Source organism: Drosophila ananassae, unplaced genomic scaffold (genome assembly GCF_017639315.1).
Source record: "Drosophila ananassae strain 14024-0371.13 unplaced genomic scaffold, ASM1763931v2 tig00000129, whole genome shotgun sequence".
NCBI classification, from domain to species: Eukaryota; Metazoa; Arthropoda; class Insecta; order Diptera; family Drosophilidae; genus Drosophila; species Drosophila ananassae.
In genome coordinates this window covers 110,630-182,718 of record NW_025319125.1, presented here as the reverse complement: position 1 = coordinate 182,718, position 72,089 = coordinate 110,630, and the positions used below count along the sequence as shown (strand labels likewise).

Here is a 72,089-nt window from a genome sequence, read left to right as displayed (position 1 = left end):
CATTAAAATATTGTCAATACATATGAACAATTGCCTGTGGATAAAATTAAGACGCATAAATTATTGTAAAATCACTGTCGGACCCTCGTTTTCAATATTGTAAACAAATAATTAGTTCAAGTGCAGCCAAAAATAATTTTATATATTTTATACATACAAATAGATGCAGCGGTGAACTTATCGTTTTCGCCTCCTTCCGTTATCCGCTGCTGTATGTATGAAAGTTAAAACTTTCCTTTTTGTTTGGAAGTTATAGTACTTTATTCTTTTATGGTAATTTTGAAACTGAAAAACTTAAGCCAATTATACCCTACGCTATCTAAGGCTTTTCACTAACTTTATTTAGGTTATAATTTGGACTTATTATTTCAAATTCTTCTTCATTTAGAAGTATTGAATTTATTATTATTAGAAGTATTGATTTTAGTATTGAATTTATTGAATTATGAATTCATCAAAAATATTTTATTATTAAACGAAGAATGAGAACTTGCTCCAATTCTTATCAATTTTAAAGTTTGCAATATGTCAGGAGAAGACTGGAGGTGTCCCGCCTTTCATGAAAATATCATCTGCAAGCTTCACTTTTGGTCCCCATATAAGGGCCCAGAAAAAATAAGCTGGGCCAAGGCGTTGGAAAATCATCTTTTCCGCCGTTCGAGATCGTCGGAGGAATACTTAAACCTCTTTTCAAAGGTCTTGGATCACTACAAGTCATTAGCCGGAAAGTGTGGAGGCTCGCTTCCAAATACACAGTGCATGGAGACTGATCTTTTAGCTGCTTTAGAAAACATGAACATCGAGGGGACGGCAAACCCCAATCCACATATGTTTTAAAAATATTTTTAAGATCATACTTAGATTTTAAGGACTCCGCTGGCTAAACTCTTACATTTATATCTAATAATGCATTTCTTTAGATAAATTACATGGAAAAAAAGATTATTTAGCCAGAACCAAGGACTTTATAGCCTAGCATTTATATGAAATATTCCATCTTAGCTTCCTAGCAACAGTATTCCTTATACAATGCTTTGTAACTTTGTAATTATTAATATATGTATTTCAATGGAGAAAATCTAAAAAAAAAAAAAAAAAAAAAAAAAAAAAAATTATATTTACTCTTGCCCATTGTATTGCGTACCTCGTTATTTGAAATTAGATGATCGAAATTATTTTCTATCGCGTTAAGATCATTATGATCGGGGGTACCGGCCACATACTTCCAGGCCGATCCAATCCAGTTTATGCATCTAGTTTTCCTACGCCCAAATGATGAGCTTATCGCATTGAAATTTGTGAGAGCAAGTTCTATTTCGTGTTTCAAGGTGTTACATATAATTGTTGAGTAATTGTTTTTAGATCATTATTTGTGTAATCGTGTAATTTATTGAGGGTGGTTTCTATCTGCTTTAGGACTATTACATGGACTATTGTAGTTGTGGAAACTTGCACTTTCCCTATACCCTTAAAGATAGTTATTGTCTGTGCGTCGGTGAAGTTTGTTATCTCCATAAACCCATTTGCTGGTCTTAAATGCAGCATAAGTAATCTGTAATAAGTGGTTATTGTGTTTTTATATAATACTTTTGTGAACTACTTTCCCGGATTCGGTTAGTATTGTTGTGCCCTTATCTTCTTTGACTATTTCTATAACATTGTTGGGCCAAGCAGCCACCAAAAGGTGCATTTAAAATAATCATAAAATGCTAAGCTGCAGCTGTTGTTATCAGCATGTTTTCGTCTCTGTTTTGTCTCCCAGTTTCGCATGCGCTTTATTGTTATTTGTAGCGTATGCGCTTTGGGGAGCTTTGGTTGAGCTTCTGCGCAAGCTCTTAGGTTTTTATGACTTGTAATTCGGCATTGTTTTGGTTCGGCCGCGGAATTTGTTTTGGGGTTAAATTGACCCACAATAAATTGATTTGTAAAATTGAACCTGGTCTATTAATTCGGCCGCTATCAAAACGCTGATAGCTCAACATTGGTGACCCCGACGTGATTTCATCCCGGTTTATTATTGTTATCAGCATTAAAAGTGCCAAGAAAACGCCCTTGTTGTTGTTGCTACAAGTTGCATTTTAATTGAAGCATGGAGTCTGGATCTGAGATTATTGGAGCTGCTGCCGCAAACCGGGAAAGGATGCTGCGGAGAAGAGCAGAGGTGGCCTGCCAAGAAATGGAGGCGCTGCATCATAAGGTGAAGGCTGCGGCGCGGACTGAGGATTCTTCCATTATGGCGCTGGAGTCGGTGGAGAAGCGTTTGCGTGAGCGGTTCACCGCGCTTCAAGAAGAGTTGGAGGAGCTTAATTTTAGCGAGATCGGGAGTGATCTGTATTGGAGATTCTCGCAGCTGGCGACTGATGTGGAAGTGGAAATTCAGTTGGAGGTTGCCAAGCGCTCCATTAGAATCGCTGCCCACTCCACACTTCTCGACGGTGCCAGTGTATCGCCAATGCCAAACAAGCAAGCCCCCTCCTTGCCACCGTTGCCGATGCCAACATTCAGCGGCGGCTATGCCGAGTGGCCGGATTTCTGCGCCCTTTTTAAGACCACGATCGACAGCCATCCTCACCTAACGAAAATGGAAAAGCTCCGGTGGCTCATTTCATGCCTGCGCGAGTCAGCCTTGGATACGGTGAGAGCTCTGGAAATTAATGACGGGAACTACGATGTGGCCCTTGACCTATTGCGCAATCGTTTTAGTAATCGGCGTTTAATATTTCAGTCTCACATTAATGAGATCCTGCAGCTTCGTGTGGTCGAGCCAGGATCTGTTACTACTTTGCGGGAGCTATCGGATCGGTTCAATGGGCATATGCGGGCTCTTCTGAGTTCCGGATCAGCTGCCGAGATCCAAGGATGCTTGCTTATCCAGATTATCCTGCAGAAGTTGGATCCTGCCACAAAGGCCAAGTGGGAAGACACTCTCGCCGGAAGCAACGACAGCATTCCGTCTTGGGAGTCCATGGCACGATTCTTGGAGCAAAGGTGCCGGACTCTTGAATGCGTCGAGTTTTCTTTGGCGGCGTCTCCCCCAGCTAACCAAGTGGGCCGAGGTAGATCTTGGAATAACCGATCTTCGTGCATGGTTATTAACGCCCGTCCTGCTCTATGCGCCCTGTGTGGCATTTCGGAGCACGAGCTTCCTTCTTGTTCAAAATTTAGTGCTTTGACAATTGAGGAACGGTACGACGAAGTGCGGCGTCTGGCTCGATGTTTTGTTTGTCTGGAGGATGGCCATCTCGCTCGTGGATGCTCAGCTTCCCGCTGCTCGACGTGCAATCACCGTCATAATATTTTGTTGCACCCTCGCGGGCAGATTTCACCCGCACGAGTCTCCCGTCCCATCGGTGCCGTTACTGTTGCGCACCCATCCCGCTCAATCAACCCTGTTATGAACAAGGATCGCAATGCTGAGTTAGTGCTCCTGCCAACAGCCAATGTACTCGTTCGTGGTCGATCTGGAGCCTTCTTGCCTTGCCGAGTTTTATTGGATTCCGGCTCACAAGTGCACCTCATCTCGTCGCGGCTGGCGAATGAACTTCAGCTTGGCCGTTCCAAATGCTCCACTACGGTGGCAGGTTTCGGCGGCGCTGGGTTTGATACGGATGGAGCATCCGTCAATGTGTGCTTGAAGTCCCGCCTTAGCACGTACTCAGTGGAAATTGAGGCTGTTGTAGCTTCACATATAACGGACTATCAGCCTAGCCAGGACATAGATGCTTCGCACTGGAAGATTCCTGGCAATTTGGATCTAGCTGACCCTAACTTCTACAAAACGCAGCGAGTGGACCTGTTGATTGGAGCCAGCTTATTCTTTGACCTATTGTCGGCTGGTCAAATCCAATTAGGTCACGGGCTTCCCATTGCCCAGAATACGCGATTTGGCTGGGTGATTTCTGGACGCGGTGAACTATCACGGGATGTGTCGTCGCTCTATGCTAGGAAAGACAACCCAAGGAATACCCACTGGAATGATGTGACTGCTGCCCCTTCCAACAGTGTTATTGAAGGGCCACCCTTCAATGGGGGGAGGATGTTGGGCCAAGCAGCCACCAAAAGGTGCATTTAAAATAATCATAAAATGCTAAGCTGCAGCTGTTGTTATCAGCATGTTTTCGTCTCTGTTTTGTCTCCCAGTTTCGCATGCGCTTTATTGTTATTTGTAGCGTATGCGCTTTGGGGAACTTTGGTTGAGCTTCTGCGCAAGCTCTTAGGTTTTTATGACTTGTAATTCGGCATTGTTTTGGTTCGGCCGCGGAATTTGTTTTGGGGTTAAATTGACCCACAATAAATTGATTTGTAAAATTGAACCTGGTCTATTAATTCGGCCGCTATCAAAACGCTGATAGCTCAACAAACATATATTGGTGAAAGTTTAGTTTCTAATCTTACATTTCGTTTGATAAAAAGTTCTTGTCCTGGCTGATAATTTTGAATTGTCTTTCGGTCTTTGTTGTTATTTTTTAAATCTAATTCTTGTTTCGGCTTAATTCTGTCAATGTTATCCTGCCTTGATTTTTCATAGGTTTCTGGATTGGCAGATATATTTCTCCCAAAAATATGTCAAGAGGTTTTTTGCAGTCACTGAATGTACTGTGGAATTATATTCATAAATAGATCTGTCCAATAGTTCCTCGATACTCTACACTGCTTAATGAGATTAGTTATTTTTTGTCTCATTCTTGGGAAATAAAATTGATCTGCTAACTCTGCTTTGTTTTCCTCAACTCCCCTATGAGCTCTATTACGATTTTTAAGAATTTCCTAATTTTGCTCAACTTCTGTTTTAAAGTCCTTTGTCTATAAGTTTGTGAATCTTATTTTAATATTTCTAAAATGTTGTGAGTATAGTCTTTGGATTATTTCCATATTATTTTCTGTGGTTTTAATCCCGTTTTTAAATGCATTAATGGGGGTTTCCACACTAAGGATGAGGTTTTCACCTGAGCTTTTTGCGCTATGTTGTGTTGACGTTACTGAATTAATTGGTCCACTTCTCGAAAACGCATCTGCTACTACATTCGTTTTCGCAGGTTTATACAATAATTCATAGTCGTATTCTTCGAGATATGCTTTCCTCCTTTTTACTCTAGGATTTCCGTTCCAACTACTCAGGGAGTAAGTCAGAGGTTGATGGTCTGTAAAGATTTTTATCTTTGATTTTCCATACAAGTAGTTTCTGAGTGATTTTAAAGCCCATATGATGGCAAGCATCTCCTTCTCATTGGTGGCATAGTTCTCTTCGGCTCTCGACTGGGTCCTAGATATGAATGAAATGGGTCTCTCTCTTTGTGACAATACCGCATCTATGGCATAGTTAGAAGCATCCGTGGTTAAATGAAATTCCTTTTTGAAATCAGGATAATGCAAGTATTGAAAAACACTAACTTTATATAAGCAAAAGATTCGTGACAAAACACAAGCTGGTAACACAAAAGATGTTCTAATTTCTATTGCTTGGCTTTTACTTCACTTCAGTCTCATACTTGGAACGGACCGGTTGGGTTAATAGGTGAAAATAGGAAAAGTATTATAAAGTCTTATCATATAAAAAAACCTCTTGACGAGGTAAATGCTATTTAGGTGTACAAAATTGCATATAAAAAATATTCTTGTTCGGCACGTGACTAATTTTTTTTTTGTTTTTCCTGCACGTGCCGAACAAGAATATTTTTTTTATATGCAATTTTGTACACCTATGTATATAGCATATTATCGTTACTAAAATTGATATCATATATTTTGGGTTTCGCATGCAGGTTCGTCACCGGTACTTTACCTCGTCAAGAGGTTTTTTTATATGATATCAGTTGTTTTTTTGTATATATTGATCTTCAATTATTTAAAACAGAAAGCATAATATATAGAATATATATATATGGAAGTAACCTCTGGACAGGCGATTCACACAGTTAGCAATACTTTAATTGTAAGGATAAACATCAAAACTCTTTTCTTTTTAACTCCATAGATTTTGACATTCAAGAAGGTGGAATAATTAAAAACCTTTCCAAAGACGTAAAGAATTTTTTAATAGCTTCAGTGGCTCTGAAGTTATACGTATTTTTAATTTACAAAGGTTTTGGAACTTGGTTAGTTTAAAAATTTTAATTAAAAATTTGCACAAAAATGTATTTAAAATCCAACATTTTTTCGTAGTTGTGGGAAACCAAAATATTTTACAAATTTACAGATGAGAGGCCTATCCTTATGAGAGTTCCACTATATAATAAATTATAAAAAAACAAGAAAGGAAAGCTAACTTCGGGCGGAGCCGAAGTTGATATACCCTTGCAGTTAAGCAGAAGCTTATATTATTATTATATAGATCGGATCCTATATAGTTGTCCGATCCTTATGAGAATTTCACCATCAACAAAATTTCTAATAAAAATATTGGAAACAGCCCCAAGCATCTTTAAAAATAGAAAGGTTTTGCCATTTCCGATCGTTCAGTTATATGGCAGGTATAGGATATAGTTTTCCTTTTAACTTATCCTTTTAACCTTATCCTTTTAACTTGTAAAAAAAAAAATAAAGTGTGGCATATCCGATCAATCATAAAATAAACATGTATTATATCTAAAATAAATGCGCAAAGATAAAAAATTAAAAAAAACTGGAAATTACGTTTTTCCAGTTTTTCTAGTTAAACCAATTGTTGAATGTAACAATTTATTTTGGGTGTGCGATATAAAATAATAAATATTAAAAAAGTATTGGCGGAGTTGGTTTGCCTGGTTTTTTTTTTAGCTTTTAACTAATGATTTGGCCCAAAACGGTGGTGGCTGTAATTTAAGTAAAACAGAGTTTTATTTATATGCATTATATGCTCAGTGGGGGCATATGCATATAAAGCTTTCTACTCATAAAATTTTCCATTCTTCTCATTAAGACATGAGACACTGAAACACAAAGCAGAATTACATCAAAAGTTGCCATCAGGCAACAAAGTTCGAGGTTAGCCGAGTGGAGAGCGTCGTGGTTCCAAACACGGAGGGCCTGGATTCGAGTTCAAGTTGAGTCAATGTTTACGTTTTACTTTTTATAATCCCTTTTTTATTTGGATTTTATTTTTAAATAAATAAACTAAAATCTGAAAAGATATACTTCATATTTTTTAGGGTATAGACCAAATATATGCAAAAAGCAAAGTTGCCAATCAAATGCACACACATGTATAAGTAAATGCAAGCTTCACAGGAGGCTGCACAAAATGGGTAGCTGCACTTACAGAACTATATCTTGAGTTAACGGATTTTGCCAGATATGAGCGATATATCAAAAGTTGCGTCATCTCAAAAGCTATCTCCACGAGCAATATAAAAAGGATCAGTCGACCAAATTTTGAAAAATAATTTTTTTTCTTAAAAAAAAAGTTAATTTTCAGTGTATTTTTTTTTGTGTACTATATAGACGTTTGGTCTCAAAGAAAGTGAAATTGAGTGTTTTTTTGTATATATTGATCTTCAATTATTTAAAACAGAAAGCATAATATATAGAATATATATATATGGAAGTAACCTCTGGACAGGCGATTCACACAGTTAGCAGTACTTTAATTGTAAGGATAAACATCAAAACTCTTTTCTTTTTAACTCTATAGATTTTGACATTCAAGAAGGTGGAATAATTAAAAACCTTTCCAAAGACGTAAAGAATTTTTTAATAGCTTCAGTGGTCTGAAGTTATACGTATTTTTAATTTACAAAGGTTTTGAAACTTGGTTAGTTTAAAAATTTTAATTAAAAATTTGCCCAAAAATGTATTTAAAATCCAACATTTTTTCGTAGTTGTGGGAAACCAAATTATTTTACAAATTTACAGATGAGAGGCCTATCCTTATGAGAGTTCCACTATATAATAAATTATAAAAAAACAAGAAAGGAAAGCTAACTTCGGGCGGAGCCGAAGTTGATATACCCTTGCAGTTAAGCAGAAGCTTATATTATTATTATATATATCGGATCCTATATAGTTGTCCGATCCTTATGAGAATTTCACCATCAACAAAATTTCTAATAAAAATATTGGAAACAGCCCCAAGCATCTTTAAAAATAGAAAGGTTTTGCCATTTCCGATCGTTCAGTTATATGGCAGGTATAGGATATAGTTTTCCTTTTAACTTATCCTTTTAACCTTATCCTTTTAACTTGTAAAAAAAAAAAATAAAGTGTGGCATATCCGATCAATCATAAAATAAACATGTATTATATCTAAAATAAATGCGCAAAGATAAAAAATTAAAAAAAACTGGAAATTACGTTTTTCCAGTTTTTCTAGTTAAACCAATTGTTGAATGTAACAATTTATTTTAAAATAATAAATATTAAAAAAGTATTGGCGGAGTTGGTTTGCCTGGTTTTTTTTTAGCTTTTAACTAATGATTTGGCCCAAAACGGTGGTGGCTGTAATTTAAGTAAAACAGAGTTTTATTTATATGCATTATATGCTCAGTGGGGGCATATGCATATAAAGCTTTCTACTCATAAAATTTTCCATTCTTCTCATTAAGACATGAGACACTGAAACACAAAGCAGAATTACATCAAAAGTTGCCATCAGGCAACAAAGTTCGAGGTTAGCCGAGTGGAGAGCGTCGTGGTTCCTAACACGGAGGGCCTGGATTCGAGTTCAAGTTGAGTCAATGTTTACGTTTTACTTTTTATAATCCCTTTTTTATTTGGATTTTATTTTTAAATAAATAAACTAAAATCTGAAAAGATATACTTCATATTTTTTAGGGTATAGACCAAATATATGCAAAAAGCAAAGTTGCCAATCAAATACACACACATGTATAAGTAAATGCAAGCTTCACAGGAGGCTGCACAAAATGGGTAGCTGCACTTACAGAACTATATCTTGAGTTAACGGATTTTGCCAGATATGAGCGATATATCAAAAGTTGCGTCATCTCAAAAGCTATCTCCACGTGCAATATAAAAAGGATCAGTCGACCAAATTTTGAAAAATAATTTTTTTTCTTAAAAAAAAAGTTAATTTTCAGTGTATTTTTTTTTGTGTACTATATAGACGTTTGGTCTCAAAGAAAGTGAAATTGATATTTAAAAATCCATTTCAACGGTGTAAAGCTCTTTTTAATATCCTTCTTAATTATAAAGTTATGAATTTTTTCATTAACAAAGTTTTTTTAATTTTTTGACGTAAGCTTAAGGTATTTTAAAAAGTTGTAGAACAATAGTTGCTCATATGATAGTAACAAACATTTTAAAATTTTTTTCAGGATTTTTAAGAAAAAAATAGTGCAAACAGACAAACTGACAAACCGACAATTGGCTTACTTTTGAAGAAGAAGAAATTTTCGAATTTTCGAATAACTTCTGAATGAAATGTCGGATCGGGTCAATTGAGGTACCAATCGACGCGTATTTAGCTCTAGAACATATAAAAATATTCTATCTGGGGACTAAAATGTGTCCACCAGCCCCACTTTAGTGATTAAAAATTTTTTTACTTTCACCCTAATTTCTCCCAAACCAAATAACTTTTGGAATATGTTTCAACAAAAATTATCTAATTGAAATCTAATTGAATACTTTCGATTGGTATATCATTCATTTAGATCGGTTGCCTACAGAAAATTTTTAATCCTTCGGCTATATATTGAGTTTCCTCGCGCACGCCTAGGCATGCAGGTCGTCACCTCGTGGACTTCCGTCCACAGTGATTAAAAAAAAAAATCAAGAAAACTACTTTTATTATTTAATCGTGGAATACCTGGGAGGCTTTATTACAATAGGTTATGGGCCCAGTGTTCGCAAAAGTCAAATAAAAATCACAATTAAATAATTTGCTGAGTCATAAACGTATGTATATATGTGTTAATATATTTGAAAATAGAAGAAAACGCATCTCAATAATTACCAAAGAGTGGAACAAAAATGAATAAGGAGAATAAGTTCAAGAAAATTTCACCTTTTTGTGGTGAAAAATATTCCGTATGGAAATTTCGTGTAAAGGCACTTTTAGCTGAAAATGATGTTTTATTTGTTATTGACAACGAAAAACCACAAGAAGTAAATGAGATCTGGACAAAGGCAGAGAGGTCAGCAAAAAGCGTCATAATAGAATTCTTGAGCGAGTCTTTTCTATCATTTGCTGATAATAATTCGACTGTTAAAGAAATTTTTTGAAAAATTAGATTCTATCTCTCTCTGCGGAAACAATTATTGACATTTGAATTAAATGGTAATACTCCTCTCATTATTCATTTCAATAAATTTGACGAATTAATCTGCGAATTAATGGCATCGGGAGCAAAAATCGAGGAGGTGGATAAAGTAGCTCACCAGCTACGAGAAGTTGGGTCGGGTGAAATGATATTTTTTGGAATTTTTTTTTTTTTAAATCGAAATAAACCAAAATGACCACCAATGCACTGTGGTTGGGCTTGTATGGAGCCGCGGCCATAAATACTTTCCATTGAGATATCAATGTGAAATTTTTTCCAAAAATATAAAAAAATATTTTTAATATATAGTAAAAAAATTGGATACATCGGACGACTGTATCCTATTGCTCTCATAGCACCGTTGTAAGTATGGCAGTAGTATTATATGGCAATGGGGCTCTATGCAAATACTTGCTTACTTACCAGTAGAATTACAGTGCTAAAATTTCATTATTAGGCATCCAATTTATTTGTATTTAAATTATTTAGAGTATAAAATATTAACTCCTCTCCTCCTTCCCACAAGCTTTTCAAAATATAATGAAATGAGGTTCTAAAGTTCCTTTTATGATATGTATATAAGAATAAATGTATTTAAAAAATTGAAAGTGAAATAAATATTAACAAATATCTTCTAATAAATCAAATGTGCTGGGAGAAAAATTAGACTTGTCTCTTTTTGGTAGTTTCCTTTGACTTGTTATGAAAAGGTCTGAACGCAAAAGAAGTGTATTAATTAAGTCTGTATTTGTCAATATGCGAAACATGTTCCGAGTATGTTGCAGCCGGCATTTGACAGCAACGCATGCTCTATCACTTTCGCACCGTGAATTAAAATTTTATGCACTGTTGCTGGAAGATAGTACCATGGATATATTTTTATCAACTGCTTAGCAGTATCCAACGCATAGATTTCGAATTTTTTAGCATTAATGGAATATCCTGATGCTAAAGCTTGCAATATCGTTGCGCAGCGGGTTATGACTTCTTCATCAATGCCTGTAATATCAGATGCCAAGCTCGGGTTACCAAAAAATTTCCTGGCCATATTTCCATCGTTGGAAGTTCCGCTGCCTCCGTCTCTAGGCTTATCAACAATTATTCCCATTTTATCGCGAAACTGCGCTTGTACTCGTTCTTTTCTTTGCAGTACATTAAGCTTTTGTTCTTAACGCGTTGCACACTTTACCATCTACCATAGTAAGTTGCAGGCTATGATTTATAAATAATTTTTTATTGGGACTTTCAAATTCGGTTGGCTTTAGGTTATCTATTTTATTTTTGAAGTACAGTTCTTCTTTAACGGATAGTGTGGCTGTTGCCTTTTTAAATTGAAGTCTGACTGGTCTACAATAGCGTGTAGATGATGGTCTAGGATTTTTCTAGTAGCTTTCTTCTATTGCACTAGTAACTCTCCGATATTTTCTGCATCAACGCCCTTTTCTTTGCACCAAATATCAAAGACGTGCATGCGTAAAAATTCGCACTTACAAGAAGCACCTATTAAAAATGAAAACATAAAAATAAGCGAAAAAATAATATGCGAAATTATCGACAAACAAAAAAGACGAAAACAAAAGAAACATCATAAAAGCAAAGGAAGAGCAGCAGATTGCGTCGCGAATTTGACCTTGACAGCTTGAGTTTATTAATGAGTATATACACATAGGCAAAAATCGGAAGTTGAACTTAACATTTTTATTACATGAAAACATTGGCAAATGCACTGATATCACTCATAAAGGGGGAATCGGGGGGGAACATATCTAAAAGTCTACTTAAACATGAAAAAGACGTTCATATAATACACAAAAAATGTATAGTTAATTAAAAACACATAACGAATAAAATATTTATCAAATAAATTTCACAATAAGTAATTAGTAAGTAAATACCTTCAACTTTAAAATTCATTTTAAATAATAAAATTAGGACCTCTCTAACAAACGTTTGAACACTTTGAAATCCAGTAATATTCTGACGAAGAGGTAACTTAACGCCGCTGCGCTTCAAAACTAAACACTTGTTCACGCTTTGCATTCTATTTTTAGAAAGTCCCGTTAGATTTCTGAAAAACCTGGTTTGCCATTGAGAAACTTGGACATTATGTAGACTTTTTGTTTACTTTTCGCAAATTTTCTGTTCTGCGGATTTTTTGAATTATGGCCTATGGGCGCAACCACTGTGCGATGGGCTTAGTAGCTCCTGTTGTCACCAAGGCAAAGATCCTATTGCAGAAACTATCTGGATCTGAGTTACTAGCAAGACTGATGGCTGAAGTTGCTGATCTTGGAACATATAAAGGAGATTATTATTGATGGTGTGACTCCTCGGTTGCCCTATCCTGGATTCAAGATGAACCTTTTCGATTTAACTTGTTTGTTTCTAATCGCGTCTCTTCCATACAGGAGGATCAGGTAACATATGAAGATTGATCTGACAAAATGATTTTGATGCAAAGAAATTCAATGTTCTCTTGTGATTTCACCTTTTTTAAAGCGAATTTGGAGTCTACAGAAATTAACACTCCTCCCCCTCTTTGCAGAGTTGTATCACATCTAAAATCACATCGGCTTTAATCTAGTTTCTTTAAAGACTATAATGTAAGATGCAGAATAAAGTTAGGGAAGTTTACTACGTAACCCTCATTAGATTTACAGATAACATTACATTTTTGAAACTGAGGAAGATGAGGTAGAAGGTCAGTTTCCGTAATATGTGGGAGTTTTTCGCCCACAGGTTTAGTTATTTTTTTCTTCACCGTACTTGGCTGATGTTTTTGGACGAAAATGTTCTCTGGCCGAAAGCTTGCGGAATAAATCGTTTTGAACATCTGCTAGGGCAGAAATATTTTGAAAGAAGACGTGTGCGTGGTGTATGAATATTTAAATTGTGTAATATCCACCACCTTTATGTCGACTTTTGTTTTAGCTTTGATGTAGCCGAGATATCAATCTCAGAAGTATTAGGGGCAAGCCGGGAAACAAAAATGTGTTTCGATGGTGGGATCACCGCAAGATTTTCACCGTCGTAACTAATACCGGACGGTTGATTACCCTGTTTGGTGACTGTTACAGGGGTTTGAATTATTGGGTCTAGGATCACTTGAAGCGATACCACAGAGGATATATCGGACAATTGCTCATTAATTCCGAGATATTCGGAAGCCGAATTTTTCTCAGGTCCGGCCCTTGGGGTGGCCAGAGATATAAGCGGCTGCATAGTTGTCGGCTGAGCCGGCTGAAGATTATTCGCCACAAGCACATCACTAAAAGAGTATTTTGGAGACTCGTTCAGTAGTTGAAGACTACTAAACTGGGTATCGAGCGCACAGAGTTGGTCATTGATTTTTCGAAAACCACTAATCAACTCCTTGAATCCGCTTTTAGTCTGCCTCATGAACGATCTCATTTCGTCCCGAACAGCACGACAACCGTCACAGCAAAAGTGGACCCCAGTAGTTTTTCACAAAGCCAGCATTGGATGGAAGGCGGAGGAGATTGTCTTATAACAAAATTCCATGATTATTAAATATTAAATAATTCATTTATTAAAAATTTTAATAATTAATTTATTTATATTATTTTTTTTTATTTGTTTTACTGTACCAGGATCTATAAAATGCAAAATTTTTTAAAATGTAAATAGAAATAAACACCGAATGTTTAAAGTCATCTAATTAGAGATTTTATAAAAACGCAGTGCGCAGGAAGAATCCAGAATATTGTTCCTCCAGATTATCCTCCAGAAATTGGAACCTGCCACAAAAGCCAAGTGGGAAGACACTCTCTCCGGAAACAACGACAGCTTTGCATCTTGGAAGTCCATGGCATGATTCTTGGTGCAAAGGTGCCGGAAAGCGTTGACTTTACTTTTGCTGTGTATCCACCACCTAATCAAGTGTGCCGAGGTAGATCGTCGAATAACCAATCTTCATGCGTTCTCAGGGCCTGGGATTTGATCCTCCTATCTGGAATATGCGTCTAAAATGTTGTTTGTGGCTAAAATGTTGTTTGTACAGTAATGTGAAAATGAAAGGGTCGTTTAGTAGAATGGTGCAGTGGCCCTTGATAAGGTGGCTCTGGGTTTCTCTTATCCTGATAGCCGCTACTTTTGCTTGTTTAATACCAGCTAGTCCTTGATTTGGTAAGCTTAGTATGGCTTTTAGGGATTCATTCGGTGTGGATCGTAGCTGCACGATGGATTTTTTCCAACATCTTAAGGACATTTTTATTTAGCAGCACTCCATACAGTAGTTTGGGTCTGATTATGGCGGTATAGATCCAGCTTACAATATAGGGGGACACATGTGTTTTATTGTTTTTGTTGAGCTATCAGCGTTTTGATAGCGGCCGAATTAATAGACAAGGTTCAATTTTATAATTCAATTTATTATGGGTCAATTTAACCCCAAAACAAATTCCGCGGCCGATCCAAAACAATGCCGAATAACAAGTGCATAAAACCTAAGAGCTGGCGCAAAAGCTCCACCAAAGCTTCCAAAGTGCAGGCGCTAGAAAAGAACAACAAAGCGCATGCGAATCTGGGAGAAACAACGAATATGGAACAGCTGATAACGCTCAATTAGTGGACCGCTGCGGCTAGTTACAATGAGAGAATTAAATAGAAGTAATTATGATATTTAATGCTGGCACAAGTCCCAACAGTTTTTTTGGGACTCTGCCCACTGCCCAAACTCGGCCCACTTTTTAGAGTACCTTACCTTATTCCTTGTCTGTTCAATTAAGTTTTATCTAAGCTATTGAACTTCCTATCTCTCCGTTTTTCTTACGTAATTATTGCTCAGACATTTTCCAGGGAATGTGAGTCCGAAATCGTAAACACTTCATCGCATTCTATTCAATTTCCAGCTTAAGGTCACTTGCCTGCTCGTGCCAAAGAAAAATCAAATAAAAATTCATTATATTTGATTTCGATGGTAAATGATTTTAAAGCGCTTAATACATAATTTGTGCCGAGCAAGATAAAGTGATTTTTCCCCAATCGCTGACCCAAAAGGATTGTCTGCCCCAAAAATGTTAAAATGGCTTTCAGCAGATACGATTTAGTCATACTTCTTTTCTTATTTTCTTTTACTTTTTATTTTTATTGTCTGATTTATACATTATCCAACAATCGCTTTAGATCCAGCAATCGAGTAAGATATCTGTCCGATCCGCCTTGTTTTCTGCTACTTCTTTTTAATTTTTCCAAAGCAATCAAAACAATTATTATACCCTTTCAGAGGGTATTATAATTTTGGTCAAAAGTGTGCAACGCAGTGAAGGAGGCATCTCCGACCCTATAAAGTATATATATTCTTGATCAGGATCACCTCCTGAGTCGATATGAGCATGTCCGTCTGTCCGTCGGTCCGTCTGTCCATCTGTCCGTCTGTCTGTTTCTACGCAAACTAGTCTCTCAGTTTTAGAGCTATCGAGTTGAAACTTTGCACACACCCTTCTTTCTATAAGTCGAAACGGCCGGGATCGGTCGACTATATCCTATAGCTGCCTAATAACTGATTGATCGGAAATGCCATAACTTCGTTGTTTTTCAAGTTAGAAGGATGGGATTTTCAACGGATGCCTCTTTGGGCAAAATAATTCGATGTGCCACATTTCATAAGGATCGGCTGACTATATACGATACGTTATCTAATATCTAATAATAATAATATAATATCTAATAATTTAAAATGCATGGCGCCCCCTAGCGGACTGCAACTCAACTGCAATGGTATATAAACTTAAGCTCCGCCCGAAGTTAGCTTTTCGTTCTTTTTATTTTTATTTTTTCTCCAAGTTTATCCTTAACTGATATTTTTTTAATACTACTTTAAAAAATTTAATTAGTTAAAGCTACAATTGTTATCCTGTATGGTTATCACTTCAACACTTTATGGGCCCCCTTTTAATGACTCATTACGTGATCAACTCCCACTTCAACTGTAATCCATTAAAATAGAGCCTAGACAAAAGAAAAGGCCCATAAAGAAGTAACGAGTGGCAAACTGTTTTTATTATATAATTTTCTTTTATTAATTTAATATGTTAAGCCCAATATTATTTTTTATTCATTTCCAAGGGGACCTTGTCCAAATACCCCCAAATAGCGTCACACATTAAATAAAAATTAAAATATATTTTAAAAAAAGGTTATAACAATATTGTGTGATAGTTACCCGCAGGTGCTGTGGGAAAACAAAAATCCTGAACGCACTTCCTGGCAGCTAGCTTCGAGCTAGATTAATCGAAATGTACGAGTAGTTTCATTTTATTTCACTGCTTAATTGCCGAAATATGCCCTGAGACGCAATAAACTTTTCATGTGAAATTCTAATTAAATTGTCGATGCGAATTGGGGATTTCGCTATTCGCCAAACTGGAATTCACTTTCACTGGAGGCGGCAACTTGGTCGCGTAAGTTCAACTGTTGACAGCAGGCCAGGAACTGTTGGCAACACAGTCAAGCCAGGCCGAATCGGAAAAGAAAGCGAAACGGTAAAAAAAAATCCTCTGGTCAGGTTCGTGCAACTAAACGAAGTACTCCCAGTTTGGCTACCATGAAGCTCGGGGACTGGTAACCCCGGCGGCGGGCGAAAGCCCGGCGAACTTTACGCACCATTCACCCCTAACACGGCTCTCGCAAACACATTCAACCTATTAACCCTATCGCTCGTAGCTCTTGACTAAAGTCAAAGTCCAGCCTGAACCACACCCAACCCGCCCAGATCTCGAAGATCATCCTAAAGCGGACACTCACAGAGAACATGGTTCCAGGTATCCTGCCGAGAGCCACACCGGCATTCCGGACTGTCTTCCAAGTTCCGCCTATGCAAGAATGCATTGAGCGACCCATGGCCAGTCAATAGGAACCTGGCACTAAGGTTAAAACCAAAGTCTGGTCGATCGACAACAAACGAGACATCTGGAATGAACTCGTATGAACCTGGAATCTGGAATGAACCCGGCACCCACACTCGTTCAACCTCTGAATCACACTGGGGGAGCAGAAAAGCGACTTTGAGTAAGGGGACTTTGAGTTTAGTCAAGTGCTCTCCACGAGCGACAGGATTAGTAGATTGAATGTGTTTGCGAGAGCCGTATTCAGTCGTCGACGAATGCGATGATTTGTAGATGCCGAGATGTGTTAGGGGTGAATGGTGCGTGAATCAGGATCGAGTGAATAGGTGTATGTAAAGTTCGCCGGGTTTTCGCTCGCCGCCGGGGTTTCCAGTCCCCGAGCTTCATGGTAGCCAAACTGGGAGTGCTTCGTTGAGTTGCACGAACCTGACCAGAGGATTTTTCTGGTACCACGGGTGATGGGGATTCACGGAGATGGTGCTCCAACTCCGCCTTGTCACAAGCCCTTAGGGGTTGCCGGGAACTTAGCTGGCCGTCTTCGAGCGGTCTGGTCACTGACCAGCAGCGATTGCCGCGGTTTGCGAAAGAGGAAGGAATAGTCCTCGCCTCCGAACAGTGAGAAAGCCATGTCCATCACATGGTGGATAAAACTGTACCACCTTATGATTTGGCCTCGGCCACTTCATAATATATTCCCAGCAGCTATGTACTATCCAGGGCCACCGACCCGTGACTGTTCTGGAGTCAAAATCGGTAGTGTCCTTGTTGGTACGGCGCCTGACCGGAGGCTGTGATAATTTCTGGTACCACGGGAGCCAGGAGCCCACGGAACTTGTTCCGTCCTGGCTATGGTTGAGGCCCCTTAGGGAGCTACGTGGTGGTTGTGGTTTAACCCGAATGCGGGTAGAGCCTCTGGCTCGACGTGGAGTGGCGTTATACAACCGGGTGCCGTGATCCCATAGATCGGAAGAGGTTTAGATAGGCCTCCATCCTTAACCGAGGATTAAGTCATGACCGAACAGATTGACTTACATTTGGTATCCGGCGGAACATGGTTCCAAAGGGGCGCTGATTGACCCATAGTTTCATATCCCACGCCCGAGGGGGCCGTGAGATTAAGCCAACATGGCAGGTGCTCACGTTAAAAATATCAGACTTTCATGACTGGCCATGGGTCGCTCAATGCATTCTTGCATAGGCGGAACTTGGCAGACAGTCCGGAATGCCGGTGTGGCTCTCGGCAGGAGACCTGGAACCATGTTCTCTGTGAGTGTCCGCTTTAGGATGATCTTCGAGATTTGGCGGGTTGGGTGTGGTTCAGGCTGGGGGGGGGACTTTGACTTAATAGGTTGAATGTGTTTGCGAGAGCCGTATTCAGTCGTCGACGAATGCGATCATTTGTAGATGCCGAGATGTGTTAGGGGTGAATGGTGCGTGAATCAGGATTGAGTGAATAGGTGTGTGTAAAGTTCGCCGGGTTTTCACCAGTCCCCGAGCTTCATGGTAGCCAAACTGGGAGTGCTTCGTTTAGTTGCACGAACCTGACCAGAGGATTTTTCTGGTACCACGGATGATGACGATTCACGGAGATGGTGCTCCAACGCGGCCTTGTCACAAGCCCTTAGGGGTTCTTGAGAACATAGCTGGCCGTCTTCGAGCGGTCTGGTCACTGACCAGCAGCGATTGCCGCAGTTTGCGGAAGAGGAAGGAATAGTCCTCGCCTCCGAACAGTGAGAAAGCCATGTCCATGAACATGGTGGATAAAACTGTACCACCTTATGATTTGGCTTCGGCTACTTCTTAATCTATTCCCAGCAGCTATGCACTATCCAGGGCCACCGACCGTGACTGTTCTGGAGTCAAAATCGGTAGTGTCGTTGTTGGCACGGCGCCTGACCGGAGGCTTTAATAATTTCTGATGCCACGGGAGCCAGAGCCCACGGAACTTGTTCCGTCCTGGCTATGGTTGAGGCCCCTTAGGGAGCTAAGTGGTGGTTGTGGTTTAACACCTGAATGCGGGTAGAGCCCTCAGGCTCGGCGAGGAGTTGCGTTATACAACCGGGTGCCGTGATCCCATAGATCGGAAGAGGTTTTAGATAGCCTCTTCATTATATAGGCCAATTCATATAGGTATAGACTTCCAGACACTTTTACAAATTTCCCCCGTAAACCCATCCAAACCAGGCGCTTTCCCAGAGCGAAGCTTAGTGAAAGCCCACTGAAGCTTGCTCATCAGGAGGGGATCGGCGTCACCCACTGCCTCAGGCACTGAGTGCTGCCGATCCTCCCTAGGAAAGAATTCGGACAAAAGGCATTGCACACAGTCTTTCCAGGTTGTAAGCAATTCTCCTTTAACCTGTAGGGCATAAACATCCCTGGCACTTTCCTTCCCACTCTCCCGCAGAATTTTGTAAACACGACCCCAGGGATCGCGTTTATACCGTTCTACGAAAGAGCGCCACTCATCTTCTTTTACTCTCAAAACCCTATGCTTGTACTCATGAACCCTAGTACTAAGCTGATCCCTAAGCTGGGCCACGCCGTCCGCATTAGCCCTTCTGGCTCTTTGGAATCTCTTCCTCACCGGAGACCGGGGGGACCGCTTCTCGGCTTGCAGTTCACGCGTCCACCACTTAACACCTTGCGGTACCTCGCAAACATGGAATCATTCGCACTCGTAATCCACCCTGTCACACATGCAACTTGCTCATCCACATTCATAGCACAGAAGGTGCTAAATGGGACTTGCGCCGCCGCTTCTCTCACAAAATGCCCAAGTAGGGTCCAATTCGCTTTACGATAGCACCACCCATTAAGCCCCTTATTCGACCACAATCTCAATCGGATTATGATCACTCACACCGTGAGCCCCCAACACACTCCTTTGAAAATCACACACACTCATTGCTGCCTCATTCGCAAGAGTAACATCAATGTCACTCGTTCCTCTCGGACCGTCGATTGTGTACCACTCACTGGGCTTGTTAACAAGCTGCACATCCTGGGTGACCACCCATTCGGCTAGCGACTCACCCCGATCATAGTTCTGATGACCAGGCCCAAGCCTGGACATCCTACTGCACCAGAGGGGGGAAGACGCGTTCGCGTCAAGGCCAAGAATGACAGGATTGCTACTCGCCTGGAGTAGTACCGCATTCATGTACTGAAGGTACGGGTTTATGGACTCGGAAAACTTGCAATACATACTGACAACAAACAACCTACCATTCCCTCTAAACCCACACCTACGCCCCAGTCAGTAGAGTTCACTAAAGTGCACTCTATGCCTGGGTCATTCACAACGACTGGGGCATGGCCTCTGCTGTCAGGGAATACCCGCATTTCTGCGGGCAAACCACGCATTCCACCATGGTGGAAGTACGGTTCCTGCAACAGGGCCACGACGCAGCCCCCTTCACACATTATCTGCCCCACATCGCACATAACAGCGTACGAACCCTGGCAATTAATTTGCAAGAGCCGAGACATGTTAGTGTCTTGCATTCACTCTCGCCAAAACTGCTCTATAGACCGGGCAGGCCGCCGAGAGCATGTTATGCCCCGACGGTAGCCCCTTAAAGCGACAATTTCGGCAGTCCACCTTGTCCGCACTGGCGGCACACACTCACCTTCAGCCGGCACTCCTGGACCTTGTGGTCGAAGCCCACGCAGCGATGGCAGGCATACGTCCGGACCTGGGACCAGCAGCGGAAGCTGAACCACTTTATATACACCCTACCGGTGTCTAAAGCGGCCAGTGCCTTCTCGCTGACCTTAAGAGTCACGTTCATCGTGCCTCCATTAGCTGCGGTCCATGGCTTTGATGCAAAGTGCAGCCATGGTCATTTCATCCTTCAGGTTGTTGGCGTAGAGCTCCTCCATGAAGACGTCCGGGGACAGCGCCGTGTCCACTTCGTAGACCGTCAGGCGGGGCTTGACGGCCTGGTTCCGCTCCACGCTGAGTCCGACCTCGGCAAACCTCCTGGACGCAGCAACCTTCGACGCATCCGAGGCTGTCGGCGTGCGGATGATGGCTCCACCACGCTTCAGCTCCCGGACCTCATGAACCCGGACTCCCAGAGCTGGTGCAACCTCCTTGCGCACCTTAAAATTAGCACAAAAAGTTTGCAACACGCGGGCACACACAGCTGACTTATGTCTTTTTGCCTATATGGCAACACCACACTTAGCTGTTTTAATGTTTTCTGCCGATATGGCAGCACTAAAAGCAGCTGACAATAGCTCTTTTTTCTGTATTCGACGCGTTAGCAGCACCGACGCAGAGCTATTTTCGAGCTTTTGACAAGGTTGGCAGCGCAAAGCTTAAAGCTTTATTGTTTACTTCCAAGCCACGTGACGAATTTTCACTTTGGAAAAACACTATTTTCCGCGGAAATCGGTTAGCTACAGCAACCGCACAAATCGCAACTTGTAGCACCGGAGTTCGCAAACAAAACGCACTATATTTTGTCCAAAAAGGCAGCGTATTTTAGCTGAAAAAATTTTTACAAAGGGAGCGCACGAGAAGCACGTCCGCTCCCTTCGGAAGATTGGGACAGTAGGTCAGAGAGCATATCGGATTTATATAGAAGAAAAAATTGTTCATTAATTCCGAGATATTCGGAAGTCGAATTTTTCTCAGGTCCGGCCTTAGGGTGGCCAGAGATATAAGCGGCTGCATAGTAGTCGGCTGAGCAGACTGAACATTATTCGCCACAAGCACTTTACTAAAAGGAGGATTTGTTACGCTTTGGAGACTCATTTAGTAGTTGAAGACTACTAAACTATGTATCGAGCGTACAGAGTTGGCCTTGAATCCACTTTTAGTCTGCATCATGAACGATTTCATTTCGTCCTGAACAGCACAACAACCGTCACAGCAAAAGTGGAGACCAGACCTACTTGAAATAGCATCCGAAAATGAGGCCGTGAACCCGGCACACTTAGCGTATAAAACGTTTTCACGAAGCCAGCAGTGGATGGTAGGCTGGGAAGAGGAGATTATCTTATTACAAGACATCTTATCTATTACTTCAGCGGACAGACAATTATTTTTATTATTTGTTTTTATTATTAAGGAACCTTTAACCACTGTACCAGGAAAACGAAAGTGGGGAAAAAAGCATAATAAACAAGAAAGGAAAGCTAACTTCGGGCGTAGCCGAAGTTGATATACCCCTGCAGTTGAGTCGCAGTCCGCTAGGTGGCGCCACGCATCTTATATTATTAGATATATGGCGGATCGTATATAGTCGGCCGATCCTTATGAAATTTGGCATATCGAATTATTTTGCCAAAAGAGGAATCCATTGAAACTCCCATGCTTCTAACTTGAAAAACAACGAAGTTATAGCATTTCCGATCAATCAGTTATATGACAGCTATAGGATATAGTTGGCCGATCCTTATGAAATTCGACAAATCAGATTTTTTTTTCCCAAAATTGAATCTGTACCAAATCCTATCTTTCTAACTTAAAAAACAACAAAGTTATGCCAATTTCGATCGTTCTATGACAGCTATAGGATATAGTCGGCCGATCCTTATGAAATTTTGTACACAAGATATTTTAGTCAAATGTAACATGTGTGGAAACGGACAGACGGACCGACGGACAGACGGACAGACGGACATGCTCATATCGACTCAGGAGGTGATCCTGATCAAGAATATATATACTTTATAGGGTCGGAGATGTCTCCTTCACTGCGTTGCACACTTTTGACCAAAATTATAATACCCTCTGCAAGGGTATAAAAAAAAGTTTACCACTCGTGCCTTCTTTACGAACCTTTTATTTTCGCTATTACGCTCTATTTTATTGGATTACAGTTGAAGTGGGAGTTCATCACATGATGAGTCATTAAAAGAGGGCCCATAAAGTGTTAAAGTAATAACCTTACATGATAACCATTAAAGCTTACCTAATCCAAGTTTTTAAAGTATTATTAAACAAGAAAGGAAAGCTAACTTCGGGCGGAGCCGAAGTTGATATACCCTTGCAGTTCAGTCGCAGTCCGCTAGGTGGCGCCACGCATCTTATATTATTAAATATATAGCGGATCGTATATAGTCGGCCGATCCTTATGAAATTTGGCATATTGAATTATTTTGCCCAAAGAGTAATCTGTACCAAGTCCCATCTTTCTAACTTAAAAAACACCAAAGTTATGCCAATTTCGACCGTTCTATGACAGCTATAGGATATAGTCGGCCGATCCTTATGAAATTTAGTACATACGATATTTTGGTCAAACATAACATGTGTGGAAAGTCCCAACCCTCTAACTTAAAAAACACCAAAGTTATGGCATTTCCGATCAATCAGTTATATGGCAGCTATAGGATATAGTCGACCGATCCCGGCCGTTCCGACTTATATACTACCTGCAAAGGAAAGAAGGATGTGTGCAAAGTTTCAACTCGATAGCTCTAAAACTGAGAGACTAGTTTGCGTAGAAACCGACAGACAGACAGACGGACAGACGGACAGACGGACAGACGGACATGCTCATATCAACTCAGGAGGTGATCCTGATCAAGAATATATATACTTTATAGGGTCGGAGATGTCTCCTTCACTGCGTTGCACACTTTTGACCAAAATTATAATACCCTCTGCAAGGGTATAAAAATAAGGTGTGTCCCAACCTCCATTCTTTTGGCGATCAGTTAAAAACCAACTTGGAGAAAAAATAAAAATAAAAAGAATATAACGAAACTAAATAAAATAATAATGGATTCGATTGCTTTGGAAAAATAAAAAAGAACAAGAAAACAAGGCGAATCGGCCAGGTATCTTACTTCTAAAGCGATTGCTAGATAATATATAAATTGGATAATACAATTTAAATAAGTAAAGAGAATAAATTTAAGAAAAAAACAGTGTGTGCCTAGGGACATCGTGAGGAACGAAGTTTCTTTGGCATGTTTTCGATTAGCAGGCATGACGAGATAAAGATCAATAAAAGAGAAACAGGAGTGAATAAGGGCGAAAATGGATTTACAACAATAATTTAAAACATTAAACAAAAACACTTTTACTTATTTATTATAGGTATATAAATCTAATCAGTACATCAAAATATCTCACGACAAAAAATATTACACGACAAAAATATCACAAAATAAAACAGATGCGAAAACAGATGAAATGCATTTGAAAATTAAAATGGAAAATTGAAATTGAAAATGAAAATTGAAATTAAAAAAAAGAAATTGAAAATTTTAATTAAAAGTTCAAATTGAAAATTGTATTTGAAAATAGAATTTGAAAATTGAAAATGAAAGTCGAAATCGAAAGTTTAAATTGAAAATTAAAATTGAAAATTGAATTTTAAAATAAAAATTGAAAATTTAATGGAAAATAAAAATTGAAAATTTAAATTAAAAAGTGAAAATCTAAATTGAAAATTGAAATTGAAAAATGAAATTGAAACTGACTGAGAGACAACTCAAAATTGGATTAACGAGATTAAAGAGACTGTGAGACAAATTCCTTGATTGGATTAACGATTGGTTCGTAAAACTAAGCCTTAATACAAAAAATAAATAAAAATAAAGAAAATAAGGAAAGAAGGATGTCAGAGTCTTAACTGCTCAGGTTATGATAGGAGGCTGATCTCAACTGTATGTTGTTAATAACATAACTGTATATTGTTAATAACATAAGGTTACCCTGATTTTTTTCGGTTGGTTACTGGTATAAAAAGGACTTATATTTCCATTACAAAATTAAGAAGAGTTCACAATTATTAATTTAAAATCAAAGTCCATAATATAGTAGCTTTATACGATATCTTAAATAACAAAGTAAAATAAAATGAATGCCCAATTAACTTATTTATTAACTGGAATCTATGTTTCACATTTTTACGAGCCACCTGTCCTAGGAATCAGGACACCTAGCCTAACTTTCAAGGGACGCCTTGTCTGTTTGCCAAAATGAAGTCCTTTGCTTCCATTGCAGGCAAAAATCGCTGTTCACAAGCAAAACAGCGCAGCAAATTGGCAGAATATCACTCAAAAATGTCAAAGGAGCAGCGATAGGCATTTAACATGGACCCTTGATGGACACGTCTGAATAAGATAGTCAAGGGTGGAAAATGTAAAACAAGATTCCACCAGGTTGAAACTAATTTTTAAATGATTTTCCTTTGGAACGAGCAGGCAAGTGACCTTAAGCTGGAAATTGAATAGAATGCGATGGTGTTTTCGATTTCGGACTCACATTCACTTGAAAATGTCTGAGCAATAATCTCGCAAGAAAAATTGAGAAATAGGAAGTTCAATAGCTTAGATAGAACTCGATTGAACAGACTATTAATAAGGTCTTCTCACCTTTGTGACACCTGTCCAAAAATAACCATATTAATTGCAATCATTTGGAATAGATAATATTTTATTCAAATAACGACTAGAAACCTGATTACACGGATCCCAAAAGCGTAAACAAACCAGAAACAGTAAAAATCCGTCTTCTTAAAGTTCAGGCTTAGAACCCACATTCCGAAGGCATTGTAAACAAACGGATATACAGAGCTCCAATAATTACATGCTCCATTCTTAAGCTTCTACTTGGCCCTGCACGTCACGAACCTCGGAGAAAATAAAAAATATGTATAAATAGATTACGCTTTGATAAATGTCACATAGACACTACCTGGGACAACTCACTACATAGTATACAGGCGGAGATGAATAAGTGAGGTTAAAGGACGATCCATAGCATGCAGTACTCTCGCAGCTCCAAAAATTCAGCCATCGATTCCCAAGTAGTCGATGAGCCCAAGTAAGAAGAAGTTCAAAATTTCACTTTCCTCCCACTTGGCCTGGGTCCAATCTTTGGAGCACATGGACAATGATGTATGACATAATTCTTTTCGGAGATTTCCAAGAAACGAACTGCTTCTAAGGGATAGCAACCTCTGCAGCTTTTCCACCATACTTGTGTGAGGATTGCAGCCCACGATTGTTCGTGTAGTAAATTCGTATAGCGTTCCTTTATCTGTCGAATGTAATTCTGTCGATAATAAAAATTGTGTACTGCAAATTCTTGATAGTTCCAGAGCACAAAAGTCAAAAATAAATTTAAAAGCTCCGAAAAAGTCTGGTTGTTAACCCAAGTCTACAAAATCTCTGAGCCTGGGCCTACCTTTTCGTTGTTACATTGGCAATAACTATAAAGGCAAGGGTTATGTCTTGTAATAAACCGAAGATCCCATAGCAGGACCCTCCTCTCAAATAAATAGCCCCGGACATCTAGCGAGTATTCGCACCGTATGCGCTTGGGTTGCCGCCTCTAAAAAGTAGCACCAACCCACTTCCCATCCCAAAACACCATCTTGCACCGGGCCGGACTAAGGTGTCACTTCTCCCGTGCCGAGAGTCAGCCTGGCTGCCTGGTATACAAACTCTGCCCACTTTAATACGGTGGGTTCAGGGTACCTGGTGACACCCTTTTCAAAGAAGCCCTACCCGGCAGCCGCTTCGCTTTCTTTGCCGACTCGGCCTGGCTTCGTATTCTGACGTCGTAGCCCAGATTTGACGCAGATTTGGCGAAAAGCGAACGCCACAATTCGCCTCGAGAATTTTATTAGAATTTCACACGAAAAGTTGATTGCGTCCCAGGGCATATTTCGGCAAATAAGCAGTGAACTAAAATAAAACTACTCGTACATTTCGATTAATCTAGCTCCAAGCTAGCTCAGTTGCCAGGAAGTGCGTTCAGGATTTTTGCTTTCCCACAGCATCTGCGGGTAACAATCACACATTATGGTTATAACCTTTTTTAAATATATATTTTAATTTTTATTTAATGAGTGACGTTATATGGGGTATTTGGAGAAGGTCCCATTTGAAATGAATAAACAAAAGATTGGATTTAACATATTGAATTATTAAAAAAATAACATAATAACAATTTTACCTCTCATTACTCCTTTGTGGTCTTTTTTTTTGTCTATGCTCTATTTTATTGGATTAAAGTTGAAGTGAAGGGCTGATCACGTTATGAGTCATTAAAAGGGGCCCCATAAAGTGTTGAAGTGATAACTTTACAGGGCTTTAGCTAATTAAAGTTTTTATAGTATTAATAAAATAAGGAGTGTCCCAACCTTCATTGTTTTGGCGATCAGTTAAGGACCAAATTGGGGAAAAAATAAAAACAAAAAGAAAATAAGGAAACTAAATAAAATAAAAATAATTGTTTGGATTGGTTTGGAAAAACAAAAAAAAAGAAGAAAACAAGGCGGATCGGCCAGGTTTCTTACTCCCAAAGCGATTGCTAAATGTTATATATGTATATCAATATAAATATGAATTGATGTTCGTTAGTCTCTCTAAAACTCGAGCCTCGAATGGCTAAACGGATTTATCTTATCTTGGTTTTGAATTATTCGTGGAGGTCTAGGAAATGTTTAAAATGTGAGAAAAATTCGAATAATTGCCGGAAAAATCCTCAAATTGCATTTTTCTATTTCCCATACAAACGTTTTCTAAATAAAATGGAGAGTCAATTTGTAATTTATTACCGCTGCATGAAGTTCAAATTCGCGTGCGCGTAATATTACGTTCCAAAACTCAACAAAAGTGAATCGCGAACGCGACAAAATGCATAGTACATAAATAGTTGTTGCTCTCATCGAGAAACTTAATTTAGGCTAATTTCAGTTAAGACTATATAGAAATCGAAAGATAAATCTTAAGTTTTGTCACAAATTAAATTTCGGAACGCAATCATATCATAATATTTGACATTAGATTTGAAAACCAACTAATATGTCAATCCATCCTGTCGCATTTCAGAACACGGAAAAAAGTATTTTTGGTTACGATATCTATTAGTGTATCCTTCTATCGTTGTGGGTACGTGCGCGAGAACTTCATTTACTTTGGTGGTTCTTTGTGATAGTGACATTCCATGTATTGTGCTCTTTTTTGTGATAGTATAAGCGGGAAATTTTCTCACTTTGATTAAATACAAATTACGATGCCGAGGAGAAGACGGCCTGACTTAGGTCGTCGTAGTCAATCAAATGTGCGAAGAGCTACCTCAGGTGCTAACTGCACTGATGACCAGAGATAGACAGATCAAGAAAATTGTCGTATTGCTATGCCAGAATTGCGTTTTTTAGTGAGTGACAATGTGGGATAGGCTTAGAATGCAACGAGTTCGCGCACATCAAACACAACAACAGCACGCTAGACATAATGAATTTGATGCTGGCACAAGTCCCAACAGTTTTTTTTGTAGGTAAAGTGGGCTATTTTTGTAGGTAAACTGGGTAGGTAAAGCTAAATTGAAACTCCAATATTGTAGAAATGTAAAAAACGGCTATTACATTTTTTCAATATTGGAGTTTCAATTTAGTTTCCAATCCAGATTTAGCCCTAGATATTAGGCACTATTACTGAAGGAGTTGTGTGCAAAAGGAGTTCCATATGGAGCGCTTCGCTTTGCGGATGGACTTTTTACAAAGGCCTTGTATTCGGTCCAAAGTGTCTCCTCGTTTGCGGCTTTTGCCCTATTTAACAGGGCTCTGCTTGCCGTCTGGAGGGACGCTAGCTCTATAGACCACCAGGGTGGCCAATTTCGCTTTATTTGGTTTTGTTCTTGGACATGTTTATTTGAGGGCATTGTTGCAGGCTTGAGTGAATTCTTGGGCCAAAGTGTTAAAACTATCCACGTTTTGAGGATAGTCAGGAGGCTTTGGTGCAATAGTGTTTAACAGGATTTGATAAAAATTGGACCAGTTGGTTTTTTAGGGTTTTAAAAACTAACCTATGGTCTATGTACCTGTGGTACATAGTTTCTTAGTTAGTTACAAGAGTGTTTCTATAGGACTTCCCAAAGGAATATGTGGCTAAGTATCTGTTTCGATACAAGTGTGAGATCAATGGATTCCCTGCGGTTTGCAATAATGAAAGTGGGAATATCTCCCTTATTGCAGAGGAAAAGGTTTGACCTAAAAATATTGTTGAAAAGAGATTCACCGAGGTCGTTTTTCGCCAATTGTGAGTGGTGAGCGCTGCCCTGTTCTAGCATTTTTAGTACCTCGACAGGGGGGTTCCGGCCTCTCATAGGCCATTTAAGACGACAGTAGCTGGATAGGAGTCGTTTGGTACTTATGGAGCAAAAAAATTTAAGGTGATGTATATTCCTCGTTGATCTTTGTCGTTGTATTTGGGTAATTTAAGTAATTCCATTCTTTTAGTTTAGATTTGTATATTTGTATTTTATTTGGTTGGAGCAGCAATGGTGCCTTTATTCTTTAAGTCTAATTAAGGCTAAGTCTCATAGGTGCGATGCTCGCAGGCAGCGGCAGAGGGACGGCTATGTATCTATATTTTTATGTATAATGGAATGAACATATATATATTGCTATGCACTCTCGAGTGGAGGCGCGAGGGGGTATGCATATGCTGTCCGTTCGTTACAATTATGCCGACGCTAGCACTTCCTGAGTGCGGGCTAAGCCATAGCGATCGGTTCATATTTCGGCAACTTAGGGTCTATGATCGGGACTTTGAAATATGTAAACACTGCAACAAAGTGTTACAGTACGTACCCTTTAAGTACTTTCGGTATAGTGGGTATTCAATATATGTGCATATTACATCTCCCTCATTTTGAAAAATAACTTAATGTAATGAAGATATTTTTATAATAAAAATTTCTAGTTAATCCCTTTTTTTTCTATTTTTAAAAAATTTTTTTTTTATTATGTTATTAGAATCAAAGAAATTGAATTTATTAAAAGAAGTGTGCCTTTGTACGGCCATACTAAGTGCAATTTATGAAATAAAGATTTTTAATCTATCCTTATGAACTGTTTGTTTCTTATGTTTGTTATTTGTTATTACTATGTTATCTCTGTCTCATATTTCCGTTACTATATACGGACCTGTATATTTAGGATCTAACTTATGACCTGTCTCGTTTTTTAATAAAACTTGGTCACTTACTGATATATATATATCCCTTACTTTATGATCGTATAGTAGTTTATTTCTATTCTTATTTGCTTCTAACATAACTCTAGCTCTTTTATAGGCTACTTCTAATCTATACTTGCTCTCCTTAGCATAGTCATCTATATTATATAGTGCTTCTACACTATCTATGCTATTAAAATATTTAGGTAAATGACTTGTTTTACCGAATACTAGCTCATATGGACAATAAGTATGTGCAATAAGTATAAGGTCGTGTTGAAACAAAAGTCAAAATATTGAAGCAATACGTCCCAATCAGTTTTATCAACCGAAATGTAAGGTCGTATGTACTCATTAAAAGTTTTATGACTTATTTCTATTGTTCCAACTGTCTGGTGGTGGTGTGCTGTGGATGTAATATTTTCCATTTTTAAATATTTGCACAAATCGTCTATAATTGAATTCTTATATTCTGTTCCCATGTCCGTAATGAACGTCTTCATTGGACCGTACTTCAGGATAAAAGATTCAAATATTGCTTTATCGACAGTATTAGCATTTTTATTTATAACAGGTATGGCAACTAAATACTTAGTTAAATCACATATTAAAGTGACTGCATACTCATTGCCATTTTCTGATTTTGGCAGTGCACCAATGGTGTCCACTATCACTCTGTCGAAAGCATTTATTGGTGTGTCTGTAATTGTTAAAGGAGTCCTTATGTGTTTAGTTATTTTGGCTTTCTGGCGTTTTTGACATTTTCTTACGTACTCAGTTATATCTTTAGACATGCCTCTTCAGTAATAGAGTATTTTTACTTTGGCAAAAGTTTTTGATATGCCAGTATGACCTCCTTGAATTGGATCATCATGAAATGTAGACAAAATTGCTTCTTTTTCTTTTAAATTTGTTATTTGGGTCACCGGGTTGAGTAGCGCTACTCTTAATGTTTTCAAGATTTTATTGCCCATTAATTTAAAATTATCTATTGAAGACCTCCTTGAATTGGATCATCATGAAATGTAGACAAAATTGCTTCTTTTTCTTTTAAATTTGTTATTTGGGTCACCGGGTTGAGTAGCGCTACTCTTAATGTTTTCAAGATTTTATTGCCCATTAATTTAAAATTATCTATTGAAGTATGTTCAAAGATATTTTCCCACGGTGCCACTTTGAGTTGGCTGATTTTATGTATACCGGCTTGCATTTCAAGCCTTTGGAAAAATTTATTTAAGTCAATAACTCCATTAGTATATAAATCACTAACATCATATCTTGCAGTAATTTTTCTGCCTTGTTTAAATAAACATAACGTATTTTTTATCGGCAAGGTCACTACTTTACGTACTTCATCATTGTTTATGACGTCGTATACGTTGGCGTCGTATGCGGCTTAGAAGCATTATTTAAAGATTGCATAGGTAATTCTTGTTTTTGATTTTCCGCGCGAAATTTTTGTCTACTTTGATATCTGGTAGTGACTTTCAATATATTTCTAGTTATACTTTGTAGATCTTTGATGGTTATCCTTGATAAAGCATCAGCTACATAATTATCTTTTCACTTTAAATATTCGACTGTAAGGTCGTATTCTTCTAGTTCGAGCCTCATACGTGTCAGTTTTGAACTGGGATTGATCATTGAGAAAAGGTATATTAAAGGTCTGTGGTCTGTTTTTATTAAGAAATGTTTTCCATATATATATGGTCTAAAATGTAATATCGCCCAATTATAATTGCAGCTAATTCCTGCTCAGTAGTACATTTGTTACTTTCACCTTTTGTAAATGCTCTTGATGCGTATGCAATGGGAAGTTGGAGACCATTATGGTTTTGAGTTAAAACCGCTCCACATGCTTGCTTACTTGCTTACGTATACGATTATACAGAATTCTTTAGTAAAATCTGGATATTGTAGCAAGGTAGGTTCCATAAGTTTTGTTTTTATGTATTGAAATGCATTTTCACACTCATCCGTCCATTTAAAAGGAACAATCTTTTTACATTATCTTGTTTTGTGCCGTGAAGTGCCGTGTGTAGTCGGCGAAATTTTTTATAAAACGTCTATAATAGTTACAAAATGCGGAACTGGCTGAGTGCGGAACTGGGTAGTTCATAATGACATCGTATTTCTTGTCATCTAGAAGTATTCCTTTATCAGTGCATTTATGACCTAGAAAAGTCACTTCATGCATAAAAAATGAACATTTTTCTGGATGTAACCTTAGGTTGTATTTCCTACATTTCTCGAAAACATCTGTTAAGTTCTTAAGCATATGTTTTTCGGATCAGCCAATTACTATTAAGTCATCCATATAAAGGAATGCTTGAGAAGGTTCTAGACCAGAGAACGCAATAGTCATCATTCTCTGAAACGAATTAGGGGCTATTTTTAATCCGAAGGGTAATCGCGTGAAACGATATGAGCCGTTGCTCGTTGAAAAAGACGTTATATCTCTTGAACCTTTTTCTAGTTCAATTTGATGGAATCCTGACATTAAGTCAAGACATGAAAAGTATTTTGATCGACCTAGTTGATCTAAAATGTCATCAATTCTAGGTAATGGGAATTTATCAGATAGTAATTTTTTATTAATCTGGCGGTAGTCAATTACTAATCGCCATTTCTTTACATTTGACACGGGGGATGATTTCTTAGGAACAAGTAACAATGGGCTATTGTATTCAGATACTGACGGTTCGACAATCCCGTCAGAGATTAATTTACCTACTTGCTTTTTTTTCATGATCTTTTAATCTCAGTTTCTGCTTATAAAAATTATTTGTGGTTATTGATTCGGTTTCCAATCCGAATATATCGCTATACTGGGTGCATAAGCTAGAAAGCTGTGACTTGAACTGTGGAGGGAAGTTTTTTGAAAGTGGTGATAGTACGGATTTTTTTCTATTGTCTGAATTTGTGTTGACTACATTGTAGTTCGAAAGTGATTCATATGTTAGGTTATTAGTACTGTTAAGAGGAGCCCCGTAAACACTCGTGATACTCCAATGAGTTCTGTTTTAAAACTGTTTTTATTTCACACACTTCTCTTACAAGAAAGATACATGAAAATCTTAAATCTATTTAAAACTACTTATCAACGGACTGCTCGCTGACATGCTATGTGACCCTTTCTTAAGTGCCTCAAGTGCACCTCATAAACATTTGGTTAGACTGCAGGAGATCGTCTTTCAAACCATGCTGTTAATTACTTATTCACATGGGTCCGATCTCCTACATTCTATGTTTGGAATTTTTATCGTGTTCAATGCTTGAACATTCTGCAAAGGGCCACAAAAAAGGTGTACATTTTATATATATTAAATTCATTATATTGTCCATTGATAACGCTAGATAGCGGACTATATATGTATATGTGTATTTCCGCTTTTGTATTAAATTTACAAATTTATTTTTTCAATATTAAAAAATATTATTATTATGATTATTCGATAACAATATGTTGTTAATTATATCATTCTATTACATATTTTAAAAATTTTAACATTGTTTAAGTTATTTTATTAGCTCCCATGTTCAACTTAATGTTTGAACATCCTGCAAGGGGCCACAAAAGTGCTTGACTTGTGTTTACATTTTTAAATTAATTATTATTTCTGTTCGATTTCTTAGTGGACTGTATTATTATATATATTTTTAATTTTTTTATTTTAGTGGACATCTTGAAAACTTTTTTCATTCGATATTTTAGTGGACTGTAATGTACTTATTTGTTTCTTATTATTTTTAGATATATGTAGCTTTTCTTTTTTATTTGATTGATTACTTAATTATATGTATAAAACCATTACATTATACATTAAACATATAAAATAAACATTTTTTTTTTTAATCATTCGGCATTGAGGTTGACAATGCTATAGCCATCAATTGTCTTTTCGACATTAATTTTCTTAAATAGGATATAATAAGTACAGTTATGATTATCATTACCAAAATTAAGGAGCTATGACCTGACACATGATGAAAGTCGATATTCTTCAATTCTACATTTTTTGCTTTCAAATCTTCTATTTGTTTGGCCAGGTGAGCTATTTCCGCTGTATGATTCATAACAGGAGGCTTTAGAGGGTCCCAAGCTATTTTCGGAATCTCTTTTATTTCTCCTATATAAGCCGAAGCTAATGCTTCTTGACTTTCCTAGAGGCCACCTCGCTGGATGGCAACTATCATCTTTTTTAGTAAATTTTTTAAAATTAGTTTTACCTATTTCTGTTTTTATGTCATTGCTATCCTCTTCTTCTACCTTCCAATATCGGTCCATTTGTTTCAGCACGATACTGGTTGCTACGATTGAATTACTACCCCTGGATTTCGTGCATCCTGACACTGTCCATCCAAAGATAGTTTTTTGCCCAAGAAGCATACCCTTTTTGGTTATCTCCGGCAGCAAAATTTGTGGATATAAATCCGCACCAATTACCAGGTCAATTCGACCAGGTTTGTCGAAATTGCGATCCGCTAAATAGAATCCTTTCCAATCCGACTTTTCTATAAAAATTTTATTTGTGGGAAGACTTTTCATTAATTTTGGCAAAACAATTGCGTTTGTGCTCACTTCTTTTGAATATTTAGAATTATTCTTGATTGTCAATTTTAATTTGTGATTTGAAACACAGGCACCTGTTGCTGATATTCCACTTATTTCAGTGTGCGCTTTTATTTTTGGCAACTTAAGTTTTTGTGCCGCTTCTTCAGAAATTAGAGTGCTTTGTGACCCATTGTCAATCAATGCTCTAAATTTCCTGAATTCACCATCTTGACCTTTAATCTGAACATACGCCGTGGCCAACAACGCTGGTTCAGAGGTCATGCATGTATTTACATTCTCTTTTTTAAAATGTAACATGCTATGGTGTAGTTTTTGACAATACGAGCATACTAGCTCGCTTGGACATTTTGAGTTTGAACTGTGCTTTAAACATCTGTAGCACCAATTCAATTTTTTAACCATATTTGTTTTTTCCTGCGGACTTAATGCTTTAAATTTATAGCAAAAACTTAATTGATGCCCGGGCATTTTGCACATCGGGCAAGCTTGGTTATTTGTGTGACTATTTTGCATTATTTTTCTAGTTGGCAACTCATTTCCAACTGATGTCAACGAACTAAGCCGTTGATCTAAAAATTCTATGACATCTTTCAAATTTTGAATGTCATTTGACTTTTTAACTTGGCCCTCATATTGTTGACGAGCCTCAATAGAAAATTTCTTTAAAATAATATGCGCAAAAATGCAATCTGATTCTTCAGTCAGATTTGCTTTAAGACGCATCATATAAATTGATTCATTTATAGAATCAATTGTATTTTTTAAATGCCTATATGAGTCCAAATTTATTTTTGGAAGCTCAATCAGGCGATTTAATTGGTCTGAAAATATCTTTCTATTATTTTCATACCTTTTTATGAGCAACTCCCAGGCTGCATCATAATTATTGCCTGAGCCAAGCAATAAATGGGAGACCACATTTCGTGCTTCCCCTTTTAGAGCACTTTTAAGGTATCTTAGCTTCAAGGATGGGCTTAAATCCATTCTTGAATGCACTAGCTCCTTGAATAATTCATAAAAATGGTCCCAATCTTTGGAGTTTCCAAAGAAACTGGGAACCTCAATTTTTGGTAGGGTAGGTAGTTCGTCCATTTTAGGATTACTACCTTCTACCTTTTCTAATCGACCCACTTGGGTTTTATTGTTCATGAGCTCAATGTGTATTTCCACATCTTCTCTGAGCTCTATTATTTTGGGCATATATTTATTATTTAGCCCTTCAATATTTATAAGATCGGACACTGTTTCTACTCTGCTGAGAAACATTTTTAATTTTTTAATTCTTATCGGAAAGGTCTCAGCTTTCCTTTCTTGGATTTCTATATACGTTTGCTCGAGGTAATCCTCGAGATTCTTTAAGGCACCCTCAAGCCTAGAAAATAGCTCATCCTGGCCAATAATATTTTTAATTTTTTCCTTAGCGGACTTGAATTTTGATAGCATGCTATCGAAATGTTTTTTAGTAAAATATTCGTGCTCTACAGCACCAAGTTGAACCAAATGATTATGGTTCGTGCAGGCTCTAAGCTCGATGTTCGTAAGTGATTCCCTATCTTCTTCTACATAAGAATTTTTTGCGAGAAGCGCATCTACTTGCCGGGTGAGACGCACCTGGTCTTCTATTATCGCGATTTTTTCTTTTGTCGACATATTGGATTTTTTTTTTTTTTAATTAATTAAAATAATATAATTAAAATTATATTTAAGTTATAAACAAAAAGACCAAACTTGCCGATCAATATATTTTCTGCTGTTGTTTGTTGTCGCTGCGCTGTTGATGCTGCTTCTTCTTGGGGTGTTGTCACTGCTGCTGGCTGATGTTGCTGTTAACCTTGGTGTCGCTGCGGATGTTGCTCCTGCGTGGATGACTTGCTTCGGCCGATATTGCTCCTGATGTTGCTCGGATGTTGCTTCTGCGTGGATGACTTGCTTCGGCCGATATTGCTCCTGATGTTGCTCGGATGTTGCTTCTGCTTGGGGTGCTTATTTTCTGTTGATGTTGGTGTCGCTGCGGATGTTGCTGCTGCTTGGGGTGCTGCTGCTGCTGTGACTGATGTTTTATTTTTTTTTTTTTAAGTTTGTTTGTCCACAATTTACTTTTCTTTTAAACTTTTACACTTTTATTCTTCTTTTAAACTTTTCCGATGTCGGGCCTCGGATACGCCAACACAAAATTTTTATATTTTATATATTTTTATTATTCTGGTGTCGTTCCAGAAAACACACGATAGAAGGAAATATTTATTTATTTTTGTATTTCCTTTCTATTCGATTATGCTCATTGGCATTTTTATTATTTTATTCTCTGTGTTCCTTACCTCTTGGGGGGAAACAACAGAGGACTACGATATTTAAACTGAGCTCTTTTTTACTCAGATCGCAGCCTTATTTTTTTAGCTACCTTGGGCTGAGAATTTTAATTTTTTCTACAGCCACTTATAGGTGCCAGTTTTTTAAACCTGAGTCTCTTACCACAGGGGGGAAAACGTCAGGGTGTCTCGATGGACCAAATGTTAAGAGGAGCCCCGTAAATACTCGTGATACTCCAATGAGTTCTGTTTTAAAACTGTTTTTATTTCACACACTTCTCTTACAAGAAAGATACATGAAAATCTTAAATCTATTTAAAACTACTTATCAACGGACTGCTCGCTGACATGCTATGTGACCCTTTCTTAAGTGCCTCAAGTGCACCTCATAAACATTTGGTTAGACTGCAGGAGATCGTCTTTCAACCCATGCTGTTAATCACTTATTCACATGGGTCCGATCTCCTACATTCTATGTTTGGAATTTTTATCGTGTTCAATGCTTGAACAAGTACTGACTACTTGGTCGGTATTTGTTGTGTTTATTAGTCTTATGAAGGCATTATTAGATGTTGCTATGGTATTTGCAATATAAATGCCATGCTGAATTTCCTGATTTGGAATAAATACACTGTCTTCTTTTAAATTTAGTTCAATTTTCCGAATAACTTGGGATCTTGCTGGCAGAAGTATTAATTGGAATTAGAAATTTTAAATTGTTGGCCACTCTTCCGATGGCTTAAAGTCTAATTGACAGTTGAATTTTTTTATAAAGTTATAATATATTATATAAATTAAAGCCACTCTTCCGATGGCTTAAAGTCTAATTGACAGTTGAATTTTTTTATAAAGTCGATGCCTATTTTTCCATTGCATGGACTTGGGAAATGTGAATTTAGGATATGAAAATCGTATGGAATTATGTATTTAGTTGTCTGTATCTCCAAAGAAACTAAACTTTTGGATTTGGTTATTTCTTGACTTATGCCTTTTATGTCTATGATGTGATCATCTTTTATGTTTTGGAAGTCATCCGAAGTTTCTTTTAAAATGGAAATGTCTGCACCTGTATTTATTAAAAAGATAAGCTCTTTTCCAGTACATTGAAAAATGAAACGAATATATTTTGGCTGAGATTAATGGTGTGAACTCTGACTTCTTTTATTATTGAGTATTTAAAGGGCTTTGGGAGTTTCCCGAAGTGTTTTGGTTAGTGTTTTGTGTAATTCTGACATTGCTTTCATTATTGCCATTGGGGCCTTGGTACGAGTTTCCACCGCCTCTATTGTTTCCTCTACATTGACCTCGTCCTCCCCTGTTATTTTGGTTGTTGTAGTTATTGTTGTTATTTTGGTAATTGTTGTTGTAGTTATTGTTGTTATTTTGGTAATTGTTGTCGTAGTTATTGTAATTACCACGAGAATTACCTCTATAATTTCCACGTCCGCGATTTGAGCCGCGCTGTGGATAATTCTGGAAATATAGGACAGTATTTGACTGTCCAGTTGCTTCGGTGCAACTATTGACAAATTTGGAAACAGCATCGTTCTTAGTACTAAAGGTGTCAGCTTGCATGATAAGTTTTACCTTATCGATTGTGCAAATTTTAGTCATTGCTTTGACTGCATGCTGCGTGGAATAACTTCTGGCTAGCTCTAAAGGTAAACCATCCGTTATATATGCACCTTCTAAGGCTTTCGTCATCTGCTCAATTTCTTGCGTATATTGGTTAGCAGTTTTATTGCGCTGCTGTAGGTTCATCAGCTTCGCTGATAATACTTCTACAGTTTCGCCTTTGACGTTGCCTCTTAGTTTACAAATCCATTCAGTAACTGTTGTTTCATTACCGATTAGATTTCTGACCTTTTAGCTTTGTTTTTATTATGGAGACAGCTAATTCTTCGTGCTCGCCTTTTATTGATTCTATTATTGGCAAAGCATCAATGAAACTTGTTAAATTTTCAGCCTTACCATCAAAAACTGGTATAAGCTTGGATGCTGTATTAATAAAATCAATATTTGATTGTGCCATTGTGACAAAGTTAATTATTTTGTTTTCTATCACACTGGAGGTATCTGAATCTGTTGAATTGTCCAGATTAGTGTATACCGATGGAATAGTGAGATTATTCAAATCTTCATCCTCTATTTTGAGGTTTACTTTGGGAAGCTCTTCGGACTCTGATTTATTCGCTTCTGTTGATTCTGGGTCAGGTGCAGTGTCAACTGCTATTGGGGTGTTTAGAACGGTTGGTACCGATATTTCTAAACTGTACTTTTGTTTAACAAATATTAAATTAGATCGTAGTCGAATCAAAAGTTTCGATACCTGTGAACAGTGATCGTGATTTAACCTTTCCCTGTGATTATGTTCCCTGTGATTATGTATTAGCATTCGTGCTTCATTAAAGCACTCTACAAATATTTCAACATGCTTCCTAACCGTGTTCTTTTGGATAGGTCTATTCTGGGTTAGTGACTTATATAGTTTAGCCGTACTTTGTGAGAGGAATCTTATAAAATCTTATAAAAACAGCGGCGCACATAATAACGACAAGGATTACTAAAAGTACATGTACCCAATATAGATCAACATTGGTAGATTCTACCTTGTTGATGACATTGGCAGTGGAATTCACTTTTTTTACTTATCGCATTACTGCGCAATTAAGTTAAGAAGCTTCCTACCTAGTTTTTTGTGTAGCTTTACAGGCTACACGTCTAATCGAGCAGAAAAGGTACCGCTCAATTTTAAAAAATATTATATTATGGATATAAAAAAAATCTGCATCGCAGTGCAATCAAAAAAAAAATATGCAACGCAGTGCATGGAAAAAAAAGGCTTGGAAAAATTTTGGTTCGATATTAGTTTTTGGTTTATCACTTTTATTTGATTTTCCGAGTGAGTTGTGCTCTGTGGTACTCTGTTTTGGAGGGTTTCTCTTCTCGTTATATAGCTTTTGCGCCGTCGTCCATGCGGGCGGTGTTGATTGAGCAAATAGCAGCCACTTTATGCGGGCTATTCTTTTGTTGATTTTTTTTTTAGTCCTCCACGTACCATTGTGCACACTCTACTCACTCAGACGTGTTTTTTCGTATCTCCTCCTTGTATTACGCTCTTCCCGTATGATGTTTTTTCCTTTAAATCCTTTTGCATTTTTCCATCCTTTGGTTCCTTTTAGCCAAATATCTTCAGATTCCTAAGTAATGGTGCCGCTCCAACGATCAAAATGTCTCCGATTTTTACAATATTCTTTAAGTCTAATTAAGGCTAAGTCTCATACCTTCAATGTTACCTTCAATGTTAGCTATTAATAGCTTGTGCTCCTTGTTCGCTAGTTCAGAAACCCTACCTCCTGCTTTCCATGATTCCTGGACTAGGACTATGTCGGCTCCATCCTCAGCCAGATGGAGCAGCAATGCAGCTGAGGCTGCCTTACAATGGTGGCTGCCTTACATATGACAGTTCAACTTTCAACATTGCGATCAGGACAGGAGGTGGTCCTTGTTCCCGTGCCAGGAGCCCAAACCATTTTTCTGCTAGGGCTGCTTCTACCCATCACCACTTATACCTTGGGGCTTTACCGTCGGGGTTACCCCTGTCGATAACCCGGCAGCAGGATGCGGCTTTTTGCGATCTCTGCGAAGGACCGCTTTGGCTGTGTTCGTAACCACTTCGCCATTGGTCCTCCCGGCATATCCTGGGATCTTTCCCTCTTGGGGTGTGGTTTTGGCTCCTGTTTTGGAGCTGTTGGTCTTGGCGTCATGCCATATAGTTGAAGGCCTCCTATGCCATATTCCACCTTCTTGGAGGTTGGCGGAGGTTTTCTCCGATTTGGCTCTACCGTGGCTGCGAAAAATCTGCCGAATCTGAAGAATCCTTTCGGCGTAATTATTTATGCCAAGTTTGCCAACCGCTTGTGGTTCGCTGCGCTTTCCCGCAACTGCAGGATGCACCAAGGCCCTTAGGCCGGGAGATGCCGCCCTGCTGGCGGTAGTTGGTGGCTTGGCATTGACCGCCCTTTCTCGCCATCTGCGGAGTCTTCGATTTTTGGCCAGTCTCATTCGTCATTGCCAGAGCTGTGGGTTTTATGGCAGATCCCGACTCCTTGATTTTGTGTGTGTATATCTTATGATTTGCAGAGAAGTGATTGTCCATCCGGGTGGAGATCCGCGATATTGAAGGCTTCATTGAATAGGGCGTCATCAGGTACCCTGAACCCACCGTATTAGAGTAAGCAGAGTTTGCATACCAGGCCCCCCACCAGGCTGACTCTCGGCACGGGAGAAGTGACACCTAAGTCCTCACCTAGGCCCGGTGAAAAATGGTATTTTGGGATGGGTAGGTGCAGTAGTAGGAGCTACTTTTTAGAGGCGGCAACGAATTTCGTGATGATTGCAATTAAGATGTTATTTTTGGACATGTGTCACAAAGGTGAAAGACCTTATTCCTTGTCTGTTCAATTAAGTTCTATCAAAGCTATTGAACTTCCTATCTCTCCGTTTTTCTTACGTAATTATTGCTCAGACATTTTCCAGTGAATGTGAGTCCGAATTCTATTCAATTTCCAGCTTAAGGTCACTTGCCTGCTCGTGCCAAAGAAAAATCAAATAAAAATTCATTATATTTGATTTCGATGGTAAATGATTTTAAAGCGCTTAATACATAATTTGTGCCGAGCAAGATAAAGTGCTTTTTCCCCAATCGCTGACCCAAAAGGATTGTCTGCCCCAAAAATGTTAAAATGGCTTTCAGCAGATACGATTTAGTCATACTTCTTTTCTTATTTTCTTTTACTTTTTATTTTTATTGTCTGATTTATACATTATCCAACAATCGCTTTAGATCCAGCAATCGAGTAAGATATCTGTCCGATCCGCCTTGTTTTCTGCTACTTCTTTTTAATTTTACCAAAGCAATCAAAACAATTATTATACCCTTGCAGAGGGTATTATAATTTTGGTCAAAAGTGTGCAACGCAGTGAAGGAGGCATCTCCGACCCTATAAAGTATATATATTCTTGATCAGGATCACCTCCTGAGTCGATATGAGCATGTCCGTCTGTCCGTCGGTCCGTCTGTCTGTTTCTACGCAAACTAGTCTCTCAGTTTTAGAGCTATCAAGTTGAAACTTTGCACACACCCTTCTTTCTATAAGTCGGAACGGCCGGGATCGGTCGACTATATCCTATAGCTGCCATATAACTGATTGATCGGAAATGCCATAACTTTGGTGTTTTTTATGTTAGAGGGTTAAGACCTTCCATACATGTTGTATTTGACCAAAATATCTTGTGTAAAAAATTTCTCTCATAGAACGATCGAAATTGACATAACTTTGGTGTTTTTTAAGTTATAAAGATGGGACTTGGTACAGATTCTATTTTGGGCAAAATAATCTGATTTGCCAAATTTCTTTAGGATCGGCCGATTATATGCGATCCGCTATATATCTAATATTATAAGATGCGTGGCGCCACGCATGTCTGTCTGTCTGTCTGTTTCTACGCAAACTAGTCTCTCAGTTTTAAAGCTATCGAGTTGAAACTTTGCACACACCCTTCTTTCTGTTGCAGGCAGTACATAAGTATCCTATAGCTGCCATATAACTGATTGATCGGAAATGCCATAACTTCGTTGTTTTTCAAGTTAGAAGGATGGGATTTTCAACGGATGCCTCTTTGGGCAAAATAATTCGATGTGCCACATTTCATAAGGATCGGCTGACTATATACGATACGTTATGTATCTAATAATTTAAAATGCATGGCGCCCCCTAGCGGACTGCAACTCAACTGCAATGGTATATAAACTTCGGATCCGCCCGAAGTTAGCTTTTCTTTCTTTTTATTTTTATTTTTTCTCCAAGTTTGTCCTTAACTGATATTTTTTTAATACTACTTTAAAAAATTTAATTAGTTAAAGCTACAATGGTTATCCTGTATGGTTATCACTTCAAAACTTTATGGGCCCCCTTTTAATGACTCATTACGTGATCAACTCCCACTTCAACTGTAATCCATTAAATAGAGCCTAGACAAAAGAAAAGGCCCATAAAGAAGTAACGAGTGGCAAACTGTTTTTATTATATAATTTTCTTTTATTAATTTAATATGTTAAGCCCAATCTTATTTTTTATTCATTTCCAAGGGGACCTTGTCCAAATACCCCCAAATAACGTCACACATTAAATAAAAATTAAAATATATATTAAAAAAAGGTTATAACAATATTGTGTGATAGTTACCCGCAGGTGCTGTGGGAAAACAAAAATCCTGAACGCACTTCCTGGCAGCTAGCTTCGAGCTAGATTAATCGAAATGTAGAGTAGTTGCCCTGAGACGTAATAAACTTTTCATGTGAAATTCTAATTAAATTGTCGAGGTGAATTGGGGATTTCGCTATTCGCCAAACTGGAATTCACTTTCACTGGAGGCGGCAACTTGGTCGCGTAAGTTCAACTGTTGACAGCAGGCCAGGAACTGTTGGCAACATGCATACGAGCCAGAATACGAAGCCAGGCCGAATCGGAAAAGAAAGCGAAACGGTAAAATCCAAAGTAACGAACTCTTTTAAGAAAACAGGTCAAAAAGAAAAGTAACAAGAGTAAATACTATACCAGAGCTAGGGATCTCAGCGTCTTCCATATTTTGGAAGAACTTCTGTGGATGTTTTTTCCGATTTGGGCTTTCCATGGCTGAGCAGAATCTGTCCAACAGTTCTCTTTTCGGCGTGAGAGTATCTGTTTTGGCCAATTTCGCTACCCTCTGGCACCTCCAGGTTCGCTACCCTCTCCTGCACCGAAAGAAGGCATCTAGGCACTTGGGCCGGGAGATGCCGCCATGGTGGCGGTAGTGGGTGGCTTACCGTTGGCAAACTTTTAGTTTGGAGAGGGGTCTACCCGGACCCTGCCTAGCTTCCTTGGCCGGACGGGTGGGCTCACTCGCCATCTGCACCGTCTTGGTTTTTGGGCCAGACTTACTCGTCATTGCCAGTGTTGCAGGTTTTTTGGGAGATCTCGACTCCTTGTTTGTAATTGTGTTGTTAATTTCAGTTTTCTTCATAATTTGGTCCCACGATTTGCGGAGAAGTGATTGTCCATTCGGGTGGAGATCCGTGGCAACCGGGTAAGGCTTCTTTGAAAAGGGGGTACCCTTTCTCACCAGGTACCCTGAACCCACCGTATTAGAGTGGGCAGAGTTTGTATACAAGGCCCCCAGCCATGCTGACTCTCGGCAAGGGAGAAGTGAAACCTTAGTCCGGCCCGGTGCAAGATGGTGTTTTGGAATGGGAAGTGCAAGATTGTGTTTAGGGATGGGAAGTGGGTAGGTGCAGTAGTAGGTGCTACTTTTTAGAAGCGGCGGCCCAAGCGCATCGTCGGCACCGCATACGGTCCCTAGATGTCCGGGGCTATTTATTTGAGAGGAGGATCCCCGAGGGATCCCCTTTATTACATGACGTAACCCTTACCAACAACGAACAGGCTCAGAGATTTCATGAACAATCGAATAAAGCTTTTGTAGACTTGGGTTAATAACCAGACTTTTTCGCAGCCTTTAAATTTCTTTTTGATCCTTGTACTCTTAAACTATCAACTCCTTCCAAACCTTTGACCATGCATTACTCTCCCCAATAGACCACTGCGGGAATCGAGATTTCCTAACGAGTGCTGGGGGTCCGGAACGTTGATTTTTTTCTGCTTCTCCTTCTGCATGGGGCAATCTAGCCTCCCGCGGTAGTCCATTGCGTCCAGAACCACTCTGTGACGGCGAGACCGACGACCGCTACACAACATTTGGAGCGACGAAGCTAAATTTGATTTGCCAGGCGCGATGAGATAAGGTGAACTTGTGAACCAGAGTCCAATAACACTCTGCAAGGCAGGAAGACACCTGATCGACAACGGATGAGGATATTGGCGATTGCCAGAAGCACTTCAATATGGCGATCCTGAGTCAAGACGGTGTTGATTGACTGGGAAGGTGATGTAGCAACGGCAATACCAGCGGTGGAAACCAAGCCTCGTACTGGTGGGAAATGGTGAAGGCTTGACAGGTGCCCGCAATGATGCAACAAGGCATGATGTCGGCGATGGCACGTTGGGCAACGAGAAGCTGAACATCCGCGTGCAAAATAACTATCCTCCACACATAGAAAACAGCGGGTCAGCAGCCGCACTTCGTCGTACCGTTGACTAATCGGCAAGGCAATGAAGCTTGGACAAGTAGGCTTGCGCCAAAACACCACACAGGGCGCATAGAGCTGGATGGGCGTTAATAACCATACACGAAGATCGGTTATTCGAAGATCTACCTCGGCCCACTTGGTTAGCTGGTGGATACGCAGCCAAAGAAAAGTAGACGCATTCAAGAGTCCGGCACCTTTGCCCCAAGTCGTGCGACTCCCAAGACGGAAGGCTGTCGTTGTTTCCGGTGAGCGTCCCACTTGGTTTTTGTGGCAGGATCCAACTTCTGAAGGACAATCTGGATGATCAAGCATCCTTGGATCTCGGCAGCAGATCCGGAACTCATAAGAGCCCGCGTATGCGCATTGAAGGCTGGTTTTTGTTTGATTGAAGGCATTTTTGTTTGGTGCTGTCAATCGTGTCCTTAAAAAGGGCTTAGAAATTCGGCCAGTCGGCATAGCCGCCGCTGAAAGTTGGCATCGGCAACGGTGGCTGGCTTGTATGGCATGGGTGAGACACCGGCACAGTCGAGAAGTGGGCAGCGATTCTCATGGAGCGATTAATAATAGCAGTTTGGGGGCATTAGTATTACGATGCAAGAGGTGAAATTCTTGGACCGTCGTAAGACTAACTTAAGCGAAAGCATTTGACTCAACACGGGAAAACTTACCAGGTCCGAACATAAGTGTTTTCTTTATAAGAATACTAGCTTATTAAATGGACAAATTGCGTCTAGCAATAATGAGATTAAGCAATAATAGGTCAGTGAGCTCTTAGATGTCCTGTGTTGCAAGCGCGCTACAATGAAAGTATCAAAGTGTATTTCCTAGACCGAGAGGTCCGGGTAAACCGCTGAACCACTTTCATGCTTGGGATTGTGAACTGAAACGGTTCACATGAACTTAGAATTCCTAGTAATTGTGAGTCATTAACTCGGACTGAATACGTCCCTGCCATTGTACACACCGCCCGTCGCTACTACCGGTTGAATTATTAAGTGAGGTCTCCGGACGTGATCACTGTGACAACTTGCGTGTTACTGTTGTTCGCAAAAATTGACCGAACTTGATTATTTAGAGGAAGTAAAGGTCGTAACAAGGTTCCGGTAACAAGGTTTATTTAAAAAAAATAATAACTAATGAAATATAAATAAAAAATGCCAAAAATATATAATAATCTTATTTAAAAAACAAGAAAGGAAAGCTCGGGCGGAGCCGAAGTTTATATACCCTTGCAGTTGAGTCGCAGTCCGCTAGGTGGCGCCACCCACGCATCACTGTGGACGGAAGTCCACCAGGTGACGACCTGCATGCCTTGGCGTGCGCGAGAAAACTCTTTATAGCCGAAGAATTAAAACTTTTCTGTAGGCAACCGATCTAAATGAATTATATACCAATCGAAAGGTGTTGTTTCAATTAGATAATTTTTGTCGAAACATATTCCAAAAGTTATTTGGTTTGGTAGAAATTAGGGTGAAAGTAAAAAAATTTTTAATCACTAATGGAAACTGTAGAATTAATGTACAATATTAAGTTTGAATTTTATTGAAGTCTAGTATAAGTTAGTATAGGGCGGAGCGGGAGCGCAAGAAAAGCTCACTTGCGCTCTCTCGTGAATTCGCCCCGCTTCGCCGCAATAGATAAGCTAGGCTTAAGTTCTTTTGACAGAAATATAATCGAAATATAATATAATAATAGAAATATAAGTTGAACCGGGTGCACGTATTTCTCGTAGTTGCTATATTTAAATTTTACAGCCACCCTTTTGTCTTTCGTTTTTTCGCGACGAGATAAACTAATCTCAGTGAACATTTTGGCGCCCCCGGGTGGGCTGTAGTTAATATAATTAAATAAAAAAGAAACAAAAACAGTGACACAAAAAAAATATATAAACAATATATAACATACATATATTCAAAAAAAAGAGTTGCTTGCGACGGTTATGGTGGCGAATTCACAAACAAAAATTAAATAATTTTCCGCGTCGCGAAACAAACTTCTCCAATCCAGCTGCTACTGGAAGGATTTGTCGTCCCCATGCCCTGCACCTGCATCGATTGTCAACGGATAGTGGCCGCAGGATTAAAGGATCCGAAAGCAGAACCCCAGGTATTTGTGCAAAAAATTGAAAGTTGAGATAAGACAAATTAAAATCCGTCTTGTGCTGGAATATTGCACCCTCCTTTCAATTCTTGGCGCATACGTACGTAGAAAAAATAGTAGAGCAAAAATAAATAACAACATATATAAAAGTTCAGGAGGTGCCTGTGGACAAAAAAAAACAGAATATATATATATTATTAGCAATCACTGTCGCCCCCTACCCCTCGTTCTCGATTGTACAAATCTTCCAAATAAATAAAAAAGTGCAGCCAAAAATTATTTTATTTATTACAGATAAAATAAAGGTGCATATATATTTGGTATACATACATACAAATAGATGCAGCGATAATATTCTCGTTTTCCCACCATTATCCGCTGCTGTATGTATGTATGTATATGCACTTTTTGGCGCGTATAGTTTAACGGAACGCCAAGTGACGCGCTCCCTACAATTTGGTTGTGCATATTGGTTTCGGTGTCATTGGCGACCAACTATTTTTTTGGATACTCTGTGCCTCGACTATCAAATAATTCGTTTATCAATTAATTAATCAATTTAGATTTTTTTTTTTGGTTAAATTTAATAAATTATTTATTATATTTAAAATAAGATTTATAAGATTCTTGAAATTAAAATTAAAATTTATTCAATTTAATTCAACAACAAGAAAAATATTTTAATAAAATTTATTTAACAAAAATGTAAATAAAATTTAAAATCTTAAAAATTGTATTGTTTTCGTTTTTGTAAAGAAAAAATAAATTTTTTATAATTTTTTATAACAAAAAGCATTCAGGATGGATCACTTCCTCTATACAAATCCGAGCTAGAGTGCAGGCTTCAGGTTTTAGATGAGGCAATTTGTAAAGCAAATCAGTTGCAAGACCAGATCGAGCAAATAGATGAATTGGATGATTTCGGAGCCGAGTTGGAAAAATTAGCAATACCTACCAAGGCAAGGATTATGTCCTTATGTAATGCCTTTAATTCAGCTGAAGAGTCCGGTCCAGCTACTGCAATTTCTGCAGCCCCAACTCGAGCTCGACTTCCTAGTTTGGCATTGCCAAAATTCAGTGGAAATTATTCGGATTTCAAAAATTTCATAAGTCTTTTCGAGACATTAGTTGACAAAGATGTGAACATTCCTGTTATTGAGAAATTGAATCACTAAATTTCTTGCCTCTCTGGTGAAGCCTTAGGAACTATCAAGGCATTTGAAGTCACCGAGAGTAATTACGACAAAGCTATCGCTAGTCTAAAAAGAGTTTATAGTAACGAAAGCTCATCTTTGCGAACCAAATACGTGAACTGTTTAGCCTTCCGAAAATTAAATTAAAGGGGTCTCATCGACACTGTGTCATCAATTTATGGATCACTATTATCCATAGGAGATGATACTAAAATTGCAAACTCAATGATTATCCATTTAGTTTTGAGTAGAGTGGATCCAGTGACCAAGCAAAAATGGGAAGAGTCACTGGATTATGAGGAATTGCCGCTGTGGTCCGATTTCGAAAAAATACTAAATCGTAGATACCAGCATCTGTCCACTGAAGAGACTAGCATCCCAAAACAAGAAAAAACTGGGTTCAGCAAGCAATTGAATAGAACTTCGTTGGCATGTTCTTCTATCAACGCCAAACCAGCTTGCAGTTATTGTAACGCTATCAACCATTTTTTGGCCCAGTGCAGTCCGTTCGCTCGCCTTGCTGTTATGCAACGGTTTGAGTTTGTTAAGTCAGCCTCCCTATGTTTGAATTGTCTGCGAAAAGGTCACACGGTAGCGAAGTGCAAATCGACCAGGTGTCAAATCTGTGCAAGATCGCACCATAAACTTCTGCACCGATTTACAGTGACTGAAAATAACTTAGCCCTTCTACTTCACATGCTTTGCATGCGTCGTCTGTAGAAAGGGTTTTGTAAGCAATGTCGATCGTAAGCGTTCGAACAAAAAATGATGAGCACATATTGGCCCGAGCATTACATGACTCAGGGTCACAAATGAATTTTATTACATCTTGCTCAACGCTTAAAGATCCGTAGGGAGGAATCGTGCATCAACTTGCTTGGAATTGGTCAAAATAATTCACAAGTCAAGAAAAAGATACACACCGTGGTGAAGTCGAGAGTCAATAGTAGCGAGTTTCCGTTCGACTGGGTTTTGAAAACAATTTCAGGCTATCACCCTGACCAGTCAGTCAACGTGAAAGATTGGACCCTACCAAAGAACTTGCCGTTAGCGGACCCATATTTTTACAAACCTCAGCGGATAGAAATGCTAATTGGAGCTGAGTCATTTTTCGAACTGTTGTCCGTTGGCCAAATAAAGCAAGGTCCGAACCATCCCATCCTTCAAAAAACTCTCCTTGGGTGGATAGTATCGGGAAAATATCTGGCAAATTCCTCAACTCCTCAACAGCCGGTCTCGAGTCTGAAATGCCAAGTAGAAATATTAGAGTCAATAGACAAAAACTTGAAAAAATTCTCTTTGTTGGAAGTAGTTCCATCTTCTAAAAAGATGTTGCCGCCAGAACAAGAGCTATGTGAGGAACATTATCGGAAGACTACAAGAATACTGCCTTCAGGTCGATTCGAAGTTAAACTTCCATTTAAGTCGGATCCAAGCGTTTTGGGCAACTCATTCGAGATAGCCAAACGCCGATTTCTGTAGCTCGAGAGAAGATTATCTCGAGATCCGAACTTAAAGAAAATGTATTTGGAATTTCTGGAAGAATACGAATCCCTAGGCCATATGTCCCCTGCAAGCAATGACGTCTTGCTTCTCCACACTACGTTATTCCCCACCAGTGTGTCTTATGGCCTCAAAGTACAACGACCAAACTCCGAGTCGTTTTTGATGCGTCCTGCAAGACATCCACACAGATGTGTTGAAATGAGTTGTTGATGGTGGGTCCAACAATTCAGGAAGAGCTTTACTCAACTCTTCTTAGATTTCGGCTAAACAAATTCGCTCTGGTAGCCGACATAAAAAAGATGTATCGTCAAGTGATGGTAAATGAAGCAGATCGGCGATACCAGTTGATAGTGTGGAGAAAAGACCCGTCTTTTCAGGAATTCAGGAAGAGCTTTACTCAACTCTTCTTAGATTTCGGCTAAACAAATTCGCTCTGGTAGCCGACATAAAAAAGATGTATCGTCAAGTGATGGTAAATGAAGCAGATCGGCGATACCAGTAGATAGTGTGGTCCTTGAAATTGTGCAAGCTCAACACCGTTACTTATGGCACTGCAACAGCCCCATTCCTGGCCATAAGGTGTTTGAAGAGGTTGAGTGAATCCGCGAAAAATGCATTCCCTCGAGCTGCTAAAGTTATTGGGTCTGACTTTTACGTCGACGACATGTTAACGGGTGCTGGTTGCGTGGAGGAACTAAAGACAATTAAGTCTGAAGTAACTCAGGTTCTTCAAAACGCTTGGTTTGAATTGAGTAAGTGGTTTTCAAACTCGCCTGAAGTTACTGCATCCGAGAGCACGGTTAAGCCAATAACACTTTCGGACTCAGAGCTGTTGCAGGAACTTTGGCTAAATAAGCTAGATTGGGATGAGTCGATTCCACTGCACTTGGGAACCGCGTGGAAAAAAATTCAGCTTGCCTTGTCACAGTTAGAAACTATCTCAATACCGAGATTTGCGATGAGTGAGCCAATGTCACTGTTCGTCCGTAGAGCGTTATGCGGCAACTACTTCAAACTTGAAGTCACGGGAGTATCGGTAGGTCCCGGAGTCGTAGTCAAAGACCGTAAATAGTTTTGACTAAATTTACCTGGATTCTGCAAGGGACTGCTCGGGTTGGCCAGACGCTTGCGGCGATCAGGCTGGAGTTGATGTGCTTGAAGTCCTGGGGTGGTTTTCCTCAAGTACCGGTGGTATGGTGGTTCGGCTGATTCCTTATCGGCCGGTCCTACTGGCGGTCCGTTTCACGGGAGCAACACTCGAAGTAGGTTAGATAGCGCGGGGTCTGCTGGTGGTCCGTTTCACGGGAGCAACACTCGAGCTAGACTGGTATGCCGCGGGGTTTCCTCGTGGTCCGTTTCACGGGAGCAACACTTGGAGTAGTTAGGTAACGCGGGGTCTACTGGCGGTCCGTTTCACGGGAGCAACACTCGAAGTAGACTGGTATGCCGCGGGATCAACTCGTGGTCCGTTTCACGGGAGCAACACGCGAAGTAATAAGGTGACGCGGGGTCTACTTGTGGTCCGTTTCACGGGAGCAACACTAGAAGTAGACTGGTATGCCGCGGATTCGACTTGTGAACCGTTTTACACAGGATCACTCGAAGTAGGTTGATTTTAAGTGCCGTGGTCCAGACACTGAGTAACGAGACGATTGACTCTGATTTCGGAACTGTCTTTATTTCAGAAGAATAAGTCTTATATAAGATGCTAAATTATACATCATTAAATCTTAGAAAGGTCAAAGTTCTGGACGTGCTAAACTAAGGTTAATGCCAGGGTCACCCACCTCTGAGTCTGCTGACTCAGGGGTTGTTTGTTCACGTCCTTGTTGATCTTGTCGTGGCCCGTTAGCTTCTTGTTGATCCGCAATGAGTGGAGAACTATGTACTCTTCCGGATTTTACTATTTGCTCCTTGCCGATGCATGCAATCAAACTTTGTCGTGGCTCGCGAGCTTCCTCGCTAGCTTCCGACTAGTGCCGAGTTAGTAGGATGGGTCACCCACCTTAGAGTTAGAGTTACATTATTAATAGGCTAGTAGGTCTGATGCTTGTATATCGTGACCTGCTGATGCATCTTGATTGGGTAGTAGGTCTTGGCACTAGGTGCCAACACGGATGCATCTTGATTGGGTAGTAGGTCTTGGCACTAGGTGCCAACATTCTCCCCCCCCATTGAGGTACTCAATAATAGGGTCTGTGCGTTGTTGTTGGACCGTCTTAGTGAACCGATGTGTACCCTTGCGCTAGAAAATATTGTGGATCTTAAAACTAATTACTAAAATCTAATGTTAATACAAAAAAAAATTTTTTTGAATCATGTGCGTGAGATCTCTACCAACGATAATTCTATCCGACCTGTTGTCTCCTTCGCCTTGTTGCGCGCCCTCGTAACCATTCTCCTTGGGCATCCCATGAAGTACTACACATTTTTTCTTTGGTCAGTGCGCATACAGGACTCCCTTTCGGAGATGCATGTTACCCATGCCAGATAGGAAGTGACTTCTACTCCTTGAATTTCCTTGGTTACTGGCCCTTCACTCTGTGCTCTTCAGTTGTGAGTTGACAACCTTGGGCTTGTGGATTGGGGTCCGTCTGCGGCTCTCCTTGTTGATCTTGTCGTGGCCCGTTAGCTTCTTGTTGATCCGCAATGAGTGGAGAACTATGTACTCTTCCGGATTTTACTATTTGCTCCTTGCCGATGCATGCAATCAAACTTTGTCGTGGCTCGCTAGCTTCCGGTGTCCAAGCTGCCTTGTTCTGCCTTGATAGTAGGAGCTGATTGCGGTCCCACTGGCCCCATCACAATCCATCCAAGCGCGGTATTTTTTAGTAGTGGTTGTCCTTCTCCCAAATATGTCTGTTGTGGCCTCATAAGGTGGGAGATGATTTCGGCGCCTAACAACAGATCAATATTCTGGGGCTGCGTAAATTCAGGATCGGCTAAGCGCAACTGAGGTTTCTTGAAATAGGTTCTAGGATTCTAGGATTTCTTGAAATAGGGTCTTGAATAGGGTAGGGGCGCTTGAATAGGGTGGGATGGTTGATTGGGCATTGTTTCCGGTAGTACAACGACGTTGATTTGATCTTCGAAGTCAGTGGTTAATGATCACCACAGCCCTTTTTTGTGATCTTGTTGTTCCTCCCAGTACAGCGATGTTCAGGGTTAATGGCTCCAATTGTAGTCCAAGTGTGTCAGCCATCCTTCTGGTGATTATGTTAAACTGTGATCAAGAATCTAGGAGTGTGCGGCATTGCTGATGGGTTCCGGCTGGGCCATGTATTGCCACTTGGGCGGTTGGTAACGGAACGGCGGGCTTATCTGTAAGCAGGGCTGTGGATGAACACACCAATCGTGATGAACTGGATCGAAGTGGAGCAGCCGACGTATTTTTCTGCATTGTTACTTGACTGGTTGCCTGACGCTCAAGGTTTTCTAACATCTGCTTCAGAGATTGTCGATTGGTTGGGTCGATTGGTTGGATCGGTGACGGCTAGTTCTAGAGCTGACAGCGTGTGTGGATCCAATCTTTCCTCAATGATGTGTATCAAGATTGGGTCCCAGTTGTCTGTTGACACTTTGAGTACGTCGAGAGTGGCGACCGTTCGGAGCACGGTATCATGTAAGCTGCGCAGCTGGTCCGCTGATCCATTTGTTCTAGGGTGTCCGAAAAGCTCTTGAATCGCGGATTTAATCAACAGCCGTTCATTGTGGTATCGATTCTTTAGTCGTTGCCATGCATCCTGGTAACTGGTCTGTCCGCCAATCGAAGTTGCGATTAGGTTTTGTGCTTCACATGTTACATGATTCTCCAAATGACGGAATTTTACTGCATCACTGTAGTCTTGATCGTGGATGCATTCTGTAAAAATTTCGTAGAATCGTAGCCAATGCCGGTAGTCTCCGTCAAACTTTGGAATTTCTACTGGTGGTATTACAAACGGAGGTGCAATCGCGAGTTTTTGTGTTGATGCTGAAGTTGATTTCGATTCTTCGCTCAAAAACGAAAAGTATTCTGCTCGTACAACCTGAAATCTGTCATCGGTGTGCCCATCATTTTTTATGGCTGGTTCCAGGTCGATGAGATCATGGTATCCCGTGACGATTTCCTTCCATAGCTCCTTCATGTGTTGTCTGACGCGTGTGGACACTTCCCGTCCTTCGGTGCGGTTGCACAGAAAGTCTTCCATATCGTCTAATCGTCCTTCATGTCTTCGTTTTAATGATGTTAATCGAAGGTCTTCTCCTTCGTTTCTTCGTGATGATTGTGCCTTTGGCTCGAGATTTTCGCCTGTTTTCCGCGGCCTTTGTGACGGGCCTGACACTGATGGGATTCCATCCGAAAATATTGCTTCATATTTTTTCACAAGCTCTTCTAGCGCTTTGGCCTTTGTGAAATACTCATTCTCAGGACTTAGTGCTAGCTCCTGGAGCTTGGCATCATTTTTTTTAAACTGGGTCCGTGAGTGAGTGAGCTGTCTGAGTTTCTCTTCGAAGTATCCTCCCTTGAGTTTACGCTCTGCGGAGTCCTTAGTGAAGTTTCTTATTAGCCTTTGGATGGCTATGTTGCTTTCAATTTGCTCATCAATGAGCATTTGGATTACGGGGTCTGATTCTGATCCCATTGTTGCAATGTATCTCTCTTCTCTCCTTTTTTTTTTTTGTTTTTTTTTTTTTTTTTTCTCGTTGAGTTAAATTGCGTTGAGGTTTGTGTTCAAGTTGTGATCCTAAAGGATCACGTCGGGGTCTCCAAATGTTCGTCCGTAGAGCGTTATGCGGCAACTACGTCAAACTTGAACTCACGGGAGTATCGGTAGGTCCCGGAGCCGTAGTCAAAGACCGTTAATAGTCTTGACTAAAGGTCCCGGAGTCGTAGTCAAAGACCGTTAATAGTCTTGACTAAATTTACCTGGATTCTACAAGGGACTGCACTGGTTGGCCTGGTTGGCCAGACGCTTGCGGTGATCAGGCTGGAGTTGATGTGCTTGAAGTCCTGGGGTGGTTTTCCTCAAGTACCGGTGGTATGGTGGTTCAGCTGATTCCTTATCGGCCGGTCCTACTGGCGGTCCGTTTCACGGGAGCAACACTCGAAGTAGGTTAGATAGCGCGGGGTCTGCTGGTGGTCCGTTTCACGGGAGCAACACTCGAGCTAGACTGGTATGCCGAGGGGTTTCCTCGTGGTCCGTTTCACGGGAGCAACCCTTGGAGTAGTTAGGGAACGCGGGGTCTACTGGCGGTCCGTTTCACGGGAGCAACACTCGAAGTAGACTGGTATGCCGCGGGATCAACTTGTGAACCGTTTTACACAGGATCACTCGAAGTAGGTTGATTTTAAGTGCCGTGGTCCAGACACTGAGTAACGAGACGATTGACTCTGATTTCGGAACAGTCTTTATAATAGTATATAATATATAATAAGAATAACTCTTATATAAGATGCTAAATTATACATCATTAAATCTAAGAAAGGTCAAAGTTCTGGACGTGCTAAACTAAAGTTAATGCCAGGGTCACCCACCTCTGAGTCTGCTGACTCAGGGGTTGTTTGTTCACGTACTGCTTTCCACACGCATTTCGGCTTCGCTGGCTGGTTTCGGCTTGCCTCGGTCAGTCGGTCATTCTTCCCGCTGATCACGCTGATTCTGCTTCCGGAGCCATCGACTAGTGCCGAGTTAGTAGGTTGGGTATTGGTTTATGCTTAGAGTTACATTATTAATAGGCTAGTAGGTCTGATGCTTGTATATCGTGACCTGCTGATGCATCTTGATTGGGTAGTAGGTCTTGGCACTAGGTGCCAACACGGATGCATCTTGATTGGGTAGTAGGTCTTGGCACTAGGTGCCAACAGTCACCAATTGAAATTCATGCCTTCTCTGGCGCATCGATGAGAGCCTATGGAGCCTGCGTCTATATCCGTTGCAAATCTGCAAAAGGTAGTAAAGTCTCATTATTCACTGCAAAGTCGAAAGTAGCACCGCACAAGTCAAAGACGCTCCCTCGTCTTGAGTTATGTGCCGCTCACCTTCTCGCGGACCTCTGTCGCAAAATAAAACCTTTTATCAAAGCACCGATCGAACGAAGTGTATATTGGACAGATTCGGAAGTTTGTCTTCATTGGATTCGGTCCCATCCATTGTCGTTGTCTACGTTCGTATCAAATAGAGTTGCTGAGATTCAAGAGTGGTCAGAGGATAGCACGTGGCTGCATGTACCAACTAAACAGAACCCGGCAGATATTGTGTCAAGAGGTGGAGACGTAAAAGAAACGATAGAATCAATCTGGTTCACAGGTCCATCGTTTTTAACGGAGGCGGAAGCTAAGTGGCCAACGAGCCCCCGGTTTGATCCGTCACCAGAGATCTTGCAGATGAAATCAAAGAAGAATGCAGTCGGTCTGACTGCAATGGTCTCTACCTCATATTTGTTGGAAGTGTTAGAAGGATTTTCCTCTCACTTAAAACTGCTGCGAGTGTTCGTTTACATGGTCCGCTTTATAAAGAAGTGTACAAAATTAGTAGTTACTTCTGATAATGTACCTTCACCTGTCGAATATGAAGAAGCTTTTAATAAAATTGTCTAGATAGTCAAAGAGCACGAGTATCAGGAGGAAATTAAAAATTAGTTAGCCCAAGCCTACAGAAGTTAAGTCCGTATGTCCATGAAACCTCTCAGGATGGGCTTACTTTTTCGTTGTTGCGGGTCGAGGGGCGACTAGCTAATGCTCCTATTTCGTACGATGCCAAGTTTCCAGTATTGTTGACGAAGCGCTCTAAATTTGTTCAGAGCTCTGTCCGATACTTGCACGAGTCGAATTTTCATGTGGGTCCACGAGCACTGGTGAGTCTCTTGCGACAGCGCGTTTGGATAGTAAACGCGCAGGAAGTCAGCAGTCAGATAGTGCGGTCATGCATACGCTGTTTTAAATGTAAGCCTCAACTGATGACTCAAATCATGGGAGATTTACCCGTAGATCGAGTTCGTGCTCTGAAAATTCGTGGTAGACCACCCTACAAGTCTTACATTGCCCTTTTTGTTTGTTTTTCGTCTAAAGCAGTACATTTAGAAGTAGTTTCCGATTTGTCAACTGATTTTTTTCTATTGGCTTTTCAAAGGTTCGTTGGGCGCCGAGGATGTCCGCAGACCGTGCACTGCGACAACGCGACGAACTTCGTCGGAGGACGAGGCGGACAAGCTGCGGCAATAAGCATCAAGAAAAGGATGCGTATTTGCATTCATACCGCCACGGGCTCCGCACATTGGCGGACTATGGGATGCAGGTGTGAAGTCTGCAAAGCACCTACTCCTACGAGCGGTGGGCAGCGCGAAGGCCCCTGGGCGCCCTCAGTCAGGACCCAAGCGACGGCGAGGCGTTGACTCCCGGGCACCTATCGACAGGCGGGCCGGGTCAGGGTCGCCGACGTCAGGACTAGTGCAGGAGCAGACTTCAGGAGAGCAGTCCACAAGCTGCCAATAGTTGAAGCCTGATGGAGGCCTTCAACGGGGCCGGTGTAGAATTAATGTGGAATATTAAGTTTGAATTTTATTGAAGTCTAGTATAAGTTAGTATAGGGCGGAGCGGGAGCGCAAGAAAAGCTCACTTGCGCTTTCTCGTGAATTCGCCCCGCTTCGCCGCAATAGATAAGCTAGGCTTAAGTTCTTTTGATAGAAATATATTCGAATTTATAAAGTTGAACCGAGTGCACGTATTTCTCGTAGTTGCTATATATCGATAGGTACCTCAATCGACATTTTATTCAGAAGTTACCCGATTTTTTCTTCTTCTTCAAAATGAAGCCAGTTTGCGTCGGTTTGTCGGTTTGTCTTTTTGCACTATTTTTTTCTTAACCATCCTGAAAAATGTTTGTTACTATCATATGAGCAACTATTGTTCTACAACTTTTTGAAATACCTTTGCTCATTTGATCCTTTTTATATTGCACGTGGAGATAGCTTTTGAGATGACGCAACTTTTGATATATCGCTTATATTAACTATCGCTTACGTTAACTCAAGATATAGTCCTGAAAGTGCAGCTACCAATTTTTTCCAGCCTCCTGTGAAGCTTGCATTTACCTTCACATGTGTGTATTTGATTGGCAACTTTGCTTTTTGGAGTCTGCATATATTTGGTCAATACCCTAAAAAATATGGAGTATGTCTTTTCAGCTTTTAGTTTATTTATTAAAAAATAAAATCCAAATAAAAAAAGGGCTTAAAAAGTAAAACAGAAACATTGGCTCAACTAGGATTTGAACTCAGGCCCTCCCGTTTTAGAAACCACAACTTGATGGCAAATTTTGATGTAATTCTGCTTTGTGTTTCAGTGTCTCATGTCTTAATGAGAAGACTTACTATTGCACCATTTTACGAGTAGAAAGCTTTATATCTGTCATGTCTGTCATGTCTGTCATGTCTGTCATGTCTGTCATGTCTGTCATGTCTGTCATGTCTGTCATGTCTGTCATGTCTGTCATGTCTGTCATGTCTGTCATGTCTGTCATGTCTGTCATGTCTGTCATGTCTCTCATGTCTGTCATGTCTGTCATGTCTGTCATGTCTGTCATGTCTGTCATGTCTGTCATGTCTGTCATGTCTGTCATGTCTGTCATGTCTGTCATGTCTGTCATGTCTGTCATGTCTGTCATGTCTGTCATGTCTGTCATGTCTGTCATGTCTGTCATGTCTGTCATGTCTGTCATGTCTGTCATGTCTGTCATGTCTGTCATGTCTGTCATGTCTGTCATGTCTGTCATGTCTGTCATGTCTGTCATGTCTGTCATGTCTGTCATGTCTGTCATGTCTGTCATGTCTGTCATGTCTGTCATGTCTGTCATGTCTGTCATGTCTGTCATGTCTGTCATGTCTGTCATGTCTGTCATGTCTGTCATGTCTGTCATGTCTGTCATGTCTGTCATGTCTGTCATGTCTGTCATGTCTGTCATGTCTGTCATGTCTGTCATGTCTGTCATGTCTGTCATGTCTGTCATGTCTGTCATGTCTGTCATGTCTGTCATGTCTGTCATGTCTGTCATGTCTGTCATGTCTGTCATGTCTGTCATGTCTGTCATGTCTGTCATGTCTGTCATGTCTGTCATGTCTGTCATGTCTGTCATGTCTGTCATGTCTGTCATGTCTGTCATGTCTGTCATGTCTGTCATGTCTGTCATGTCTGTCATGTCTGTCATGTCTGTCATGTCTGTCATGTCTGTCATGTCTGTCATGTCTGTCATGTCTGTCATGTCTGTCATGTCTGTCATGTCTGTCATGTCTGTCATGTCTGTCATGTCTGTCATGTCTGTCATGTCTGTCATGTCTGTCATGTCTGTCATGTCTGTCATGTCTGTCATGTCTGTCATGTCTGTCATGTCTGTCATGTCTGTCATGTCTGTCATGTCTGTCATGTCTGTCATGTCTGTCATGTCTGTCATGTCTGTCTGTCCTGACTGTCTTTCCTGCTTGTCTTCATGTATTTTTCGCGGATTCACTCAACGTCTTCAAACACCTTATGGCCAGGAATGGGGCTGGTGCAGTGCCATAAGTAACGGTGTTGAGCTTGCACAATTTCAAGGACTCAGACGGGTCTTTTCTCCACACTATTAACTGGTAACGTCGATCTGCTTCATTTACTATCACTTGATGATGCATCTTTTTTGTGTCGGCTACCAGAGCGAATTTTTTTAGCCGAAATCTAAGAAGAGTTGAGTAAAGCTCTTCCTGAATTGTTGGACCCACCATCAACAACTCATTTAAACACTTTTGTGTGGATGTCTTGCAGGACGCATCAAAAACGACTCGAAGTTTGGTCGTTGTACTTTGAGGCCGTGGAACTGATGGAAGATGGAACTTCTTCCAACGACCAGAATTTTTTCAAGTTTTTGTCTATTGGCTCTAATATTTCTTCTTGGCAATTCAGGCTAGAGGCCGACTGTTGAGGAGTTGAGGAATTTGCCAGATATTTTTCCCCAAGGAGAGTTTTTTGAAGGATGGAATGGTTCGGACCTTGCTTTATTTGGCCAACGGACAACAGTTCGAAAAATGACTCAGCTCCAATTAGCATATCTATCCGCTGAGGTTTGTAAAAATATGGGTCTGCTAATGGCAAGTTGTGTGGTAGGGTCCAATCTTTCACGTTGACTGACTGGTCAGGGTGATAGCCTGAAATTGTTTTAAAAACCCAAAAGTCGAACGGAAACTCGCTACCATTGACTCTCGACTTCACCACGGAGTGTATCATTTTCTTTACTTGTAAATTAGTTTGACCAATTCCAAGCAAGTTGATGCCCGACTCCTCCCCTACGGATCTGTAAGTGTTGAGCAAGATCTTCTGTAATACAATTCATTTGACCCCTGTTCATACCCCCAATTCATACCCTGAGTCAAGTAATGCTCGAGTCAATATGTGCTCACCATTTTTTGTTCGAACGCTTACGATCGACGTTGCTTACAAAACCCTTTCTACAGAGGACGCATGCAAAGCATGTAAAGTAGAAGGGCCATCATTCGTTAACACTGGAGGAGGATTTTTTGTAGGTGGTGGTAACGCTAAGTTATTTTCAGTCACTGTAAATCGGTACAGAAGTTTATGGTGCGATCTTGCACAGATTTTACACCAGGTCAATTTGCACTTCGCTACTGTGCGACCTTTTCGCAGACAGTTCAAACATAGGGAGGCTGACTTAACAAACCCGAACCTTTGCATTACAACAAAGCGAGCGAACGGACTGCACTGGGCCAAAAAATGGTTGTTACCGTTACAATAACTGCAAGCTGGTTTGGCGTTGGTAGAAGAACAAGCCAACGAAGTTCTATTCAATTGCTTGCTGAACCCAGTTTTTTCTTGTTTTGGGTTTTTTTCGGACCACAGCGGCAATTCCTCATAATCCAGTGACTCTTCCCATTTTTGCTTGGTCACTGGATCCACTCTCTCAAAACTAAATGGATAATCATTGAGTTTGCAATTTTAGTATCATCTCCTATGGATAATAGTGATCCATAAATTGATGACACAGTGTCGATGAGACTCCTTTACGACGACGCAGATGGCTGAGAAATTTTCGGAAGGCTAAACAGTTCACGTATTTGGTTCGCAAAGATGAGCTTTCGTTACTATAAACTCTTTTTAGACTAGCGATAGCTTTGTCGTAATTACTCTCGGTGACTTCAAATGCCTTGATAGTTCCTAAGGCTTCACCAGAGAGGCAAGAAATGAAATGATCAAATTTCTCGATAACTGGAATGTTCACATCTTTATCAACTAATGTCTCGAAAAGACTTATGAAATTTTTTAAATCCGAATAATTTCCACTGAATTTTGGCAATGCCAAACTGGGAAGTCGAGCTCGAGTTGGGGCTGCAGAAATTGCAGTAGCTGGTCGGGAGTCTTCAGGTGAATTAAAAGCATTACATAAGGACATAATCCTTGCCTTGCTAGTTATTCCTAATTTTTCCAACTCGGCTCCGAAATCATCCAATTCATGTATTTTCTCGATCTGGTCTTGCAACTCATTTGCTTTAGAAATTTCCTCAAGTGATCCATCTTCCAAACGTTCCTCCAACCGGCGAATGCTTTTAACTTTGACATTTAATCTTTTTTTTAAGTCAATAAGAGTCTTGGAATTAAGTTTTTGTTTAGTACTTTCCATTAGAAAAAATTTATTTTTTCAATACAAAAACGAAAACAATGCAATTTTTAAGATTTAATATTTTATTTAAATTTTTGTTAAATAAATTTTATTAAATATTTTTCTTGTTGTTGAAAAATTAAATAAATTTTAATTTTGATTTCAAGAAAATGCGAAAACGAAAATAATTTATTAATCTTATTTTAAATATAATAAATAATTTATTAAATTTAACCAAAAAAAATAATCTAAATTGATTAATTAATTTTTGGCTGCACTTTATTATTTATTTGGAAGATTTGTATAATCGAGAACGAGGGGTAGGGGGCGACAGTGATTGCAATAATATATATATATTTTTTTTTTTTATTTTGTCCACAGGCGGTACATTTAGGTTAGCACATATATTTATAATCAAATTTTTAGAACTTTTATATATGATGTTATTTTTTTTTATTTTTTTTTGCAATATTCCAGCACAAGACGTTTCCAATTCTTTAGCGAAGAATTCTTTAATTTTTATTTTTTATTCACCACCACAACCGTCTGGAGCAACTCCATATATATATATTTATATTATGAATTGTGTCACTGTTGTGCTATTAATAGTTTTTAATAGCGGCCAAATGAATTAAAATTCCAGAGTTAAATTTCAATCCAACTTCAACTTTATTTTCAAGGGTTCAACTCTAACCCAATTTTCAGTCGCTCAAATCAATAACAAAATTACAAGTGGCAAAGCTTAGCAATATGAATTTAGCAATATGAACGCACACCACTGCAACCACTAGTGTGCAGCAGCTCTACAAAAAAGCTCCTAAAAGCGCATGCGCTACAAATACCAGCAAAGCGCATACGAACGGATAAGTAAACAAAACCAGAACTGCCGATAACCCGCCGCCGCTACTCAGATTTATAAAATATGTAATTTATTTAATCAGTTTCGCACTTTTCTGCTTGGCTCAACATCCTCCCCCCGTTGAAGGCTGGATCTTCAACCGAATCCTTGACAGGCAGCAGACACAACCGTGACACCGCACGCTTAGTCATTCCAACCGCTGTTTTGAGCACGGCTACACGGTTCACTCCGTCACGCCCAGGAACCAGCTCCAGTATCCTGGCCAGAGGCCCCCTCATTGGGGGTAGATTTTCATTCTTCACCAGGACTATGCCTCCAACAGCAATTACAGGGCCAGGGGTGCGCCATTTGGAACGCTGCTGCAACAGCGTGAGGTACTCCTCCTTCCAACGAGCAGAGAAAACCTGTTGCAGGAAGGAGACTCTCTGAAATCGACATAAGGGGCCGAGAATTAATAATTGAGGAAATACGGCGCAACAAAGTCCTTAATTCCTCGAAGCCAAGAACTGCGGGACCAACTGCACGATACAGATGGTGCTTAGCCGTCTTCACTGCTGCTTCCCACAGACCACCAAAATGGGGAGAGCGTGGAGGAATAAATCGCCACTCGATAGACTCAGACAGGCAAAAATCGTGCAGATAAGCCTGATGAACCTGGCTGAGGAATCTTCGCTTCAACTCCATAAGCTCATTCTTGGCACCCACAAAATTGGTGGCATTATCCGACCATATCTGCCTGGGTTTACGTCGCGTACAAATAAACCGTTGGAGGGCGCTCAGAAACGAAGCGGTGGAAAGGTCCTTAACTAACTCCAAATGGATTGCCTTCGTACTGAAGCAGATGAATACGCTCACATAACATTTAATAGGGCCCTTATTCCGAGTCTCTGCCTTGTAGAGAAACGGTCCGCAAAAATCCACACCTGTGACATCAAAACTTCGGAATCCTTCAACTCTCTCGGTGGGAAGATCCGCCATGACATGCTTTGACGAGGCTTTGAGCGAAAACAGCGTATGCACTTGTTCACAACCCTTGAAACGGTCTTCCTACCACCAATGGACCAGTAATGAGAACTAATTTTCGCAATTAGTGCCCGAGGGCCAGAATGCAGGTTCTTCTCGTGAAAGTCAGTCACTATAGCCGAACTGACGGGATGGCCTCTGAGAAGAATGATCGGATGACGTAAGTCAAAATCCAGCGCAGAGTTCCGCAATCGCCCATCAAAACGAAGCAAACCAGTATCATCCACAAAGGGAGCAAGCGAGGCCAGAGGGTTTGAGGGCGGAACCAATCTGCGTGACTTTAGTAAACTTATCTCTTCCTTAAACTCGGTAAGCTGGACGACGCGCAACAGCAGATGGGTTCATCCTTTGAGATCCTGAACAGAAATCCCTTCGTGACGGATGCGGCGGCAAAATTTGTAAATGTAGGCGAACACTCTCTGTAGGGAGGGAAACGAGTTGGCAAACTTTGACAATGCGGCGATATCCCTAGGTGGAGCCGTAGCCAATAAAGTCCTGGCGCGAAGTTCGATGGTTGATTTTTCGGCCACAATAGCGATGGGCCAATCATTCTTGGAACCACGAAGAAATAGAGGGCCTTGGGACCATAGCTGGGATTTTAATAGCTCAGTGTGAAGAGAACCTCTTGACAGTAGATCGGCTGGGTTGACGGCAGTAGGAACATAAAGCCATTTCATTGCCTTGGTGAGCTCCTGAATGGAAGAAACGCGATTATAAACAAACACGTTAAACCGAGCAGGTTCATCTTGAATCCAGGATAGGGCAACCAAGGAGTCACACCAACAATAATAATCTCCTTTATATGTCCCAAGATTAGCAACTTCAGCCATCAGTCTTGCTAGTAACTCAGCTCCACATAGCTCTAGCTTCGGTATTGTCTGAGTTTTAACAGAAGACAATCAGAACCTGACAATACATACACGCAAGCTCCATACGCATCCAAGCTAGCATCGCAGAATCCGTGGACCTCCAGCCTTTCTTGGCAGGGAATGACTAACCGAGGAAACTTAATTCGCTGAATTTGGTCAAAACTGGAACAGAACTGTAACCACTCGGAGAGAAGAGATTGAGGAAGGCTTTCATCCCATCACAAATTTTCTCGGCACGGCTTCTGTAATAGGATCTTTGCCGTAGTGACGACAGGACCTACAAAGCCCATTGGGTCATAAAACCGAGCGACGGAAGATATTATAGATCTCCTGGTTGGTTAGGCGGTGGGCTGAAGAGCTTCAAAGGAAAACAGCAGCAGGTCAGCAGAAGGATCCCATGCTTATCCAAGAGTCTTTGTGAACGGACTGCCATCGTCAAATTTCAAGTATGACTCTCTATCACTTTCGGGTACGCCTTCCAAAACCTCTGGGATGTTGGAGCACCATTTCCTTAATTGAAACTGACCCTTGTTCAACAGGCTCGTAGTCTGAGCTATTATCTCAAGCGCTTTAGTCTTCGTTGGGGCACCAGATATAAGGTCGCCCACATAAAAATCCTGGAGGACAACACGAGAGCCAACGGGAAAACCGGCACCTTCATCCTTTGCCAGCTGCTGCATTGAGCGAACAGATAGAAAAGACGCTGGCTTTGTGACATACGTCACGGTGTCGAGCTTAAAAACCTTTACATCATCGTGGATAGAATCTCTCCAGAGGATGCACTGCATCAAACTATCATACCGGACATCATTGAGGGAATAGCCAGAGGCCGTAGCAGCCGAACCTTCGAACACAACTCTCAGCTTAGTAGTGGAACTTTCTTCCTTCAGGACGCAGTGGTGGAAAAGGAAATACTGGCACTTACCTCGCAATTCCTGCGGCACCAGAGACATGTGACCCAGATCCAAGTATTCCTTGATGAAAGACGAATATTGGGTAATTAAATTCGGATGACGATCCAGCTTGCGCTCAAGTGAATGGAACCGCCGCAAAGCCTGTGCGTAGGATTCCCCTAACAGCTCCACACTGTGCTTGATTGGAAGGCGAACTGAATAGGCACCTGATTCAAGACGGACGTGGTGCATGACGAAGTGGGCCTCGCAATAGAGCTCCTCCTTAGTAGCCTGAACGATAGGCGCAGTGCAGGCATCCACTTCCCAGAATTGGCGTAGAAGATAATCGAGGCGATCGTCAAAAGAGTTTGCTGAGTCAGCAGGAATCATCCTGCATGAGGCGGCCAAGCGAGGGTTTCCCGGTGTGCAACCTCCTCCAGAAACTACCCATCCAAAACGTGTCTTCTGCAACAGAGGCAGACCGTCTTCTAGCTGGATTTGCCATACTGAGAGCAGATCAAAAAACAGGCTTGCGCCAATCAGCAGATCCACACGCTGAGCTCTGTGGAAGTCCGGGTCAGCTAGAACCACATTGGCGGGAACCTTCCAATTGGACACATATAAGTTCAGGCCAGGTTGACGCTCTATGATGTGAGACGCCACAATTGCCTCAATGTAAACGGAATACGTGAATAGGCGAGACTTCAGGCAAACGTTAACCGATGCTCCATCCGTAGTAAACTCAGCGTCTCCAAGGCCAGTCACTGCTACAGAACATTTGGACCGATGAAGCTGAAGTTGGCTGGCCAGCCGTGATGTGATGAGATGAACTTGGGAGCCGGAGTCAAGTAGCGCTCGGCAAGGAAGAAAGGCTCCTGATCTGCCACGGACGAGAATGTGGGCGGTGGGCAAGAACACTATTTCAGCGCTGCGATCGTGTGCAACAAGAGCATTAGCAGGAGGAGCCTGAGAGGTCGCAACCAGCTACATTGGCCGGATTCGATCCAGAAGCAGTAACGGAAGTGGCGCTAGATAAACGCTCGCAAGGATGCAATAGCGCATGATGTCGGCGATTGCAAGTTGGGCAGCGGGAGGATGAGCATCCTGAGACTTGAGGCACACAAAGCAGAGGGCAAGACGTCGGACTCATCGTATCGATCCTCAACTGACAAGGCGAGAAACCTTGGGCAAGAAGGCACAGCGTGTGCCAGGATGCCGCACAGGGCACATGAAGCAGGCGGAGCATTCAGGAGCTTGCATGATCGGTTGTTAAATGGCCTACGTCGGCCCGCTTGATTCGCTGACAAATGCGGAGCTAAGGCCAAATCCACCGTCTCCAGGGTACGGCACCTTTGTTCCAGAAACCGAGCCATAGATTCCCAAGTTGGCAGACTATCATCAGTGCTTCCTGCCAGAGAGTCTCTGGCAGGCCCATTTGGCCTTTGTGGCAGGGTTCATCTTTTGAAAGATGATCTGGATGAGGAGGAATCCTTGAATTTCGGCCGACGTCCCGGAACTCATAAGGGCCCGCATATGTCCATTGAATCGGTCGGATAATTCTCGAAGAGTAGCAACGGATCCCGGCTCAACCCCCCTTAGCTGCAGGATCTCGTTGATGTGAGCCTGGAAGATTAACCGACGGTTGCTAAAACGGTTGCGCAAAAGGTCGAGGGCAACATCATAGTTAGCGTCGGTAATCTCAAGCGCCCTCACAGTCTCCAGGGCTGAGTCCCGCAGGCAGGAAATGAGCCACCTGAGCTTCTCCATCTTGGTCAAGTGCGGGTGGCTGTCAATGGTTGTCCTAAATAGGGCGCGGAAATCCGGCCACTCGGCATAGCCGCCGCTGAATGTTGGCATCGGCAACGGTGGCAAGGAGGGAGCTGGCTTGTATGGCATTGGCGATACACTGGCACTGTCGAGAAGTGTGGAGTGGGCAGAGATTCTCATGGAGCGCTTGGCAACCTCCACCTGAATTTCCACTTGCACATCAGTCGCCAGCTGCGAGAATTTCCAATACAGATCACTCACGATCTCGCTAAAATTAAGCTCCTCCAATTCTTCTTGAAGCGCGGTGAACCGCTCATGCAAACGCTTCTCCAATGACTCCAGCGCCATAATGGTACAATCCTCAGTCCGCGCCGCAGCCTTCACTTTATGATGCAGCGCCTCCATCTCCTGGCAGGTCACCTCTGCTCTTCTCCACAGCATCCTTTCCCGCTTTGCGGCAGCAGCTTCAATAGTCTCAGCTCCAGACTCCATTATTCGATTAAAATGCAACTTGTAAAAACAACAAGGACGTTTTCTTGGCACTTTTAATGTTGATCACAATAATCAACCGGGATGAAATCACGTAGGGGTCACCAAATGTTGAGCTATTAATAGTTTTTAATAGCAGCCGAATAACTTTACGCGTTTCAAATTATAGTTTCAATATATTTATTTTGGGCTCAATTTAACCCTAATATATGCGGCTCCAATCAACTCCAAATCACAACCAACGCCAAACCAAGAGCTTGCGCAGAAGCTCAACTAAAGCTGCCCAAAGCGCATACGCTACAAATACCAATGAAGAGCATGCGAAACTGGGGACAAAACAGAGACGAAACATGCTGATAACAACAGCTGCAGCTTAGCATATTATAATTATTTTATATGCATTCTTTGGTGGCTGCTTGGCCTAACAACTTCCTCTCTTTATCTCAAAGCGGACGGACGTGTTTTTTTTTTGCGCAGTACGGCACCTTTGTTCCAGAAACCGAGCCATAGATTCCCAAGTTGGCAGGCCATTGAATCGGTCGGATAATTCTCAAAGAGTAGCAACGGATCCCGGCTACACCACCCTTAACTGCAGGATCTCGTTGATGTGAGCCTGGAAGATTAAGCGACGGTTGCTGAAACGGTTGCGCAAAAGGTCGAGGGCAACATCATAGTTAGCGACGGTAGTCTCAAGCGCCCTCACAGTCTCCAGGGCTAAGTCCTGCAGGCAGGAAATGAGCCACCTGAGCTTCTCCATCTTGGTCAAGTGCGGGTGGCTGTCAATGGTTGTCCTAAATAGGGCGCGGAAATCCGGCCACTCGGCATAGCCGCCGCTAAATGTTGGCATTGGCAACGGGGGCAATGAGGGAGGAGGCCTATATGGAGCGTTTGAAATCCCAGCACCATTGGTAGCATCTAACAGCGTAGAGTGAGCAGCAACACGCATAGAATGCTTGGCCACCTCCACCTGGATGTCAACGTGCACATCCGTAGCCAGCTGAGAGAATCGCCAATATAAATCGCTCCCGATCTCGCTGTAGTTTAGCTCCTCCTGCAGCGTGGTGAAACGGTCGCGCTGACGCTTCTCCATAGACTCGAGGGTCAGAATGGTTGAATCGTCAGTCTGCATCGCAGCCTTGACCTTCCGATGCAGTACCTCCATTTCCTGACATGTTACCTCTGCGCGTCTCCGCAGCATCCTTTCAACGCTTGACGCAGCAGATGCAGTAGCTTCAGCTCCAGATTCCATTGTGCAATTAAATTGAAATGCAACTTTGCGACAACAAAACCAACAACGGTGTTCCAGTGGCACTTTTAATGCTGATCACGATAATTGAACGGGATGATAATCACGTCGGGGTCACCAAAATGTTGTGCTATTATTAGTTTTTAATAGTGGCCAAATGAATTAAAATTCCAGAGTTAAATTTCAATCCAACTTCAACTTTATTTTCAAGGGTTCAACTCTAAGCCAATTTTCAGTCGCTCAAATCAATAACAAAATTACAAGTGGCAAAGCTTAGCAATATGAATTTAGCAATATGAACGCACACCACTGCAACCACTAGTGTGCAGCCGCTCTTCAAAAAAGCTCCCCAAAGCGCATACGCTACAAATACCAGCAAAGCGCATGCGAACGGGGGAGAAGTAAACAAAACCAGAACTGCCGATAACCCGCCACCGCTACTCAGATTTATAAAATATGTAATTTATTTTACGCAGTTTCGCCCTTTTCTGCTTGGCTCAACAGTCACTGTCACTGTTTTTGTTGCTTTTTTATTTTATAATATTAATTACAATCCACCCGGGGCGCCAAAATGTTCACTGAGATTATTTTATCTCTAGCGCGTCTCTCCCTTTTCATCTATAGCGCGTCTTTTGCACCAGAGGCAGACCGTCTCCTAGTTGGATTTGACCGACTGAGAGCAGATCAAAAACAGGCTTGCTACAATCAGCAGATCCACACGCTGAGCTTTGTGGATGTTGGGATCAGCTAGAACCACATTGGCGGGAACCTTCCAGTTGGACATTCCATCTATGTTCAGGCCAGGTTGACGCTCTATGATGTGAGACGCCACAACTGCCTCAATGTACACAGAATACGTGGATAGGCGTAACTTCAGGCAAACGTTAACCGAAGCTCCATCCGAAGTGAATTCAGCGTCTCCAAGGCCAGTCACTGCTACAGAGCATTTGGACCAATGAAGCTGAAGTTGGCTGGCCAGCTGTAATGTGATAAGATGAACTTTTGAGCCGAAGTGAAGTGGCGCTAGATGATTGCTCGCATGGATGCAATAGCACATGATGTCGACGATTGTAAGTTGGGCAGCCGGAGGATGAGCGCTCGCGGGCTAAGTGCTCAGACTTGAGGCACACAAAGCAGAGGGCAACACGTCAAAATGCGGAGCTAAGGCCAAATCCACCGTCTCCAGAGTACGGCACCTTTGTTCCAGGAACCGAACCGTAGAAACACAAGTTGGCAGGGTCCAGTTTTTGGAAGATTATCTGGATTAGGAGGCATCCATGAATTACGGACGCCGTTCCGGTAGTCATGAGGGCCGCATATGTCCATTGAATCGGTCGGATTCCTGCCCGAAGAGTAGCAACGAATCCCGGCTCAATCACTTTCAGCTCGTTAATGTGAGCCTGGAAGATTAACCGTCGGTTGCTGAAACGGTTGCGCAAAAGGTAAATCATTAGGTTATCTTAGCGAGCTTTGGGTCAGCCTATGTTTTTAGGCGGACTCTTGCCCCTTAATATCATTGCACATGCATCATAAATTTGAGCTTTTATCTCACTCCATTTCTTATGCGCCCATAAATAAACAATATTATTTTATTTTTTTTTTTTTAATTAAACTTTGCTTTTATTTATTGGATCTTCTCTTAATTTTGAGACTAACAATAAGTTTTCAAATCTTAACATTGACATTTAACTAACAGTAGACTAAGACTGCATTATGGTTGCGCGTTCCTCAAGACGGTCGCTGGGTGGGTAGGTCATTGCGACGAAGTCGTGATTGGTTGCTCAATCTTGTTAGACCTCTCGCCAGGTGGTTAGGGTGCGACAATAGCTTGCTAAAGTACTTTTCCTTCTGTTCTGCGATCACATCTTTGACTGGAAGAATGTTTAAGTCGCGATGTATGTTGTCGTTGCGAACGTACCACGGTGCCCCGGTGATTGTTCTCAAGATGTTCGACTGAGCTCGCTGGACTATGTCAATATTGCTATTGCTGGCATTCCCCCATAACTGGGAGCCGTACGTCCATATGGGTTTAAGTACCGAGTTATACAGCAGGACTTTATATTCAAGGCAAAGGGGAGACCGAGCGTTGATAAGCCAATGAAGGCTGCTGGCTTTTAGCTTTAGGTGGGTTCTTTTAGCTTCTATGTGCCGACGCCATGTGAGTCTTCTATCGAGGTGTACTCCTAGATATGTTACCTCGTTTGCTTGCGGGAGTAGGGTGTTGTTTAGCGTAAGGGGCGGGCAGTTTTGCCTATTCAAGGTGAACGTAACGTGCTTGCATTTTTGTTCGTTTACTTTAATTCGCCAGTCTGATAGCCATTTTTCAACATCCACCAGATGAAGAGCTAGCTGCGCAGTTGCTTGCATCGGGCATTTTGAGCGGCTAAGAATAGCTGTATCATCAGCAAACGTAGATGTTGTTAGTCGTGTGCTTGTCGGGATGTCTGCTGTGTAGAGAACATATAATGTTGGTCCGAGTACACTTCCTTGAGGAACTCCGGCTCCAACAGTGAATTCGTCAGATATATCTGTGTTGCACCTCACAGCAAATTTTCTGTCGTAAAGGTAAGACTCTAAAAGCTTGTGGGTATTACAAGGGAGCATTGTCTTGATCTTGTACATTAGACCTTCTAGCCAGACTCTATCAAATGCTTGAGAGACATCTAGAAATATTGCGGTACAGTACTCGCGTTTTTCGAATGCATTCCGAATTTCTGCTGTTATCCGGTTGACCTGCTCAATTGTTCCGTGCTTTTCACGAAACACAAACTGATGTGACGGGATTCCTTCCTGGATCCTTAGGTATGTGTTTATTCGAGTCAGAATGCATTTCTCAAAGAGTTTAGATAAGCATGAAAGTAGGCTTATAGGTCTATACGACGTGGGAATTGTGTGGTCTTTTCCCGGCTTTGCTATCATTATTATAATTGGCTTTTTCCATCTCGCTGGAAAGTGGCCAAGTTTTGCGATGGCATTGAAGAGCTGGGTGATAGTGCAGACGGCGCAATATGGAAGCTCAATGATCATTTTGGGAGTTATGAGGTCGCAGCCTGGTGATTTTTTCGGATTTAGTTGGTGTTTGATGATATTAGCGATTTCGTTTGGGCGAAACTCGATTGGTTCATGTTGAAGCTGAGGCTCATATGGTAAAGTCGGCAAAGTAAAGGCACTAGTGGCCGGATTTGGTTGGAAGATATTTTTAAGGTGATTGGCAAACGTGCTGGCTCTGTCTGCATCGCTGCGCGCCCAGCCGCCTGTGGGATTTCTAATAGGCATCACGGTTTCTTTCGGTGAGTTTAGAGTTGGGTGAGCTCTCCATAGTGAGTGTTTTGTACTAGAAGTTGACAATTGCTCTATATAGCGGCGGTGGACATAATCTTCTTCTTGCTGTAGGGCTTTAGTAAGTTGACGTGAGGCATGTCTAAAGCTTTGCTTAGCAGATGGCGATC

General features: G+C 40.8%; 1 long non-coding RNA gene across 1 annotated transcript; it reads left to right on the top strand.

The window, feature by feature from the left end:
- Positions 1-27,469: 27,469 nt before the first annotated feature.
- LOC116655679 lies at positions 27,470-45,954 on the top strand. Its single transcript, XR_004310744.2, has 3 exons — positions 27,470-27,481; positions 44,848-44,850; positions 45,867-45,954. It is a non-coding gene; the product is annotated as an uncharacterized LOC116655679 (long non-coding RNA).
- Positions 45,955-72,089: the final 26,135 nt, after the last annotated feature.